Source organism: Stigmatopora nigra, chromosome 11 (assembly GCF_051989575.1).
Source record: "Stigmatopora nigra isolate UIUO_SnigA chromosome 11, RoL_Snig_1.1, whole genome shotgun sequence".
Taxonomy (NCBI): domain Eukaryota; kingdom Metazoa; phylum Chordata; class Actinopteri; order Syngnathiformes; family Syngnathidae; genus Stigmatopora; species Stigmatopora nigra.
The window spans coordinates 6,442,827-6,514,576 of record NC_135518.1 but is presented as its reverse complement, the minus strand read 5'-3'; the positions used below and the strand labels follow the sequence as shown (position 1 = coordinate 6,514,576).

Below are 71,750 nucleotides of genomic sequence, written 5' to 3'. Positions count from 1 at the left end.
CATGACGGCGCAGGAGGTGGCGAGGGATGCGGCTGCGGTGGGAACTGCGGCGGGGGGCTGCAGAGGGGCTGCGACAGGGGCGAAAAACGAGAGAGGCGGCCCTGTCCTGGGTGGATAAATCACGACGACGTGATGGAATCCATCAAGACGCTCCACGTCGGTTCCGAAGCGGTGCAATAGTCCAGTGGACACAGACAGGCACCCGATTAGTCTGGGTTCGCACGGAGCGACTCTTGCAGCCTCCTCGCTGACGCAGACGGGAGCCAATCACAGAGCCGCTGACTGATCCAATCACCCAGTGGACTCGAGTGCCATTGATAGCCTACATTTGCATCACCCGCACTCTTTTAGCTCCTCAACTATAATTTGCCTTGAGACGAATTAACTGACTATTTTGAACAACCGTTGCCCAGAATGCGAAGATTACATTGCTTTGCTTTAGGAAAGTTTGAATGGGAGTGGACGACTAAGAATTGCATTGTGGGAATTGATGATCAGTTCATTCGGTTTCATTCTTTCTTTTGTTAACACAAAAACTCATCTAAATGTTATTTTATAATTCAATGACCCGCAGCAGACCGGTGGGTGAGTGATTAGTGCGTCAGCCTCATAGCTCTGGCGTCATGGGTTCGAATCCAAGTCAGTTGGCTTGTTTGGAGTTTGCATGTTCCCCCCGGGCCTGTGTGGGTTTTTCTCCAGGTACTCTGGTCTGTAGGCTGATTGGACAGGATAAAGTGGTTCAGAAAATGAATGAATGATTGTAACAACAATTTTCCAAAATTGATTAAAAAGATAGCCATCTTACTGTCAAAATTGACTTTTAAATCATGAAAAATGTCTTAACTAAAACTTTTCTTTATAAATAATGAGCTATTTGATCCAAGCATTGACTCAGCAACATATCTAAAAAATATGCATAGCACTGCACTTCACTTTTCTAATTCTTATCTCCTTCCTTTGGGCCCTTTTGCTTTTCAGTCCAAACCCAGAATGTTTTCCTCCAATCAGCATTACGTGTAGTAGGCAGTCATTATCCTGACATGCAGATTAACGTAGGAGTGTTTACGTGTTTCAGGGAACTCCGAGGCCAATCCAATTACCTTGGATGCATCTTGCTAACACCTCTGCCATTGATTCGCACTTTCCATTCACATAGTCAACATACATGCTGCATTTAAAGTGAACCTCTGCATATATATGTAAAATAAAGCGGAAAAAGATGTAACGTAAAGGCAAATTTCTATTAAATTATATTTTATCATTATCTTGGAGCCATGCACTATGGTTAAGTTACAGACAATAATACAAATTTTTCAATTTTCATCTTGTTATGTCTGAATGGGGTGACATGCTCATTCTGTCATTGTGAAACAACATCTTAAAAATCTATTCTTAACAGCATAACATTGACATAATATAATGAATATAATTTTCAATGAAAAATCTCAATCTTTTATTTGGAATATTAAGTCTCAGTGGCAAATTATGATCATATTAAACTCATATGGCACATGGGGAATACTAGTCCAAGTCATTTGATTTAAAAAATAAATAAACAAAATTAAAACCATGTATGAATGTTTTCCAGAAGATTGGTGAAGGTGTTTCTGAATGTGTCCAAAGTACTATTTAGGCCATTTGTCCATCTCGGATGTTGCAATCAGGCTCTTTATTGCAACTGTTAAAACCAACCCTTCAGTTGCTTCTTAATTTGGAAGACAATTCCCGTCAATTTAGTGTTCTTTGTTTTCTCTTTGAGTTGAGAAAAGAGTGCAGCTTGCTTCACCTTTGACTTCACATTTGAACTGAAAGATTTGGGGTCATATATGAACTCCATCTTCCTCATTTTGGAAACAGTTGAAAGGCTGTTGACTTTCTTTTTAACATTTGAGGTGAACTGCCTGGGATTGAACAACATATTCCACAGGCTGGGCATTATACCAACTTTCTTTAAATGAAACATTGAAGAAAGTTGTTGTCATGTAGATTTGAGGTAACTCATGAATTTGGAACCTGTAGCCACATTTCCCAATTCACAAGTTGTTTATCAAGCTCCTTAAAATGTTTTGGAGTCTTTCCGTCAGAGCTCAGCTCACCTGTGGAAGGTGGCGACATCACAACTTTGAACTATGTGTCATCAGTTAATATCTGTGACATCATCATGATTCTAAATACCGGACTCTGATTGGACATTTGTCCTGCTCAGCATTGTGGGTAAGTTGCAAAGTTTTAAATTTGTTCACCTCTAGAATGTATTAAAAAAGTAAATTGTGGTCTTTCAAATATCAACATAAGTATAATCAGTGACTTCTTAAATGTGACCCTTAGCATGATCAGGAATTTTGCTAAAGAGGAATGTTCCAAAATGAATCCTAGTTATTGATGCAGGATTTTCAGCTATGGGAAACAATCAATGAAGTTTAATGTTGACAAAAGAGGCAAGTTTAGTTGTTAACTTCAAGAATTCCCTTACATTTTACCCCCTGCAAATGCTTACCTGATTTCATCTTCACAAACCTGAAAGAAATGTAGCACATACACTAAAAATAATAAACAGCAGAACTTGACATTTCAAATTAAACTACTAGTCTGTATTCTCTTGAATTTTCTAGTTTTGATGGAAAACTTCCAATACATACTAAATCAAGTTATTGATATTGATAGACTCCAGCACCCTCTGCAACCCATGTGCGTTGTGAAAGATGAATGAAGTTATTGGCTTGATTGCGTATAAACTGCAAGGATGGTGGCTGATGAATGCAAACAATGTCCCTTGGCTTTGCTTGGTTGTTCCACCCGGTACCCGCTGGAGCATTTGATGGGACTGCTGCTGCATGTGTTCACAGATCAAACAGGCCACTAGGAACAGAGGACAGACACGTCTTTCATGACAGTTAGACAAAAGACCACAGACAGAAAGCTTAATGGATATTTTCAATGTGGCACTGATAAAGCATAAAAGGTGGCCTGTTCAAAACAAGGCCTATAAAAAGCTTGAAAGGAAGTATGTTTTTAAAGGCTTCATTTGGAATCGGGTTATGTTGAATATCATGTTTGAACTTGGTTAGAGCAGTTCTGGGATCAGGGCTTCAATCTTAGATTTGGACGTTCATGTGTGGAGTTTGACTGTTCTTGTGTGGGTTTTCTCTGGGTACTCCAGTTCTCCCACATCCCAAAAACATGCTTGGTAGCCTGGTTGAACACTCTTAATTGCCCCTATGGTATGACTGTGAGAATGAATGGCTACAGGGTCCCCCCTAACTTGGGCCTATACTTGGCTGGATATGGTCTAGCACCCCCATGATCAATGGGGTACGGAAAATGCAATGTATGTTTGAGCTTGTAGAATTGCTGACAAGCATCTTATCGTCAATATGATAATGTCGGGATTATCAGCATGTTTTTCTGATCCAGATGAATGCAAATGAATAAGATAATCATTTTAGCTGTAGTATGCATGAAGTGTAGCTATAGCCTTTGGATGGTTATTTTATTCCTCCAGTGTGACTGGAGCAGGTCTGCCTTCTGGTGGCATTTTGTTGTCACTGAAGGTTGAATGAAAAATGGCGATACAAGCCTATTAAATAGGCAAAGGGTGGTCTTATTGGATACCTTTCCCCCAACAATATAATCCCATATTGTTTGGGTCTTTTATAAATATACTTCAGTTAAAAATACAATTGTAATTTGACAACAGCACTTATCTACTTGTGACACCATACTATACAATAACATATGCAAAAAACACCACTCTAAAGTCAATTTTTTGTAATATTACTGTATAAATGTAATAAAATGAACGGTTTTTATATGATGAGTATATATCATTTTATGTCCTTTCCTTTTCCAACCACAAGAGAGAGCTCTTGTCTTGAATTTAAGGTGGAATTTTGGTTCTTGTCAAGTGTGATGTTATTTGATATACATATGTATATTTTTGCATATCATGTATATGTACATAAAAATACATGTATATAAATGTTTGTACATATAGCACAAAATTTAGGTATAAAAATGATAAGTGAAAAATAGTTTGCTTGTTGAACTTGACTTGCAGATGTCAAGTAGAGTAAATGTGGTGGACACATTTCTCCATCATTTTTTTTTTTTTTTGGTCCAAAAAAAATGTATCTCCGAATGACTCTTTCAGCTTTAATCCTGAACTATTTGATTTCTGCTGAAATTAAGAGGACAGGCACAGTCCAGCAAAAACTTATGCCAAATTGATGTCTGTGATGGAAACTAACTCAAGTTTCCCTGCAACAGAGGGCAGTATGGAATCCCCCCCAGTGACTCCCTCTCTGGTCTGCTGTGTCCCAAAACTGGAACACATGACAGCGAACACAGCACGCTCCCATGTGCCCCCACAAAGTGCTCACCCAGGGGGGGTGAGGAGTCAGCCAAGGAAAACAAATCAAAGCAACCAAAAGACTCTATTACTGGAATGTGGCTTTGCCCCACCCACAAGCCAGCGCACATCTCTTCAACAGGTGCTGAGAAGATGTGCTGGACACTTTTCATTAGAGAGATTAAGTGGTGGCCAGAGGAGTTATTTCAGAAGTCCCATCACTAATTAAAACATGTTGGAAAAAAAGGCCAACGCAGCAGCAAATACTATGTTCCTTGAAACATTCATTAAAATGTATACAGATTTAATTTGGAATACAAAGTGCTCATTGCGGTGGTTAAGTGGTTAGTGCGTCGAACTCACAGTGAAGGTTCTGGGTTGAAATCTTACCTGTGTGGAATGTGCATCATCTTCCTGGGCCTGCGTGGGTTTTCTCTGGGTTCCTCCCACATTCCAATGACATGCATGGTAGGCTAACTGGACACTCTAAATTGCCCCTAGATGAGCGTGAATGGTTGTCTCCTTGTGGCCTGTGATTGGCTGGCCACCTAATTCAGGGTGTCCCCCACCTGTTGCCCAAAGTCGGCTGAGACAGCCTCTAGCACCTCCCGCGACCCTAGCGAGGATAAAGCAGTTCAGAAAATAATATTAGAGAGATTATTTACTATTTATTTGTCTGTTGTTATTTTTGCAGTGTGGTGAATCTTTAAATCTCATTACACTTGTAGAATGACAATAAAAGCATTTAATTCAATTCCCATCAATTACTCGAGCCAAGTTGCTCTCAATGTAAATACTACATTCAATCAAAGTAAACACAAAACAATGTTTTATGCAGTATAACACCTTTCACATTTACACTCAGTACCTCATATTGTGCTATACGATATTATAAAGGTCAGTTGTGTGAGCCATTGTCCACTTAAAGTTGATTTTTTTTGGTCAAAACATCGAGCAGGTCACATGCAGAGCAGCTGCCCATGCGGGTGTTGCGTTCGCACCCCTCAAGGTACCCCTGGCTACCCCCAAGGTGCATTTAAAGCCAGCAGCGGCGTGCTCTTGCTATCGTCCGTCGGGCCTCCCTTACTTGATGTGGTTTGGGAGGACATGACGGGGCCCGCTGGGGCCCCCCGAGTGATCAGTCGCTCAGTGACAGATGAAAAGCAGTTCCCCACAATTAAAGAGCGGGCAAAACTATCGAGACCAAACATCGCCTGTTTCCACGGTATCAAGTCAAACATTTGCATATGTGTCATGCGTGTGCGTCTCGGTGCCATGTGTGTGACTTGCGGTTGTAGGCCGCAATTGCTCGCAGTGACTACTGCGCTGACTTCCCCTTCTTTAACCGTGAACACACTCTTCCATGTGTTTATTTGCCCCCTTAAATGAAAGGAAAGAGCAAAAAAAGTGTTGGTGATTGTTATTTTCCATTCATTCATTCTGTGAGCACTTTATCAATTTAAAAAATAAATAAATAAACTAAACAACCTATATTATTGTTATACATATATATGCACACCTGAAATAGTTAGCTTCCTCTACTGGTGCCACCAAATTAACCAAAAAGAAAATACTACATTATGTATATAGTTGGCCCAAGTTCTCATATGGTTCACCAAGATGTACTGAAATACTTGATTAAATGTGCCAAACTGATCATAAATAGTCAAGTTTGTTTTAAAACTAATGCCTTTAATCACAAGAGGGCTTTAACACTGACAGAAACAATAGAATCTTTTTAATCGACTAAATTATTCCTCTTAAAACGATGAAATACTCTCTTAAAATGGCTAAAATACTCTAAATCAGAGGTGCTCACTTTTTTTGCTCGATTCACTTTATTGTTAGGGTTAGAATTCAGATAAATGAAATAAAAATGATAATACTATATGTAATATTAAAACTACAATACCCTAATAAAACACTAAAATCTACTGAATCATATGCTTAAAACTTGAATGTGTATTCTTCAGCTACTGAAACCGATTGTAAAATTAATCTAAATACTCTTAGGTACACTGATATACTTGCTAAAAGTGCCCTGAATAGTACATATTCTTAAAAGCTACTGAAATCCTTTATCAAATACTCTTGGAATTGTACACTTGAATTAGCACAAAAAATACCCATAAATGGGCGGGACAGTGATGAATGAATGAGTGGAATTAATGGATAAGTAGAAAATGAATAAATAAGTAAATACCCATAAATCTACTGAAATATTTCCTCCAATTTTAGTCACGAAAGTCTTGAAACGGACCTTAGTACTCTTTCATCTACTAAAATGCTGCTGAAAGGTTTATTTGATGTTATTTTCCACTTATTTTTACTCAAATTATGCCAATAAACAAGGAATCTGCATCAACATTTTACTGTTTATTGAATCAAATGATACTTTCAAGTACGGCAAGAAGCAGCTCACGTACTAACTAACGGTGGTCCTCACACCACCCTTTGAGAAGCTCGAAAACGAAGCCCAATATTTTTCCAACATGTTCTCCTTCTTCTCTCTTTCACGCAAACAACGACCAGTCACGATGTGCTCGCCGTGGCCTCGGCCCAGGACGTACTAAGCGAGCGGCGTTCTTTGCTGTGGTATCGGCGGTACGGGCAATTTGACAAACATCCTCCACACAAGACCTGTTCGCAGCCTTTTCTATTCATTGAAGCCAAGAGTTGCAACTTCCCATGACCCTCAGCTTTCATGGGTCACATTTGTCCTTCGGTGAACCCAAACATTACCTTTTGTACAGCTGGGCCCGTTTGGATCGAGTCGTCTTCTGAATGAATGAACCAGGCACCGATATGATAATATCAGGCCACGTCAAGGCTAATTATCATGCTCTCTGTGGTTTTGGGGTTAAGTTGCGCCGTGTTGTCAAGTCATCTTTGGTTAAGCGGCTCGATGGTGACCCTTTTGCATTTTTTGTGTGTATGGAGGAATGGAAATGAAGAGGCGTGGCATAGAAAGAAAGTTGTGTGAGAGAATGACAAAATGGAGAAGACACACTAATGGGTGATTCATTTGGGTCAACACATAATTTCCAGTTAAAAATGATAAAAAGTGAAGTCAGTGCCATTGACAAATACATCTTTCAAACTCTTCACTGTGAATTTCAGCATTGGAAAGATATTCGCCAAAGGACAGTGGCCAGAAGGTGGAAGCAATGCTGCATTTTGGCAAAACTGGCCATTACTATTGAACAGAAGAAAGACTGAAATAAATGGGGTTTCTTATTGAAACAAGAGACTATATACTTTAAATTTTGTGTATTTGTTGTGTAAATATTACGTCTTTCACTGATATTGACGAGGATTGACATCCAATCAAGTGGTATTTTTATATTATATTCTACCTTTATTTACCTTTATTTTACCTTTACCTTTATCAGTAGTGGACGTCAAATTCATTTTAACTCGAAAGTCTGGCAGGCCCTCCCACTTCAAATGGATTGGACATTTATTAAATGCATTTAAAGTCTGTGAAACTATATTTCCCAATGCCTATTACCATAGAAACTAATACCTATATTCAAATATCTACAAATGATTTAAAATTCTATACATTTATGGCAAAAATCAGACCGAAAACAACATTTCTATGACAGATTCAACTTACAGCTCAATCTTTTGAAACATTTGAAAGTCTTTGAAAGTTGTTTCACATTCTTTCCACTGTATAGATGAGATGTTTTTTTTAATGAGCTTTTTCTTCGCAAACCTTTGGGCCACATAAAAGATTTTTAAAAAACACGCATGGCATTTATGTGGCACCGAAAATCTCTGCGCTTTGCTTTCTGCTCATGGGCAGACAGTAGTTTCCCTAGTGCTCAGGCTCCACTGACAAAAACAACATAACCCACAAGGCGAGGCAGAGCGAGGCTTGGCTCATAATATGCTGGACTTACAGTAACATCATTATCATCATCATCATCATCAGCTGCTGTTTAAAAGCCGCCCAATGTGTGTGGCTAAAGCCTACATGCCAGTTAACCCTCTCGAGGGGACTCATTGCCTACCATTAATAAGTATTCATTTAGTTTTTATTAACATTTTACTTATTTGTGTGTGTTCATGATTGATAAAAATAATGATTAATAAATGGCAGGTTAGCACGTCAGCTTCATTGTTCTGAGATCGAGGGTTCAATTCCAGGTTTGGACCGTTCTTTCTGGGGTTTGTATGTTGGCCCTGGGCTTGCGTGGGTTTTCTCAGGGTACTCCAGTGTCATCCCACATCCCAGAAAAAGTCTTGTTGTTTATCTATTTTTAAAACCAATTTTATTAATAACCTATTAATAATAATAATAAAACCTATTAATAATAAGTCAGCTGACATGGACTCCTGCATCCCCGTGACCCTTGTGAGGATAAAGGGGTTCAGAAAATAACCCTTGTGAGGATAATGAATGGATATGCATTGTGACTTGTTAGAGAGCATATGTGAGTAAACTTGATTGCTCCAAGATTTTACCGTATTTTCTGGACTATAAGTCGCACTTTTTTCATAGTTTGGCTGGTCCTTTTGTGGTAAATGATGACTCCCAAAGCAACGACTGTAGAATTTTGGAAGTGTCACCTTCAGATACAAGTTCAATAGTTCTGTGAATACACTCCAAAATCGCATTTCTCAATGAAATTGCCATCGATCAGTTCCATGCTTCATTATATAACCTAACAAAAAGGCTGGTTATAAACATGTCAAACTAATAATGTGAGGCGTAAATGGTTGACTTTCCTTCCTGAACTCTTTGACCTTACTCATGTTACTTTTTTTTCCCCAAGTCATGCGAAACAGCTTTATCTGAGATTTAAAAAAAGATGTCTTGTAAAAAAATGACAAGAGATAAAGCTTATTGTACACACGTTTCAATAGCAAGTCATCCACAAAACATACCAACGATCTCAAAGGCTCTTAGTTCCGAATTAGCATGGGAAAAAAATTGATTTGAGCGCTTAAGGCAGAGAGAATAGATCCAAGTAATTGGCGGTAAGACGGCGGTGTTTGAGGATTATCCTCGTGGTGTGCAATGAATACAGTAAAGCCCAAGGCCTTTTTAGGATGAAGAATAGTGCCTGGAGAAAGACACACGCAAGTGGTGAGGTCTTGCGTAAAGTGTACAGATTAACTTGTTGTTTTTTTTATGTAGCGGTTGCCTTTGAGAGCTATCGACCCAAATATTTCATATTGGTTCTTTTTCTTTTTTAATATTGTTTTATTTCAAATCAAACCCAAAAAGCAAAAGAAAATTATTTATTTAATTAGTCTTTTTTTTCCCAAAAACCAATCCCCCCCAAAGTAGAAAAAATACTACACATATCTTCATTTATCTGCAGTTTGAGTTTTTTTTAATTCAAAATGAAAAAAGATAAAATAGATTTTAATTGTTGCTAAGTTATCATCTTGAGAGTTTCATCGGGGACTATATCCCTATTTTGAATAAATTTGAATTGTTTTATTAATAAAAATTAATAATATATAGTTTTTAAAAGATGAATAAATATAAAACAAACACACACAAAAGCTTTACATCATAAAAGCCACTCACATGCACATCACATTGTAGTTTAACAATCATCAATGTTGTCCTTCCCGTATGTATTGTTTTTATTTCCTCCAAAAAGGCATGCAATTGTGATCCTTGCACATTTTCTCCAATATTGAGGCGCACCGCCTCCAAAGTAGCAAAGGAGGGCGCAACTTCTTATTTTCTTTCTTATCAAAAGTCAACTGGCTCAATTCAACACCTGCTCTCCAGATGTGTTCTCCCACAAGAGTAGAACATGAGCTCAATTTTCAAACCTTGCTTCCTTTTCTTCTCCCTTTTTTCCCCTTCTCTTCTTCTTTTCTGTGTTAAACCATTTCTAGTAAAAGTAAATACTACTACTACTCACCTTTTATAGTGCAGTGGCCTATAATAGCGTGCTTGTGCAGATAACTGTAGACCAAGGACTGTCCATTACAGCAAAAAAAGGCTCTGTTGCTTGTTTTAAAACACTTCCAATAAGCATGAACAACTTGAAAACCCAGACTTCAACCCCATCGACATCCAACATCAGTGACCTTGAATCCTCTCTCAGCGGAAGTCAGAATTTGTAATGAGCCTTGTCCCGCCGGGATCCCATCCACGCCAAAGTGACTACAGAACATTATAACATAGTTGTGCAATATTTTCATTCTTAGTTTTGCAATATTACTCAATCTCGAGACTTCTCTTTAATGCCGGCCTGTTTTCTTGATGTTTTTGGGAAAATGATTTTATTGTAAGTTGGATCTTAATTTCTTTGGATGTCTTTTATTGTGATAGGCCAGAGGGTGCATTACCTCCCCATTAGCTTCAGTCGAGTGTCACTGCATTCAGTTTGAAATGGGAAAAAAATCTTACTCTTACATTTTGATTATTTAGATGACGAATTCTGGCATTTTTACGTTGACCTCTCAGTATGTGGGGTGGGGGTCAATAGTGCTGTCCACTCAGGGTACATAATTACACTGAACTGCCTTTTGATGTCCAATATAAAGTATTGACCAAAAGGAACATTAAAAAAAAAAAAAAAAAAACCACACTCCTTCCGCAAAGTGTTCCGTAACAAACGTGTAATTTGTATGTTTTTGCTTGAGAAAGAAGAAAAGGTGGGAGTGCCTGCACGCAAGTGTTTTATGGTCCGTGTAATAGCTCAGAGAAAACTAGAGACTTGTACTCAAGGTAACAATGAAGCCATCCGTCGGTCGGCCTGTGATTTCAGCTTGTTAGGTCTTCGTCCTTTGCCCTCGGTGCAATTATCCCCGTGTTTGTAATAAGCATGTGGCCTTGCCTTTGAAGACACGTCCGCTAATCCTGCAAGCCCGACCACTAAAACACTGAGGGAAATTGCCTTTTTGCTGACTGATGGCTTGAACGGCCTTTTCTTTTTTACTAACGTCAGTACAAAGTAACGTATAGGTAGTGTGTGGGGGGGAAATAGCCAAAAGGGGGGAAAAAAGCCAGCTCTTTAATATTTCCTAGGGGAGGGAAGCCACAGGGCGGGTGTTTCCTGCGGCCCCCGGGGCCAACGTTGCGGTGACCGCTGCCCGCCGGCCTGCCCGCCCGCTGGGGCTGCCCGCTAGTAAGGATGTTTGATCCGGGGAGCCTGGGATCCCTTGAAAAGCTGCGCGCCATTTGCCGAGGTCGGTCGGATTTTTGGAAGCGGAACAATCGAGCGGCTAAAAACCTTGGCGGCTGTCGCACGCAGCTGCAAACCGCCGCGAGGGATCGCCGAGGGTACTGCCGCCACGGAACTGCGTGGAGAACCGCGACATGTGTGCTCTGGCCACAATTTACAGAGCTGCGTGTTGTGAAATAGATATCAGATAGTAAGTTATTTTGGAAACTGTACATGCAGGGTGTCAACTCAAGCGGAGACAAGCTGAGTGGGTTAAGTCATGAACTGCCCGGAAAACTGATTTCTCATGCCTTTGTATATAATCTTGTATCACTTACCTTATGTGGAGTTTTTCTATTTTTATTAGATTAGGATGGACTGTTTTTGGACACCTTGAGCAGGGGAAATGTCAGCTCATCCTGAGAACGTTCTCACGAGTGATGAGAGCCAATGGATATACTGTAGATAGCTTACTTTGTATTAATGCCATGAAGTTCATCTCCGGCGAGGTCATTTATTGTGAGGGTGCTCTTCCAGGCGCACCTGTGATAGATGAAAATCTTTTGACATCGCGGAGTAAATGACTTAAAATCTGTTTTATATGGCCTGTTCTTGTCAGGATGTTTATTTGTCATTCCTAATTGAAGTTTACTGTAAAACTGATCAAAAATCTGTGGATATCTAAACACTGTATATTCTAACAAAGGATGTTTAAACATTTTATATCCAAACACCGAAACTTTCAACTGAACTGTAATTTTCAATTGTTATGCAATTAAAGCATATTTACACATAGAAACATCCAATAAAACAATAGATTGCCTTATTCAACCAGGAAAATAATCTTTACTTCACTCTTTTTTTTCACTCTGGAGTAATCAGCAACAGAACTTGGATTACTTTCATCAAAACACAACCATTTCTAAAAAAAAAACTCAAAAAATCTGACCTTTGACTTTATGTTATGCAATTATACTAATCTATTTATTTATATCATTCCATCACTACCAATATTCCCAATCAAAAGGGATTAGATGCCTATCACTGCCATTGATTACATTATTAAATAACTTTCAAGGAATGCTGTTGAATTCTTCTAATGTTTTAAGCACAATATACCATCATAGATGATGGTGGTAAATAAAAAAACTTGATGTTTTAGTTGTCTGTTCAGTTGTGTTCATCATACCACTGTTAAAGAACCACTTTAGTTTACTAAATATTCCATCACATATGTACATATATATTTTCATTAACATGAATATGGATGTTCATTAATATGTGTTGTCCCGTATTAAATAAATCAAACTCAAACACTACTTTAGTGTACACAATTACTTTACCTTACATTTTTTAATCTAAATCACAGTGACAAATAACATAAGCACAAATCCAGTCTGGTATTATTAAAGTATAGTTAGTAAACTGTATACAATGGTCAGGTTGCTGAACTTTAAAATATTAAAGGAAAACTCCCCATACATAAACAATGAAATAAACAGTCGCCATTCTCAAGGAGATTGCTAGTGATAGTGGTTTTGGGTGAAGCCAGCAGCTGTTTCTAGTATCTGGAAGCAAATGTTCCCAGGCTATGACCATGACACCCAATTCCATAATGACCAGTATGACCGCTCAGACTCGCAGGATAGGACGCCGCGCTCTCACGTGCGCTCGCGAGCGTTGAGGATTCCCAGACATTGTTGACGGTGTGTAGAGCCTCGCGCTTCCGTCACCATGTGTTGAAGTAGCGCACAGTCCACCACATCAGGGTCTCTCACCCCACCCTACTCACCCGCAGCACTCAACACGCAAACACCAGCTCGCAAAGATAGGATGAAGTGAACGAAAAACCCTTGACTCTTTTATGCAAATACACTGCGTAACCGCATAGACACAGACACACAAACAGTTGCATACTTAGGCTGACCATAAGCATATGGAATCAAACCAGTAATGCCTTTTTAACTATGACATTTTGTCGGTTGATGCCGCTCGATGTTACTGCGGTCGCGGTTCATCTATGAAAAACATGAAATGTTCAAATATGCACAGAAAGAATGCGAATTGCGTTGAAACCAAAATACCTTTTGACTGTCGGAAGAACTTTTCCTGGAGTTCAATTCACTTGTTTTGATTTTGGCTTCAATTTTCGGAAAAAAAATGAGAAAAAAACATATTATTCTGAAATGTGACACATTTTTCATCACATATTTGTTGCCTACTTTCGACAAATTACAACCCAGGTGTCCAATTAATATGTAATGTCCAATATTCCTGTCCTCAGCAACATCTCTACTTGGAGAGATGTTAGAGCCACTTAAGATTCCGCAAGCCCTGAACTCATTTTCTCAAGAGTGATGTTGACACACTTTGACCCCCCTGAGGTCATTCCTATTTGGGAGGTTATAAACTCCTAACTGCTATTCTTTTCGCACTGTAATTAAAGCATTGAATTACCTGGTGATTGTGACAGGGTGTTAATTGAGCCTTTTTGTGGCCAATAACATCCAGCTGGGCAGCCATGTTACCACTATGTAAGGACCACAAGTAAATTAATACAAAAAAGGGGGAAAAAAACATTTTCTATTAAACACAGTTACCATATACTTTCCAACACTTATGATTGGTCAGTCATTTGTAAGAAAAGACACGGACAAAACACATACATACTTAGACACCGAACAATCGTAAAAGTGAAAATTTGGCTAAAGAAAAAGATTGAAAATTATATTTTAACCTTACTTAGTTTATGTTAGAGATTGTCTTTCAAAATTCTGTTCAATACTGATTTGTACACCTTAAGAAGTCAAAAAGGTAACTAGCAGATTGTCGATGTACTATAAATAGTCAGCTGAGTAATACAATAATAGTAATGATAATAAAATGAGTTCACTACCCATTTACATCTGACACTTTTGGGATGTAAATACAGAAGAAATAGTTTAAATTATATAGTTAAATTATATAAAACCATGTCACACTTCATTTACAATATTGTTCCATTTTTATTTTGTGTTTTCAATGTGATCCGATTACCCATTTGGAACAGTTTAAGTATTGTTGATTACTCAAATCTATAATTAAAATGCTAAGTAAACACATCCGACAATTAGGTTTCGCCATTGTTGTTTATCTTGGAAGCAAAACAATTGTATAGTAACATTTTCAAGGTGAATTTATCCATCCATTATCAGCATGCAACACTTCACATAATCAGATATTGACTATAATACAAGATTTTATCACCAATTTAATTCTATATTTCCTGTCCTTATTTAAAAAAAGACTTTTAGAATGGATTAAAAAAAAAAACAACAGTATTATCAGTCACCCAATTCCTTTGAAAGAGACGACGTCATCGCTATTGTAACGAAAACCTGTTGAACACCCAGATAAAGTTGCAAGGATTTGTTGCGTTAACAAAAGGCCAATATTGAGTCAAGATCTCAAACAACATCTTTAGGCCAATTTGTCAGCTCTGCGACTGACTGAGTGTGTAAACTTTCCTGTGAGAAATGATCCCCCCCCCCCATCCATCTGCATCATCTGGATACAATTGTGTCATTAAGTTTACGTCCCTCCCGCCTGTTAAATAGTCCAAATGAACTTATATATATTTTCTCCGTCTCTCAAGCTCCAGTCGCCGTCTTCCCTTCGCACCACACATGACGCTTACAACTACAGGAAGTCAGGTCACTCCAGTCAAGGCAAATGGGAGCTCATTTGACCTTTGACCTCACTTTGTGACTGCTCTAGTCCAACAACAGTGACTCAACACAAATACTCACACAGACTGTTACCGTAAGGCAAAGCTCTTATTCCAGTAACATTTAATATTAAGTGAAAGGGATTTACAAATGTCAACAGCCTTGGGGGGTTTTGCGAGACAAAAAAACCCCAAAAAAATGCTTTGGCTTGGACAAAATAACCTGGGATGAATTATAAATACACATTGTGGTGTCAAGAAGAGGGCATGCAACATCCAAATAACTTAAGTACATCCTATGATGTAATTTATGGTCAAGTTTTTTTAGTTTAAAGGTGTATTCCAGGGCAAACTACGGCCCGCGGGCCACATCTAGCCCGCGAAGCCTTTTAATCCGGCCCGCCGACGTTGTCCAAATAGTTTTTATTTTCCCAAGATGGTGCCATCACGCGGAAGCCAGTGGCAGTATCTCTCTCCACTCTTATTTGTTATTTTCGGGTTTTACAGCCCCTCTATCTTTTTTTAAATAACATTTTAATATTTATTAATGCTTACCTTTTTACTTTACTTTGTACTTTTTACTTTAATGATGAGTGATGAGTATGTTAATACTTTAGTCCTTTTTTTCTGTTTATGTTTCATATGTACTGTTAACGGATGCAGTTTTTTATTTGTATCGTATCTTGTGCTGACCCGGCCCATCTGTCAAATTTTTAAAGTAAATGTGGTCCCCGGGCCGAAAAGTTTGCCCACCCCTGGTGTATTCACACCAGAAAAGTGAACCGTTTGCTTGCTTTCAACTAGATTTCTTTTTTTTTCTATCTGAGTAGTAGTATCTGAGCAGATGTACTCTTGGCCATTCAAATAATATTTTGACCTCAGTCCTCAAACACGACAGCTATTCATTCCTCTTCTGGGAGTAGGCCTACCCTAGTATTTAGTGTTAGCCCTCATCACAGGTTACTTAATCTCCCCCCTCAATCAAAGATGATGTGTAAAGCACTTTATGACCATCTTGGACAGCCATAAAATATGGTGTGCTTGCTTGGCACAATTTGGATGCTGTTAATTTATTTCCCTGTGAAACTACGGAATCGTCTCATGAAGTCGGTTGAATTGAGTTGGGTTAGTTGCTATTCATTTGGTCCAAAAGATCATTTGGGATTAATAATTGGATTAATTGAATTGGATTTCATTTTTATGTACACCAATGATCTTAATATGAAGGGATTTAAGGTCTTTTTTTGGACTATATATCATACTTTTGATCATTTGGCTACGACTAATACTAAGTACGACTTGACTGATGATTTTTTTCCTCTCTGACCACCAAAAGCATGTTTTGTTGTTTTTATTTTTAGTTTATTTTAGGTAATAGCTATCTTAAAAACATATCTCAACATATGCCTATTTAGCTTAATATTTTCCCTATTACTTTTGTTACTTTAACGTATGTTTGTTCTTACTTTCTGATCAAATAAAAACAGTTACAGTCCTAAAAATGCCAGTTACAGTCCTAAAAATACAATACTTAGTTTTGTCTTGAATGCGTAGATTACTATCATCACATAAAAAAAAACATTCATCACTCTAAATGTGCAACATGATACTATTACTTTCTGGTGTAACAATTTACTGTAAAAATCAGTAAATCTATTCATAAGCCATGGCCCCACTGTTTAGTAGACTGTAGTCATTAAATTCTTTTTTAATTTAACTTCTTAAACCACAACATGTAAAATGAAGCTGTTTGATACAATTTTTAGACCGTGTGCTGCCACCAATTCCCGGAAATGACCAATATTGCTTTGCTACTGATTTTGTTCTGCCAACCAGCAAAGGAGACATCAGAGAGAGATGGACTTAGTCTGGATTTCACTTCTAGAGGCAAAAACCACAGAGAAAACCTCTGTGGGTGAAGTATCCATCATCCTCACGTTACTGCTATGGGAAGAGATTTCTGACCTCAGAGGCAGATGTGCTTGCTGGCCTGGCGTCACCACTCATTTGGAATCATTCCATCTGATCACCCGCGCACATTTACAAGCATAGCTGACAACTTTTTAGGAACTTCTACTTAAATATTTCCTATATCTGAGAAGTTCAATGTCCGCCAAATATTAGGGTCGTAAGCAGAAGATGTAGCAGCCAAGTAAATATTAATGGTTGCAAAATATTTACAGTATTATTGATAAATTATGTACTTATGCAGGTCATTCACATGTTATTGAATGAAAATGACTGCCAACAATGATGAAAACGTCAAACTGCCAGCGCAACTTTCCATGCAAACATCTAATTTTCTTGCCTTTCCTTTTTTATTATTTTACCCAATTCTATAAGTTAATTTGTTAGCCATACATGCTAGAATATCCCACCGCCATGTCTACCTTTTCTAACACTTTCTCACGCCTCCCCTGGAAAGTCCCCATCACGAAGTATAGAAGCACCGAGAGAGCTTCGGTACTGTTTGGGTCACACTGGTAAAAGCAAGGCACGCTATCGGCAGCTGGTTTAAACCACATTAGAGGACCCCCCCTTCCCCCACCCAGTGTGTGTTCACTTGTGTGTGAGTGTAGTATATGCATGTGTGTACAATAATAAGTGCCCTGCTGCCTGCACGCCGCAAAGCAGCAGCTGCACAGGCGTGCAGATTAGAGGCTTGCGCTGCTACACTGGATGTCCCAATTGAGTGGTTAGATGGATGGAGGAAGCAACAGATGGATGGTCGGAGTGGAGGAGGAGGAGGAGGAAGAGGGCTGGAGGGGGGGGGAAGTTGGCAGGTCAATGGGCCCTTGATCCTAAATATTATTTCAATACACCTGTCAAGAGTGGTGGTGAAACCCAATGTTTGATCACCCACAAACAGCCTGGTCTGTTATAGTAAATGAGTCCAAGGTGATTGTGACGTGAAGATATCTGACTCCATGTTTTTTCTTCTCTGTCACACTGCCGTAATGCATATTCAACCAAAAAGTGATGGAAAATTACACTCTTTTTTACCAGGGATGACTAATAAGCCCGCAAATGTTACCCTGTGGCGACCCATATGTATAACATAGTCCAATCATGCTAAATTGGAAATGAGGCCAAGTGTATATTTAGGGTCCCATGGACTTATATTTGTTGTGAGTATGATTTAAAGTTTGGACCCCTCAGGCTTGGAAAGGTATTTTGTTTTTCTTGGAAGTCGTTATGTGTAGGAATGATTGCTATGATGCGACCTCATTGCCAGGCCAACAAAACGGTCAATATTAAGCCATGTTTTTATTTCATGGGAGATTTTACCTGTAGTGACAAGGTATCATAACTGTTCATTTTCCACTCAGGCACAAAAACTGTAATTAGTGGCCGTTTTGGAAACCGTGAAGCCGGATCAGATGACAAAATGCATTTTTCTTCATTCACTTTCCTTTCTTTGGGCCTCGAGTAAAGAAAAAAAAAGTACTTCTCTATTGACCAGTTGTCCTTTTGTTTTTTAAGACTTTTCCTTCCATTTGGAAAAGCTATACTTGTACTAGGAGTAGGTTTTTTTTATTCAGAAAAATCAGTGTGGTTTTAGGGAAGTGAAGCCATCTTACATCACTCTTACTCTGCAGTAGTCAAACCACATTAAAGTTGGACTTGGTTGCCATCTGGACTGGGAAGACAAGAAAGAAGTTGATGTGCAGTGACTTTGCCCACCTTTGCATGAAACATATAGGGTGGAATTTCTATTTAGACACGAGCTGCTCGTCATGGGCCATTGACGTTTTCCTTCCTGAAGTCTGTGTTGTGGCTCGTCTTTGTGAGATAAATGAGTGTGTTATGACAGCAATTCTTGCCACTTTTCAGTGTGAATGCAATTGAACTCCTTGATTTGTTTTACAACATATTACAGCATCTATTGTGCATTAAATCTGCTTTAAATTCCTATTTTTTGGGTGTAGTTAGCCCAATTTCATGTTTAAAATTGTCAAACAAATGTAAAATATGAAGATGACATGAATTACAGTTTATTTTCAATCATGATGAGGCTTTTTAACATTGTATACCTTCACACCATTTAAATAGTTTGCATTTATTTAACATTTTAAGCTTAATTAACTCATTAAACGCATCACTATGCGAACCCAGATTTTTTTTTAATTGAAAAAGCTAAACATGTTCAATTTAAAATGTGAAATATATCACATTATTCAAATGTCTGACATTTTAACATTAAAAAGGTAAGTAAATTACAATAAAAGATAAGACCTCAATTCCATTACATTGTGTAACTGACCTTTTTTTAGTGTGACAGCGTAATGTTTTTGCCATTTTTATTTTGGCAACCATAAAACTTTTAAAGAAATATCGTAGTCTCCTTCAAACTAGTTGTCAATGAAATGTGCAAATACATACATTCATCAGGAGACATGTTTGAACAATGTAGCAGCTGTGGGGAGTGTCCCTAACTCACAAGTTTAAATCTGTCCTCATCTTGGATTCCCCACATCATTATCATATCTGGAAACATTAAAAAAAATGCCAGTGAACCATATAATATGTTATTAAATGATACAAATTATTCACAATGATGATCACCAGTATACCTCAGTCATTTCCATATTTAAAAACATGGATTAGTAAGTAAATAGTGATGGTGAGGGATGACTTACTCTATTCTCTTTTAACAAAATGAATGATAAAAGCAGACTACAGTGATATTTCTCAAGTAGCATCTTCTTTAAACGATACTTTACATAAAATGACTTGCACTGAATGAGTTTGGCAATCTTAAAATGTTGGCAGACCACTATGTCACATGGCTTTTTTTTTGCAAAATGAATTGGCAACCCTTGCCGCGGCGTGTGGCCCTCGGGCTACCAAAAAGCAGAAGGAAAGGAGGCAAGTATGTTAGGAATGAAAAGTAAGTTCAGGCTGGCAGGTCTGTGCAGAGACAGCAAAAGCAATGAACTCAAAGGTGAGGTAGCAAAAAAATGGCCCGGGGATGCATCTACAGTAGAAGAACTTGCAACTGATTAAATGATAGTTAATAGTAGTCGCTTTCAAACTCATAACACGGTCTGCTGCACATGTAGAATGTAGAATGAACAACGCTACAACATTTAATGTAGGTCACAAATATTACCTTGGAAATTGAACAGTTATCTTGTTGATCTTCTCAAAGAAGTATGAAAAATTATATTTTAATAATAGTGAATTTTATTCTCAATCAATGCTTTACTGCAGTAGTTTTCGAACATTACCAATGCCAATTTGTACTCCCCATTTTCCCATTATAAACACACAAGTAGTCAAATTAATCTAAATTCTGTCAAATAATCCAATGGAATTATACATTTGATTGGTAAATTTTCCCAAGAAACTTTTATTTCTTCATTAAATCACATTCATTTTTTTCTACTCTATAAAATTGTTGTTGGATGCTGTATTATTATTATTTCTAATTCAAATATAAAAGCAAAGGAATGTCTAATATTTCAATATAGCAGTTTTTTTTTAAATGATTCTTATTTAGGATTGTCCCAAATGCCCCAAAAGTTCTTTTAAGGACAGACAACATATGCTGCAAGTCCCCACTGTCCCGTTGTGACAAATCCCCCACCAGCAACTCTGACAAGAAATATAAAAAGAAAAAAAATACAACAACAACAAAAAAACCCAAGGAGTCATTTAAAAAAATGTGTGAAAAGATTGCATGGCACGCAATGTGGGTGGTTTTTGCCTCCATTGGTCCGGACTCACAAAAAGAAAGAAAGTTAGGAGAACTAACATTATAACAATAATTGCAACTATTATAAGAAAAAATGACTCCAATTGAGGGTGTGGAAGAAGCTTCTTTACAGACGGAAGATCTGATGAGAGAATAATAACAGCTCACAGAATAACTGTAGAATCAATTTTATGATCCAATGACTGAAATGTCAAGAACTGTCAAGGATCAACGAAAAAATATCGTTTTTCGAAGCAGATAATTGACAGAAAGGGGAAAATTAGTGCATCCTCACCATTGCTGCTCATACAGGTGTGTGTGTGTGTGTGTGTGTGTGTGTGTGTGTGTGTGTGTGTGTGTGTGTGTAAAGTTGTCATGTACATGCCAAGGATGTTTGCACAAATACTGACATACAATATGCCTTTGGATACACATTTTTGGAACAGCTTACACATACCTTACATTGTCCTTAGGTATAATTCAGACTTGCCGACTTCCATTAGCATTTTATCTAATACCTTTTGTTTCTTGATGTTCATTATTTTTTTTATATGGTTTATATCTTTAGCTGGTTCATAAAGGGGCTTAGAAATTAATTTAATATCCTAGTTAGGGTTGTAACCCAGCGGAATTTGGCCAAAAGGCAGACTACACCCTAAACTGGTTGCCATCCAATCGCACGGCACACAGACAACATTCTTGATTTTTAGGTTAGGTTAGGTTAGAACTTTATTTCATCCGATATTTGGTATCAAATATTTCTCTGTATACAAAAAAAGCCTAGGTTGAATTTGAAAAAAAAAAATTGGAACTAGGTTGTTGACACTGCCTGAATTAGCAGAAATGGGCAGAATCCAGAATTGACTTTTTGTATAAAAGTAGCCCAAATTGCATCTTAGGGAGGAATACATTTTTATCAATGACCAAAAAAAAAATGTCTTACAGTAATCAAATGATGAATAAACTACAAACTCATCCGTATTATAGTATAAAAGTGCCCTTCTTGCTGCCATTTAGTTTTCCCCCCAAAATACCAAACTGTATATAAATATCTAAATACAAATATAAATCATCAAAACATAAAATATTGGCATTTTCTGAATAGTTGCTATATATGTTACACTTGGATATAAGATGTAGTTTTAGCCAAACTAAGAAAAGTAGTGCAACTTCCATTCCAGAAAATCATTTATCTCATCTTCTCCCATTGACAGTTACATGTAAAGATAAAACTCAGAATTAGTCACAGTGAGAAAACATTTCAAGCGGCAGTTACATCCCGTGAATAAGCAACACTCTTTTTTAGCACGTTTTCTTTTTTTTATCCGTCATCCATTTCTCGCATTAACCCACAACGATCAATATTTCAAAAAAGCATTTCCTCAACACCATAGTATTCCCTGCCGGGTTTAAAAGAAGTAGAACTCGGATCCAGTGGAGCAAATGTCGTCTTAGGTCAAGCAGAACATGTTGCAAATGGTGTTAAAAGCATGTACTTGTTGGCCTCTCTTGTCAATAATAAATAAGAGAACTGGCAGAAAAAAATGATCCCCTTTTTCCTCTTCGATCCTTCCCTGGTGGGAGAAGCCATGAATTAGTAACACAGATCAAACTGTAGCGTTAGCGCAGATCAAGTATTTGTAAAGAAGCTGAAAGCACTCGCTACGCAACAAGAGAGGCCCTGTGAGATAATGTGGACCTGCTTTGCATGTTCCCCGTCTCCCGGCCACATTGAATTTTAATGGAAGAATGAAGTCGCTCGACAAGGTATAACGCCGATGAATTAGTCATTGACACACGCTTGCCTATCTTTAGACAGAAGTCTTTTAAAGGCAAGTTTCTACAAGCTGTGACAATGTTTCGAGTACAGTAGATACAACCCACCCACCCAACCCCCCAAAAAGTAAAAGAGATGATATGGTCCCACTGGTATATATTTTTAATTGGTTTTATGAAAAAAAAAGTTAAAGTGTACTTTCAAGAACAAGAATTTGATTTATGTTTGATGAAAAATTCAGCCGAGCGTAATGGTAAGAAACCAGGTTAAATTACTATCTATGCAAGCTAAGGAATTACATTGCTGCAGATAAAAGTTATAGGTAATATTTGAAGCGTATTTTCTTTATCATCTGCAAAAATTGAACTTGTCATAGGGTGTGAATGAGACATTTCATGACGATATGGTGTGAATTGTTCATTTTTTTGTGCTCTGCCATTGGCTGATAACTTATTCAGGGTGTCCATAGTTGACTGGGATAGGCTCCAGCACCCTCGTGAACTTTGTGAGGATGAATGACTCATGAATGATTCAATTTAAGCAATTTGGATTGATTGATTGTGATATTATTTCCCAAAAGGAATAACAAATTCCAAAGCAATTGTTTATATTTTTTTGGTCATTTCTTGTTGAAATAACTTAGACATTTAATTGAAAAGCACCAATAATTCTAAAAGATGATGTTTTGTGTTTTCAAAGATTTCATTTGGACTTTCAAAGTATTTCTCCTGATTCAAGTATCATTATGTCTTAAATTTTAACCAAGGGTGGAAACCACCTAGTAAATGACAATATCATACAATAAAAGTACAGTCTACTTCATTGCGTTTACATACCAGAATAACCAGGGACTGTAACAAGTAGTAATCATAATACTAGTAATAAAATACAGATATATCTCCTTCAATACAAGTAACACACTATGAAACGTGGTTATATAACTTTATGGAACTTTGATATTACATTTAATACCCCCTTCTTTGTTTTAAAGGCAAAAAATTCCAATTTTGCAAGCGTTCCCTTTTTTTTCCTGGTTGGATTTAACTGTAAACATTTGTAACTACATGCTATATGCAGTATATCATCATATAATATTAAATAGATACAAGTATAGGTTGTTTGTCATTCTTCCAGTAGCTGTCAAATGTCTCTTTTCCTATTGCATGCTGTGTAATTTGAATATGCCACAGTTACATGTGTACCAATTATAGTTGTTATAACGCGCTTGCGGGCGTGTGGTAGTTAGGTATTATGTCTTTTATTAAATATTAAAACAAAAAATAATTGATCACATAATGCAATGTTATTATTGTGATTCATAAGGCCCAAACTTGTTGGCTGTCATATAAAAAAAAAAAAAATCTCCCTTTTAAGAGCTGGTCTTCATTCTTTTTCTTTATCACAAAGTATAAGTCATCATTTCCTGGATGGTGAGGCACGAAATGTAGTTTTCCAGTGTCCATGCCAAGGAATAAAGATGTTATTGTTGTTGTTACAGCTCAAGTCAGTAGCCTCCCTGGAAGCCACTGCTCAAATAAACCCAACACGCAAGCCAACCCAAAGACTGATATCTTCCCTAATCTAACCGTTTCATTATGTTGTACAAAGTATTAAAAATTCATACTATAGTCAATCAATAAATCCTAAAATAAATCAATCATTGGCGGTAGAGTGGTTAACATGTCTTCAGCCTCACAGTTTTGGTGTTCAAATCCAGATGGATCCACCTGTGTGGAGTTTGCATGTTCTCCCCGGGCCTGCGTGGGTTTTGTTTGGGTACTCCAGTTTCCTCCCACATTCTGAATACCTAAAAAATCACACGCCCATTAACGGACACACAAATTCTTGTACAAACAATCACGCACAGGGTTGTCAGTACACCTTCACAATCACATAAACTATTCAGCGAGAAGAGAAGAGGACCGTGTTCACTTTTTATCAAACTTTCATCACACTGAAAGATGCACGACGCATGCTACACTCGATGTACAGATGGTGCTGACAGAGAGAAGGCGAGAACGCGACGTGTGGAAAAGCCTAGCTTTCCCCCTCACTGACTACCAACAGTATGTTTGGATAAGAATAGAATCGCCTGACTCGAGAATAGTTCTCTTTTTCTCTCTCTCTCTCTCTCTTGCCGTTTGCTTTGAAAGTGTATCTCTAACATTCTCACACTTGATTCAGTGACTTCATGGCTTCCCTCGAGGCGCGAGAGATATAAATGAGTCAGGGACGCTCAACAGGATTCCTCTCTGCACGCAAGCAGCAACTAGTACAAGAAGAGTTGATACTTGACCACACAGTCATGCTATCTGGGCCTAAAAAAATCAATAAATAAATGAAGAAAAAAGTCAAGCAATGTCAAAGAAGGTGGTTGACGGATGACAAGATTGCAGGAGTTATAAAAGTGACTATGAAAAGATTAAAGTGGGGTGTGTTGTTGTTTTCAAGAGGCAATAACAATGTGCAATATCTTAGATTGTGCAATATTTTAGAATTTTACCTTGCCAGGACGTGACTTTTTATATTTTTATATTACTTAGTCATGTTTTTTTTACGCAATTTGTGGAGTAGCATCACCAATTGCGTTTTACGCAGCCGTGTACCATGGTGTTTTTTTTTAACTTTTTGACTTAAAAGTGTGCATAACTTTAATGCAGACTTTAAATTGCTCATAGATGCGAATAAGGCTGTAAATGGGTGTTTGTTTATGGGGTGTGATTAACTGGCGACCAGTCACGGGTAAATCTGGGTTTTAAATAAGATAGGTGTAGGTGGAGTTTAGAAATAAAAGTAGGGTTATCAGTTTTTGGGGGTAATTTGGTTATTTGTTACTTTCTTTGTATTAATAGGGTTTTCAAGTTCAAGTTTAAAATTAGGATTAACTCAATTATTGACAGCGACGTCCAATCCATTTTAATTGAGAGGAAAATGTTTCCTTGCTTTAAGCAGTGGTCAAAATGTTGGCATTTACATTTGTTTTGTGGACAAATTAGGATCAAATCCATATTAACTGGGAAGGCTGACATTGAATGATCACGTTTCAGATGTCCAAACCATTTGAATGATTATATTAGTTAATTCATGAAAACCTTACAACTTTTACAACAGTAGAAATATTGCGATTCTGTTTCTTTATTTAAATTATTGTATATATTTTGTTCATATATTGTCAGCTATTTTGTGTGCAATGTGAAAAAAAAGGGTTAAATTAATTGATTTAATAAATATTTAATGTATTATTGGATGTATAGTGTATGTACCCTTGCTTTTTCTGCTTTAAAAAAATCCCAGGCAAAATGTATTCTCTTGTATTAGAAATTCCCCTACTCAACAAATTACTTTTAATTTAATTTATAGTTTTTTATTTGTCTATTAAAATAACTTATTAATATCTCGTGTGTGAATTAGAGTTCCACACTGCTTTGATGAGAACACTGAATGAGTAAATGAAACAAAATATTTCTTACTTCAATGACTTACTGTCATTACTGCTCTCTATCGTCAATAATAATTGATAAAGTATGAATAAAGTAAACCAATGGAATCATGAGAACCACTTTTTTAACAGCAGACTTGACATTTATTAACTCGGCTTTTTCCGAGAGGCACTATATACATAAATACAATACAGTATGTTCCCATATCAGGAGGGTAACAACCATCAATAAACCTGTGTCAATAAACCATTTTGTTTTCAACATTTCATATTTCTATATACACACTGAAAGTAGGAAAATAAAAATATTCATATCTTAAATACTTCATGAACAATACTTTACATAGCATACACAGAAAGGAAGTTTGCAGACAGTTTTTTTTCTTGTTTTCATCAAATAAGGATTTGTACTATTATCACAGTAGGAAAAATAGTGGCGTACATAAAAGATTAACGTGGCTGGATCCAATTACAAAGTGTGTAATGTGAAAAAAAAATGATAGATTGTCTTTAAAATGGACATCTGTGGCATCTTGTGAGCAAAAAAAAAAAACGACTTGTTTCATGTCATCCAACACTAATTTTTAACAAGGACAATCTTTGTTTTACAAATATAAGTTATCCACAAAAAATAAAATAACTTAGATAACACACATATAAAAACAATACTTACTGTACACTTAAGACAAAATACATCTTACTATGATGATCTCCCAGAGTTCTCTCGGGAAAAACTGACTTAGAACACGAGAAAGATTCCTGAATTTATTAATTTTCTTTTTTTTTTACCCACCACGGCTTTCAACACAGGCACAAAGCATATAACTTGGAAACACGACATGTTCGGATCAGAAGCCGGTTAACACGTACATATTTTAATGTTTCTTAATAGTTCCTATTCAAATAATTGCATAGAATCTGACCTCAGAATATCCACAGGTGAACGTAAAGTAGGCTGACAGGTTATAAGTGTTATTACTGGAAGACAAAAAGGCAAAACAGGACTCACTCTGTTGCCTTGGCTATTTTTAGTGTGTGATATTGACGTGTGTTTATGTGGTGATGATACTTTACACAGCATTACTCTACTTTATTTACAATGCCGCTTTGGTAATGTTAGCAGTGATGATTTATTTGGTGTAACACATCATACCGCAAAGCGTGACTAGTGCAGGATAATGTAGTCTTTGTTTTATCTGGGGCTAATTAGACTTTTTTTTCTTGATTTATTTAAGCATCCTCAATTAAAATAAAGGAGGAAATGGTTCCAGTTGTTTGAGTTAGATAGGAGCAATCCCAGGAAGCAGCAGCAGTAATCAGGTTATCAGATCGCTCTTGTTAATCATTTTAAAGACCCTGGAAAGTTCATTCAGAGATTGGTTTCCAATATGCCTGAAGATAATTGTTGAAAATATGTACAAAAAGGTATAGCAGTAATATAGCTTTCATTTCAGAAATGGTGATGTTTAATTGTGGCTAAACTTATTTTTTAAGTCAGGCATGAATCTCCCCTTTCTTACTTTTATTAAGTTTAGAGTGCTTAAGCAGGAGGGGATAGGAAGTTGAGAAAAAAAACAAAATCCAAACTCTGGCAGGGAATGATCATTGTTCAGTGCCATTGACGACAATAACTTTCTAATCCATTAGAAATGGGAAGAGGGTCATCAAGTGAACATTCGTTCAAGTGATATTTTTTTTCAATTTGAGTAGCAACAAATGCATGGTAGGATGGTTGAACACTTTAAATTGCCCCTAGGTATGAGTTTGAGGGTGAATGGTGGTCTCTTGGAATGGTGGGATAGGCTTCAGCACCCTAGGGATAACCAATTCAGAAAATAAATGGAAAATCTCAGTAAATATGACCTCCGAATGCTGAAAATTCAACAAAAGATGATTTTCAGTTGTGTAATAATTGTAGATATAGTGCATTTTTTTAAATGTTTGATAAATACTGTATTTGTAGGGTGGGTTGTTGAGTAATATTATAAAGTATGCTGACAATTATTTGCATTAACTATTATATAAAATATGTTTTTTGGAATGCAAGGGTTCTTCACTGCTGTGATGGTATACTTTGTTGGCTATGAGTTTGTAAATAAAACAGGAAAAAGTTTTTTTAAACCTTCGACCAAACTACCATGAGATTTTTCTTACCAATTCTCTTTTAGCAGATTTTGTTTTAGATTTTAAATTCTGATACTATTACTGATTCAAAATCTTCTTCCCACTCCTATCATAGAAATATTACATTCTGCATTGCTTAAATTTGTTTGAAAGTCAGCTTTTATAGCTGACACGTACAAAATTGTGTTATTATTGCTCAAATGACCAAATCAACTCCATAATCTACAAAAAAAGTGACAGTGAATATTGAAGTGCCATTAAACAGGGCCTGTTATCTTTGCATTTGGTTCTTCGTGGAAAACATTGTGTCTACGGTGCACATTAAAAAGTGTCTGTCTGTGAAGCACACATTTCTTATCATTTTAACTCGAGTGCGGTGCTTTTTTTTTTGGGTGATCTTTTTTTGCATTTCCGATAGCTGAAATGCCGAACATCCACGCTTGTGCCGACCGAAACTCTTCGCACGCTTCACACGTCTACGTTTTTTATTCCGGCAAAGGAAAACACAAAAAAACGGCGTGGGGTGCGTAAAAGACGGTGGCATGGCCCCCATTTTTTTTGGTTACTAATCAGGGTTTTTCTTGAAAGTGTATTTTTGGTGGTAGGGTGCAATTGTCCCTCTCCCCACCCTCCCGTGCCTCTTCATTTGCATACGCTGACCCACTCCGTTATCCGGCACTCTTCGCAAACCACGTAGCAGCACCAGTGAAACTTGCAATTGCAGCGTTCGCTACGCGTCTGCTGCAGAATGTTGTGGCCCCGCCCACAGCACAAACTCTCGCAGTTATCCATGCCCGGACTGGTCTTGTTGCAGATACGACCCTGCGTCCCCGCCGAGTCCGAGCCCAAGTCCCGCTCGCAGAAATCGGGCGACTTTTCGAAGTAAACCAGGTCGTTGACGCTCGGCCTCCGGCGGTGCGCGTGGTGGTGATGATGGTGGTGGTGGTTGTGGTGATGATTGCCGTGATGGTTGTGGTGATTGTTGTTGTTGTTGTGGTGAGAGTGGTCCAGTTGCCCCGTGTTGCGGTTGTGGGCTTTGATTAGCGTGGCGATGTGGAAACGTTCTTTGAGGATGGAGCCCACCACCCGGAATTCGGGGGTGACCTGCCAGCAGGTTTTCAGTTGGCAGCTTCCCGATGTCCCGTGACACTTGCATTTCCTCTTCATGTGGTCCAGCACCACCTGGAAAATGACAGAGTAAGGAAAAAAGCTATTTATGACTGTCATAGGATAATAAGGGGTCATTGTCTCGTTACACTTAAACCTCATTGGCTGCCATTGTCAGTGCTACATAGGAGTAAAGCTTGGTTGGTGTCAAGATGAGAAATGCTACATAACACTTGAGAAGTTTAGGTACTTTGCAATTTTAATGCGCTATGCGTGTATGTATGATTTATTGTCAATTACATAGCGCATTAAAATGTGCATTTATAAAGTACCAGACTTGTCTATAACCAAAATATCAGACTATCTCAGATCATCTTTGCCCAATGTGGTCTAAATATAATATCGCCCAGAAGACAAAATATTCTCAAAGGGCTCTAAACTAGCGGACAATATCGGGGAAATCTACTTTGAAAATCCCTCTTGGTGAATAAGTTAAAAACACGTATTTTTGCCGCTCGGTATAAACTAAGTGGTGCTGCCAATGATTACATTACGCATTGACTGAGAATGGCCTTGGACTGTATTTTAGCTGCTATCACTCATCAAAGTGGTCAGAAATGTGTGACATCTGAGAAAATGAATTGCCAGGAACTTTTGTTACAGCAAATAAACAAAGGGGAATGGAAAAATGTCCTTTTTCACCACAAATGTGTGTCAAGAATACCGGAATTAGTAACCAGAATAAACACCTTTCAACAAGAGTGTTGAAAAGATATTGTGATCGCCGCTTATGTACGTCTGGAAGTCTTTTTTTTTTTTAAACACCGGCGTAATGGCTTTTGCAGTACATGTGCTGAGTTCCACTTGCAGTTTTGGTGGAGATTCAACCCCAGAATTACCAACACGCCGGACTTAAAGTCTGTAATCATAAAAAGTCAGCAGCCCACTTAAAGAGTCAGACTGACTTACTGTCGGGGTTGTAATTGCATCCACATTGCTACTGTTTGATGGGGCTTGCGCTGTGGGGCGATGCTTGCGATACAACGACAAAAGCAAAACAAAAGCGTGCTTGAACAGTAAACAGAACTAAGATTAGAAACTAAGATTAAAAAATATATAATTGCCAATTGTTTTATCATATTTTTCCGACTATAAATGACACTTTTTTTCCTAGTTTGGTGTGTGACTTCCATGTTTTTTTTCCTCTCTGACCACCAAATGCTTTTTTATGTTGGTTTTAAAGGCTATAATTATATAGAAAAACTTTTATATTGACAAATAGCTATTAAGCCTGTTGTTCTCCATTTTATAATTGTTACTTTAACATATGTTTGTTCTTGTTTTCTGATCAAATCAAATAAAAATAACTCTTGAACTCCACTGAGGGCTTATATTTATTCTTTTTCCTCTTCATTGTGTAATTTACACTCCAACGCGACTTACACTCAGGTGCGACTTATATATCAAAAATATGTTAACCCTCTTTAACATTTTCACAAACATTGGTTACTAGTGGCCAAAAGTGGTTGCGAAAAGTAAACAATTCTAAGAAAAATATCGAATATAGCTAATAAAATTCATCCATAAAAGGGTTAATATGCTTGTTTTGATGTGCAAGGTATTTTAGTACCGCAGCCAAACTAAACAGATTTAACGGCATATCTCCTTTTCGGGAATTTTATTAGCTATATTCGACTTTTTGCAACCACTTTTGCACTGTAGAATTCATTCATTCATTTTCCATTCTACCTTCAAGTTTGAAATGATTTATTATCAGTCACGCATCTTTTTTACGATGTTGGTGGAATTTACCAATAACAACATGTAAACTAGTGATTTTCAAGATTGCTCTCATGACTTTGTTGATTGAATTACATGGGGTACGCCTCAGTTATTTTTACTCCTGGAATGATTCCATCTGACTCAACAATCGCCATCGACCAGCTCTGTTGTTGTTCTTTGTGAGGGGAGCGAGCGGTTAGTGGGCTAGAAAGGGGTGTTCGGCAAATAGGGCGGGGCGAGGAAATGAGACAGGAAGATGAGATGACAGAAGAGGAGATGATTTAAGGATTAACTGCTTTTGGTGTGTTCTTCTGCAGCCTTGTGTGAGACACACATCGACTATCCTGTGAGATTGAAACAAAGCTGAGGATGTAGTTGGAAATTAACTCGTATTTTGATTGAGAAAAACTTCAGTATCAATCAGAAATTGTCCAAATTGTGAGCGGCCCAAAAGCAAAATGTTAACGTCAAGCCCTGGTAAGGATGCTTAAACAGAGGTGCTTTTTTTCAGACGTAATCATAAAATAGGTGAGACATCAGGTGAAACGGAATGTGGCAACAATAGCTCACCTTAGGCATGTTACGTCCATGCTCGGTTTGGTGTGTGACAGAACTGCAACAGGCAGTTGCATGCTAAGAAACGCCTGCTTGAGTTTGCTTGTCTGACAAATATGAGCTGCAATTACTCAGTGCTGCATATTATTGACGTGTGTAAATGTATTAAATTGCAACATTAGGGATTCTTGCCAAATGTGTGACTAAAGCTAAACTCAATGGCACATGTGAGATAAGACTTTGGTAGGGAATCTCGTGATGTCATAAACAAATCTTGACAAAATGACATTAAAGAGGCTAAGCGGGGAAGCATTTTCAACTCATTTGGATGCCAATTCGGATCTGGCCTATCGTCATCTGCTTGTTGCTGCACAGTAGTCGCCCCCTCCTCACTTCCAGTCAGCCAAATGCATCCTGCATCCTGCAGTCGGAATCTGCTCCCAGCATGTTGTGTTTGATCTCCTTATGGGTTTATTTTATAGACGCCTCTGTCTCACTCAGCCAGCCAATTAAACCTTGCCACATGTTTGTCTCCGACTGCGGTCCTCTTATGAAAAGTGCTTGCGTATTTCTCGTCAATATACATTGTGGCTGAAAGCGATATAGTTGGGATTAAGACCACACTATCAGAGACCAATTTTCCGGGGATCCAATGAGACAGGACCGAGAAACTTGGGACTTGAGACCAAAACAAGACCAAGACTTCTAAGGGGCGTCTAGACTGAGAAATGACTGAGACCCTAAGAATGTGGTCTTCATAACCAAGACCAGTCTTACGAGTGTCAATGACATAAGATGTACTGCAGTTTGTTTTTGACACAAAACTGAAACTACAAGGTTAGAATGATTGTTAGTTTGTGAGTTTGCATGAACATTTCTGATAGAAATGGCAGTAAATTTACAAAAGAAACTCATGTTTTACTCCTGCTTACTTAAGAACGATCAAACTATGATTTAATTTGGTCCAAGATGCATCAGTACTTTGATTTGGTAGATTCAGTGCGCTGTTATTCATTCATAAATCCCTATATTTAGACAGAGACAAGAGCATAAAAAGATAAGATTGAGATATTCAACTCTTGAAAGTGCCATTGTCGATGATAGACGTTCAATCATATGGTTCTTCTACATTGAACATTGGTTCTTTTGCTGCTAGCCCTCGCAGTTCGAATGCATTATTTGTTAACCAGCATCAATGGCGGCCATTGAGTTAAAAACGGGATCTGGCAAGCAAAACCGGTCTTAATTGTTCCAACACAGTGTTTAGGAAGTAATTACCAGTCAATCACTGTATCATCTACAACAAAGTGGGGGAAATCCGTGTATGCGTGTCTCTAAAATGGCAACCTTGGCTTGCCAAGTATTGCTTCCAAAGTACTTTTATAGCGGTACTGATACCAAAACACACAAACACATTAAGAGCAGGCATCACTTGAAACAAATCAAATGGCTGACTTCAAAAAGAACCGACATAGACAGCTCACACTCTCTTGCAAGCTCAGCGGCATATGGAGCGAATGCAGTCACGCACATTAGGAGGGAGTGCAGTGGGTTCGTCGGCGCTCCGTGTGTATTTGCCCACTCGGTGTGTCCACCGTTCTCTCATTTAGAGACTGTAATAAAATGTTATTACCAGTATAAGCACTTCCACCTGTGGAGAGTTTACCATGAAGAGCTCATGTCAACCCACGCTTGTGAGTAACAAGGTGTAGTTCTCAAGGCCGAGTGAGAGAGTGTGTGCATGCATGACTTTCGTGAGTCACATTAAAATGCTCCCCTGATAAGGAGAAGCAACTCACACTCATTTCTGTCCGATAGTTTTGGCTGGAAAGCATCACAGTCCATGACTCTACTATTATGAATGGTGCAAATCACCACTCAAGTGTTACTTTGCTATTACTGCAATGGATTGAAAATTTCAGTCAAATCAAATATATAGTCATTCGTTCATTTTCATTTACACATGAACACTGGACTATCTGGAGAAAATCCAGAATTTACTTAATCCAGAACTATGAGGCGGGTGTTCTAGGGGGTGCTTAAGCCTATCTCGGCTAACCGTGAGGAACACACTTGTGACATACTAAGTGTTTAAGTTATTAATGATTGCATGTGTGATGTACAACTAGTTTTGGATTGGATGTTTATCAGTGTTCCATTATTGATGCTTTGATCCAAATAGCAAGAGTGACATGTTAAAGTATGTATCGGTATTCGATTATTGATATTTCGGTGCACCGAAGAACAACTTTAAGGTGACCCCAAGGTCAAGTTCAACACTTGATGATTTCATTGATTGACAGGTGTGTCCAAAGACAATCAGTTTTTTCCCGTAAAACGATATAATAACTGTTGCCTTTGGCTGAGTTTCAGTCACTAAGGATGAATAGTAATAACCACAAGATGTTTGCCAGTAACACAGTTACTATGTTACATTATGGCCACTTGACTAATGAACAGACAGGATCTGACAAAACACCGACGTTCCCTCCCTACGTGTACGCACAGAAGTTAAGCGAGCATTTAGTTTCGAGGTGTGTTTTCTGAATAATTGAGGCGAGCCCGTGGAAAAAAAAAAGTATTTCACTCACCTATTAAATTTTATGACCATGGTAAAGTGAAGACACACATTAGCGGTTAGAAAACTATTGACTTCATAAGAAACGTTCATATGTGGTATCGACTAAATACATATTTTTAAACTCTTGTGATGCCCTGTGATACAAATGAGAGGACTTCTTTTTTTTAAACTCATCATTTGTCAGTAATAGACATCTAATTGATTTGAACTGCTCATACAGTTGAGGGTTATTAAACTGCAGGTGTGGCATTGGACTGTTGTGTTTATTTTTTGACGTGTTTTTACTGTAAATCAAGATTCAGTTTAAAAAATATACTATCCTCCCACATGATTAATTTCTCACAATATGTTAAGTATCCAAAGAGCAGAGTGCAAAGCCTGAAAATGCTTTGGATTTTCCACCCGCTTGTTTGAAGCAGGATTTTAAACATCTGTCTCCAAACTGCAAGCAGCCACTAATTAAAACTCCAAACAAGAAGGGACGTCGTGAGAAACCAAGGGGTGGGCATGAGGGGACATGCACGCCCCCCTGCTTAAGAACCACCGCATTCTTCCGCTTAAGAGTAGCTAGTTCCTTTAAAGGGGTGGGGGGCAGTAAGGTGGTAGTCATGAGTTGGTGGGGGGGGGGGGGGGGGGGGGTCACCTGTTAGCATTTTTCTCTGAATAATGAAGCTGATTTTTTGGGAGTACTTGCAACTCAATGGAATTCCAATCAACGTTTTTCGACTTATATTAACAGTAGAGTTGCCCATCGAATAATAAATAATTAAGTTTTGTGGCTGTTAATTCAGGATCTGAACAGAAAATGGTAATACTCATAAGACACTCATCCAGAAACGCATATTATTAATGAAAATTTCAGTTGTTGGATTTTTGGACCATGCATTGCAAGTGGCACAATAAAAAAAAAATCAATGAAGTACATGCAAAACTAATATATTCTGATTTGGATTGAAAATGCAATTCCAAATGTTGTTCCTATGGGTCAAGGGGTGCTGGAGCCTATTCCATCTTACTTATGGCAAAAGGTAAACTTTACACTATCTTGCTGTCAGTCGGTCCTTGCTTAATATATATATGTTGATTTACAAAAATAACATTTTTGGGGATAAAAATATTTAACTTGAACAAAACCTATTTGTGCTTGTTGAATAAATAATGTTATTCTTGCTATTCTTTGATTAGATAGGTTCAGTTTATCAATACACATGGTAATACAATACAAAAAAATCTGTACTTTTATCTAAATTTTCCTTATTGTAAATGGAGATAATTTAAGGATTTACAATGACTTTAGTGGAATAATCACTTTGATTTAACCTTTCTTAGCTTACAGTCTACAAACAAAAATCATTTTTGGCCGCTCTCGCAACTCAAATCACCTTTTTTGACTATTACGGACGAACAAGGGAGGCCTGATTTTGTTTCTCTCACATGTTGTGTTTTGTCTTCATAATCAAGGCAACCAGAAGTCAACTGATGTCAACATTTGAGCCCAAATGAGTCAGGAGGAAATGGGAAACAATGTGCCCCAAAAACAGATGCTGCTTGTCTCTGCAGCTGCGACATCACTTCTATCTTTGTTACAAAGTAAAAAGATATTGCCTAATTATATTCTTCTTGGATTTCTTTGTCAAGAATTTGTTGTCATTTCCCCTACAGTTCCAAAAAGGGCATTTGGATCCCTTTTGGGAACAAACATCAACATGGTCCAGGTGCGATGAAGCCATAAAATGCGGTAATTTGCCATTTTAAAACATCTTTGTGTTTAGTATTTTTGACAAAAAAGTGCCACATGGATGAACAAGACAGGACAAAAGTGAAAACTTGCCAAGCCTGTCCAATAATATGAATATTTAAGGTCTTGCATGAGCTCCTGAAAGAATTGGAAAGTGACTTTCCCCCAAGTGTGAATAAAAAAAAAACACCTCAACCATGCCAGGAGCTGAAAATCTAGTGTGGAACGAACATTATATTGAAGAAAAAGGGAAATCTTCTATATGTTCAAGTCAAGATGATCAAAGAGAACCACAAGAAGGTTTCTGATATCAGAGCCCTCGTAAAGCATCAGAAGAGAAGCTGTTGAACGACTTTACGCTTCCTGTTAGCCCCCATCCGCAACCCCTTAGGCCACTCTGGAGCACCATAAATACTATTTGGGCCCAACTACAGTATGTTATCGGAATAGTAAAGCACAACTCAATAGGCTGATTTTCCCAAATAGAATTGAGTAATGATCCTTTTACAATTGGGTGGTCCGGGTAACTCTTGTTTGTAACGCCTCACTTGGTTTTGAATGTATTATGCTTCACCCCTTGTTTGCGTGATAGTTTATAGCCTTCATTTAGCCAGGAATGATGCGCTTGGGGTGTTATACAGTTTAACCTTTCCATGGGGCCTGTCAATCACAGCTGTCAATCACCATACAGTAACCGAAAACGTGTTAGTGCAATGCTTGAGAAAGTATTTAGGCCCAGATGTATAGTATGTGAGTGAGTATGAAAAGTATGAAAAACCCTGTTTTATGAGGGGTTTTTTTCTCACTTTTAGGTCAACATTCCAGTCCTGCGATTGGTTGGCCAACAATTCAGAGTGCTCATAGATGGCTGGGATATGCTCCAGCACCCCCACGAACATTGTGAGCGTAAGCAGTACTGATATTTAATGAATTGAAGGCCGTTAATACATGTAAAGGTAAAGAATGGTGATGGTTTAATCCTTGATTGATCTTGCCAATGTTCTTAAGCCCCTCCTATGGTAAAATGATTTGGACATTTTATGCCAGTGATTTAAAAAAATAATTTTAAGAATGATACAGATTACATAAACACTGTTTTACATGATCAGGGTTACCACAAATATCTAGAATTATGATGCGCCTAATATATATTTATATATATTTGAACAGCTGCAGCAAATTTCCACTCAACATTACTGTTTATCTTGTTTTTAAATCCATCTAAGGAGAAGTTCCTTCCCGACATGACAGGTGAACCCTCGGGCAACGCATTTATTTCCACTGGAATGAATGACAGAGGAATCATGGCGAATTCCTTCTACCTTTTGCGGCCTCACTCGCAAGTACTCCTCAATGTGCTGATAACTTCTATGTAAACACGCACAATAACTAAATTACATAAACTTAAGCAGTCTAAGCTTTTGTGTACATTTGTACAGCCTAAATAAACCTTTTTTTCATGGGATATAATAGAGTGATTTGGAAGTATGGAGGCCAATGGCTGCTACCACACCAGAAAAAAAATACACTTGAGTTAGCAATTCAGTGATAACTGAATTGGGATTTGAACCATCAACCCCAGAATTGTGTGCCCATCGCGCTAACCACTCTCACACCGGATACATACATAAAAAATGTATCATGATAAAACATGACATAACATAAAAATGTCAACTTTTCCAATTAAAAGATGAATTTTATGAATGATTTGAAATGTAGCAAAAAGTGACATTAATAAATAATATGTTAAAGTGCGAGATTTATCCCATTAAAATGTGAAACATTTCACATTCATATATAAAATTTATCACATAATAAAAATGTACTATGATATAATATAACCTGTAGTACTTTTGAACATGAAAACTATCATTTTAACATATAAACATATATAACATATAGGCTACTATGTAAATTTGATTTCATAAAAATGTTAGAAATTCATAAAACAAACATCTCTTTCATAACATTGAAATATGACATCAAGTTGAAACATGAAATAGATTTACCTCTTCCAAACACCTTCAATGGGTGTTCACCTTTTTTTTTAATTGGGTCCTTAAATCACCAAAACAATATTTAAATTCAAGAGAAATTGACTCAAACACACTTGGATTGGACTCACCTGTCTGCCAACTTTGTTATTATGAAGCCTCATCCTCGCATGGATGTCCCGGTAGGTCTCACGAGCGTCCAGGAAGTCCCGTGAGAATTTTTCCCCAAACTCCACGTCGGGACTGCAGCCGCCCCACTCCCAGGAGTCCTGTGGTCCCGGTAGCTCGGCGGGGAAGTGCTCCATGACGCCGTGTACCATCCCCTTTCCTCGATGGATGGCCTCTAGTTGCAAGCGATGGAGTTTGACGCGGAAGGCCTCCTCGTCGCCACGCCGCTTGGCGTCGCAGCTGCACGCCTTCAGTTTGCCCATGGAACAGGCGTTGGCCACGGCGTGCACCACGCCTGCCGCGGCGATGGCGTAGGCGAAGGCGCTCTCACGAAAACCTGAGGACCCCAGAACAGGGAAATGCATTTTTCAGAGATTGAAATAACTCATTCCCTTGATCCAAGTAAAGATCCATAGTCAATAATGATCCAGCCAATCACATGGCACAAGAAGATGGCTCATAGCTATGGGCAATTGAAGGTGTTCAACCAGCCTACTTTGCATGTTTATGGGATGCGGGACAAAACCAGAGTGCCTGGAGAAAACCCACGCAAGCCCGGGGAGAACATGCAAAATCCACAGAGTTAATTAGTTACTCATTGCAGTGAGTTTGTTAATTATCTCATTAGCCGTGTTGACGGGAACTGGCGTTCGATCCATTTGAAGTGGGAGGTCTGGCAACAAACATTCACTGGGTTAAGGATCAATCGCAAGGAAAATGCAATGAGGCGTCAAAATGTTCGCACTAACATTCACACCTCCAGGCAATTTCATGCCTTCAAACTGACTTACATGTTTTTTTGGACAGTGAGAGGAAGTTAGAGAGGTCTTGGGAGACAACCACACAAGCGCCAAACAAACAAAACAAACCACCCCACGGCTTCAGCCGACACTGATTCCAGTGACTGATACTGTTTAGCGTCGTTTACAGTGCTGGCGGAATGTTAAAAAAAGCGCAAAATGCAAGCAAGGTGCTTGTTGGATGCGTATTTTTTCCCCCGTAAAAATCACAACAAAGATGACTCTTCTTTTGCCAACTGGTCCGTTCAAAACCAAAACTTTTATAAGTTGAGACTGAGACTTAACTTAAACGTGGTGTTGAAAGTTCCAAATGTGAAAACTGCTTCCTTTCCCGACCTGGCAACCAGTCTCTCTGGAGATCCCCAAGGTCAACATATTGCCTTTTTATAGATAAGTTCCAGGGCTTAATAAGATTCTTACCAAATGATCCACATCCAAAGCAAACCAACATTCTCTTGTTTGGCTAAGAATACTCCAATGATTTCATCTGCCTATTAAGTCCAAACTCAACAGGATGACATCTGTGACAACAGCAATTAAGTCTTGTTTTTATTTGTCCTTGAGTAGCAGCCGGCCTTGAACAATATAGCCCTAACAATATATAACCCTAACCCTAACTAATTGACCGCCATAGACGCTCAATAGCACTGAAACACCATCATTTTTTGGCTATTCTGCCCGTGGACTACATTCCTCCAATGGGTCATCTTTTCAGCTTTGGCGATACAGTATTTGACAAATGGTTTTATTGGGTGATTCTCACTGTACACACACACTCACACTCCACCTCATGAGATTTGGATAGCACTTAGGCTCTTGCTCATACGCAGAAACCCTGTTTTAGGTCTTTCCTTGCACTGAGCTGGCTTCTCTGTAATGCAGGCCCCCAGAAGACGAGGAACAAATCAATCTAACAAATAATTCACTGCTTGCGGCATGCCCGGCTGAACTGATGGCAGGGGAAGTGGCAAAATGAATTAAAGATTCAAGGGAAACTGTCACTTTGTGTTACAGAAACCCACGGAGCTGCTTTACGCTTTTGCCGCCGAGACTTGGGGAAAAGTGCTGAGAGCCAATTCGCCGGCACTCGTGCTGCTGGCGAGGGAAGTAAAAGCATTAAAAAAAAGGGGGCCCAGCCTACGGGAAGACGAATACAGGAAAAGTAGCAGAATGAGAGGTATTCCCCTATTTCTGTCTATTCATGTCTCGCCTCTCCAGGCTGCTTTTAATACAAGATAAATACCGCGGCATATGGCCTTGTAAATTCTATGAAATCCATCAACACGGCCATTACCCGGTAGGGCTTCTGATCTCTTCCGCTCTCGTACAATGACACAAAAGCAATTCTGGGGAGGGATTTCAGTGATGGGACCAGTTTTTGGTACATAAAGTCCTTCTGGAATGATTTTTTTATTGTCATGAACGGGTCCGCCGAGAATGAAGTCGGTCTCGGTGATCATCTGGGAAATAAAACTTGTTCACCGGTCACTATCGGTAGTAGTGAACGCACGCGATGCCAGTTATAGCCTGTTAACTTGAGCCACTTTGTAGTTTATGTGCAACTGGTTAAGTGAACATATTTCCATTGAATCAGCACTTTCAAAGGTGTGCTTAGGAGTTTTCGGCACCTGAGGCTAAGCAATGATATCAACAGGTCGTTGTGCCCTTGGAAAGGAACCGTGATTTTGGTTATTAACATCCTTTGATTTTCTTCCATTTAATTTTTATTTAATTGAGATCCATTAAAGACAGAGAAGGAATTGAAGGTTTATATCATTATCGTCATCATTATATTGCTTTCATATGTTGAAACAGTTTATTCACCAAATTCTCAAAAGAATGGGCTTTAAAATCAGCACACACCTGAAATCGAAGGGAATTGTCCCTCTAATAAGTTGGTAAAACAGCACAAAAGAAAAATTCCATATCCTGATCAAGTCTTCTGGTCCTTTTCTCTTTTGATTAAGAGAATGGGATTTACAATATATTAAAATTCTGCTATAATTGCTTTTTCTTTTTTTTATTATGGAGACAGCAGTAGAAATAACTTTTTTTTAAAAATTTAATCAAAGGGGAGGCGTTTTCTTTCCAAGAAACTGCACATGTGAACGCACACTAGACTCTTAGCTGTTACCGTTGCCATCTGCTGGCAGTTGTGTGTTAGTAAAATTGTTCCAAAACTTGAAATTCAGTGAAGGAAAGCCAAACTTTTGAAAAATATAAATGATTTGGATGAAGCATTTTTGTGTGTTAAAACCTGATCACGTTATGATCCAATGTGAAGTAGAATAAAAGTTTCTTCTGTCAATCATTTTTAACTGTACTGGAATAGTTATTTTTTTTTTTTAAACCCTGTTTGAACACTGTTGTTGTCCACATTGAGTAAAAGTCATTGAATTCCCAAAGTACCGAAACCGTCCTGATCATCAATCTTGGTGCCCCGAAAAAAAGAACCACCTGCTCTTCGCAGTCCGCAAGTTGGGTTGAGCGTATGTGAAGATCCTCTTTCATCCTTTGTAGCTAACTTGTAAAGCTTGGATCACTTCAAACGATGCCTGAGGAAACTGATCTGCACCAAGTTTGGTAATCTGCAGGTGACCAACTTTTGAACCCCACTCATCTTTTGTCTGAATCCTTGACAGGACAGTGGTATGGTTCAAAAGTAGGAAGAAGTGCGCTGGGGGTAACCATGTGTATAATTTTGTCTCGTGCGCTCACAGTTCAAAACAAGAGAAAACATGATCTCTTTTCATTGCGCAGAAAATAGATTACACTAACATACAGTACGTTCATTCACGCATACAGCTGATCTGGCCTGTAAGCTTTTCATTTGCAGGTATGCCATCAATGTGAAGTTGAGTGTGAAACCACAACCTGTTTGAACATCAAACCTTGGATTGATGCCTCCATACTTTGCATCTCCTAACCTTTGGGTGCAACATGTCGCTTCACACTACATCTTTGTAATGAAAGCAAAGCATGCATGACAAGAGATAGGCATTAAAAGACCACACGTGTCTTTGATTTATGACTATTTGACTCAAAGTCTTCCCTGCTGCAAACTCCAATTCAGCTATTTACCGATAGAATTGTCATTTATGCTTTTTGGGAGCCAAAAACCTGGTATTTTTGGTTGTTGCTACAAATAAAACACTCCTGTCTGACCTCTTTTGAAGACGATGCTGTCGTAAGGTATTTTGTTCCTGGTCTCCAGGCTGGAACAGTTCCAACGGTGCCCTCGGAATTGGTGTTGGCACTCGTGGATGGCGATCTGGATTCCCTGGATGGCGGAGGCCGTCACATCCGGGTTGCGCATGCACACCTCCAGCTGGCGCCGCGTCAGCCCAGGTAGAGTCAGGCACACTGTGTTGGCGTTCAGGATCGGGTCGATGTTGGGGAGTTTCAGGCCCAGGATTTCATTGGAGTCTACCCTGCATGAGAAAAACAGGTTTATGTGACATGTTCGCACTTTGGCACAAGAGGGTCGTCCAATGTAGGTGAGCAGGTCAATTTTTACTTGATACTGAGTCATTCAAATAAAAATGACCGATGTAGACCGCACACTAGTTGTGTTTTGCTCAGGTGAGAGCTTTGTTACATCCAATTGATGGGCTGCATGTGCAACACTACATTAACAGAATGTTGGAAGGGTTGAACAATGTTATTTTTGTTTTTATTGTGCTGGTACGACCAAGTACTTTCCTCCTATTTAACAAAAACCTAAATGTTTGGTTCATAGTCTCCAATGGGTCCACAGTTGTGAATATGAGACTCACATTTATACAAGTACATTTTTGTGACTGGCTTGAGACCAATCCAGGGCAAGATAGGCTTCACATCTCATCTATAAAATATAATGAGAACATTGATGATGAAGTAAATAGAAATAAGCCTTGGAATGCAGATGTGAAATACTATTAAATAGTCCGCCATGTTTTTTTATTGTAGAATTTGTTCGTCTATTTTGTTCAGCCTGTTGATTACGGTATGACATGATAAGACACTTTTTGTGTGATACAATATGGATTTGACCGAATTAGAATGAATACAGGAGATATTCCAACCAATTTTGCCACAAGATATTCAATTTTGCACTTACAGAAGGTAATATTTGGACGTTCATTTCATTACATAACTCATTGCTCATCATTTTGCATGCTTAAAAGTTCTCGGTCACACATAAGGAGAATTTAGAACCTCTGATGAACCTTGCGTTTGTGATATAAAGACCTGAGTTGACAATAAGAATAACAATTTGCTGCCTTGATGGAAAATGTTTGCCTGTTGCTTCTCATCATTGCCATTTACTAGGGAACTTTTTAATTAGAATCCAACCATTCAATGCCTTGATGAGTATACTTGTTGCGATTTTCTGTGAATTATTTCAAGCCTGGAGATAACCTCACTGCTATATACAAGCCAGAAGGTGGTAAATTGGCTCTGATAGTAGTTCAGTTTGAGTGTCAAAAGAATGTGCTATGACTGAATACTATAGAATGGTGTAAAAAGTTACTCAAACTTTTCTTGTGATTAGGTGTATATGCTATATAATGGTAACATTGAAAATAGCTGTCAGGGCCTGTTGAAAAACTTTTGGCAGAAACCAGGCTGAAGACTTTACGAAGGATTGTGATTTATTATTGCATGCTCACTTGTTGATTGTAGAAATCAAAATTAACTTGAAGCGGACGCAAACATTGTCCGCAATTGCAGATCCATCATGTGAAACATAGTTAAGTTTCCAGGTCAAGCAGTTAAAAAGACCAAGAAGGAAAGAACCGGTTGGCGCTCTGACGTCGAGGCTTCTTCTATGTTTGTGTGTGTGTGTGTGTTGCCGCAGAGTGTGGCTGCAGGCGAATACGCGCTTCTGTACACGCTCCGCTGTGACTTGACTTGCAGCTATGAATTTTGCGCACCTTCCCTCCATATTTTGACTCTATGAGCCAATCCGCCAACAAACAGCTTTTGTGCTTTGACTGGGAAATTGAAAGAAGAAGAAAAAGTTTGGAGATGAATCAAAGGATGTTGCTGATGCTAGCGTTACTTTTTCAATGTGCGCCCTCAGCTGTAATTTCATCTGCGCTTCTGTTGCTACCTGTTGCGTTTCCTGCTTAAAACTTGTTGCAACAGCTTTTGGTAAACAGCTTAATTAAAAGAATCTCTGTTTGGGAAGGACTGCATGATTGGCTAAAGATAAGATAAAAAAAAGAGAGTTGAAAAAGACGGAATTGTTATAATTTTTTCTTTTCTTTTGGTTTTTTTGCAGATGAGTTTACAGATCAGTTCCCTCCTTGTGGGTTTTTTTCCAATTATGCAGAGTGATATTGTCTCATTATTGACCATAAATGCCTTTTGATGGAGAGGCTGACAATTTTCGGGGCGTGAATGAAACCGCTCAACATTCTTGAGTTTGATCGAGTGTTATATAATTACAATCTAATTGTTTTGAACTTGTTTGTAAAATCATATAAATCTGTCTCAACTTTATGACAAAATAGTTATCGTTGCTGTTAACGTATTGGCTGCCTTTAAATGGTGAATCGCTGCCAGTTGTCTCAGTTCAAAAAGATTAGACGTCTTATCATTTTGGGATGTAAATCAACATTAATGACTGGAGTGATGAAATATGCTGATATACGTATATACTGAAAAAGAAAAATAGGAACTTTGGAAAATGAAAGTTAACTTTTGTGGGTATAAAGTACAGTTCAGTTGTATTTAACTTTGGAGTACAGTATAGTGTAATGTGTGTCTTAAATCATTGTAAAATGCATCTAGTTTATACTAGTTACTTGGAATTGAGTAAATTAAAATGCCATGAATGACAAAACACACAAAAAAGTATCTAACTTTACAACTTACTAAATTCAAATAAAGTACTTTTTACTTGCACAACTATAAAACTCCATTTGTAAAAGTTTTTTCAACTTAAAAGTGCCAGGTGTTTGCATTTAACAGTTTGCAATGTTTTTCCCTTTTTTTTCTTATTTAAACATCTCTATGTCAAGTATCATTAATGGATTACTATTTCAGTCCAATGTTTCAAATTTTGCATCACTTTTAATGTCCAAACAGTGCTTAATATTACAGCAAATTGATTAAGCTCCAAGTACTTTTTTTGGACCTTGTACTTGTAAAAAAAAAGTTTACAAATTAGAAGAAACTTTCCAAATAAACTTACTTCTTATGAAGTAGACCGACAAGCACCAAGATGCACGTTGCTCTGATGAAAGAATGTTCCATTTTTAGAAAAAAAATAGAATGAAATCAAATGTTTTCATATAATAAAGCAACGAGGATCTTCTTAAATTGGTACTCCAATATTCCAAGCTGAAAGTTGAGTTCCGAGTGGTCCTGAGCTCCACGTGGATGGAAAGTCTTCAAGAGATGATCTCTGACGTTGACAAGTGCGTAGAGGAGGAAAAAAATGAAGAAAAAGAGAAACCACCTCACTATTCGTCACACCTGCCTTGGAGTCCAAAAAAAAAGCAGTTGTCATCGACGTAACATCCCACGAGAGAGAAAAAGAGAGAGAGTGAGAGAGAGAAATAAAAAGCAAAGACGACTCACGGCACACACACACACAAAAAGACGCTCGACGAGAAGAACAAGTGAAGTGAAGTGAAATGAAGGGAAATGAGCTCCACTTGGGACGTTTCCTCCAAAATTGCTGCACTTCTCGCGTTCTGCCAGCCCACTTCTTCTTTTTTTTCCCTCCTGCCTATTTTTCTCCTTCTTTGCGTCACTTGAAGCGCAAGAGCGTCGGGGAAGGTCAAGTGTCCCGTTGAACGATAAGACAGAAAGAACTATAATCGAGATGCATGAAAAAAAAGATGATTTGACAATTTTTCATCATGATTCAATCAAAAAAATAAAACATCAATATAATAATCATTAAAAGTGCACCCCAAGGAAACTTTAGGATGCATTATTTTGTTGTATTTGATCTACAGGTGTTTCCCTTATGGCTCACGAGCCACATGTGGCTCTTTGAATGGTTGCATATGACTCTCTGTTAACTTGTGAGCTAAAATATGGGAGAGGAGTCCCGAACTCACCAATAGGAGTATCATGTCACCTCTGAGTCTGAGTTTAAGTCCGATTTATTTAATAAAGGGACAATACATAATAATGAAAAATATACATTTTCATTCATTCATTCATTTATTCATTTTTCTGAACTGCTTTATCCTCACAAGTGTCACAGGGGGTGCTGGAGCCTATTTCAGCTGACTTTGGGACAGAGAAACAATGTTGTCAAAAGAATACATTGCCTTTTTTTCTCTAAATGTATTGAAATGACAAAAAAATATATACATTTTCATGCATATTTTTCCTTTTAAATTGTCATGAATTGTTTATGGCTCTTTCCATTAAAAAGGTCATGTATTGTTCAGAAAACCCAGACTGCAGACCTCTAGTTCTAATAAATTAGACGTCTATTGTCGTCAATGGCACAAAAAGATGACCATTCTCTCTCAGCCATCTCAGTTACAGTAAATTAGATGTTTATTGCTGTGAAATGATATTGTGCAAGTGATTATAATATTTTGGCAAGGCTTAACCCCCCACCCCAACCGCAAAATCACTGCCAAAAATAGTTTTCATTCCAATTAATCAAGGTTAAAAAAGAAAATCACCTTCCAAAATCTTTCTTCCCCCAGGCATTTCTTCCACTTACAAAACATTGCTGCACTTTAACACTTATGCAAACTTTTCTTCCTACTAAAGACATTTGAATGGACTTCATTCAGACTGTGTGAAGTTGTTCTGAATTCCTGCTCAGGGGATTGCAAAACTGACATAACACATTATAATAAAATGAAAAAGCAATTGAGTGACCGTGCTGGTGAAAAGCACGTAGCATATAACAAGCCAACAAATCAGTGTTAGCTTACAAACTGTCAATTGATTGTGAGCTGTGAGGCCCTATTGGTGGAAATTGGACATCTACCATCGTCACACGTCCCAACACTAACACAAACTCTGATGGGTCACACCTGCGTCTCTTTTTTTGAGTTCATAGGTGCACCAAAAAATGAACTTTTCCTGAACTCCTAACATGGGGAGGCACACCAAGCAAGGGTGTGACTTGAACTTAATCCACCATGTATGAATACAAAGCGTTGCTGTAAAAAAGCTGACTATGAAAGGGTCAGAAAAAAGAGGAAAAGTTTGAGTTATCTGATAGTATTTCCCCAAAAGTCCAAGTGAAACACTCCAATCAAAGAATTATAATGTATTATGTGCATTTTCTACAGGTTCAATTTGAAAGATTCTGGTTTGGCAGAAGGAGACTGAGCAACAATGACAGGAAATCCAACACCCGACGTTTGTGGTAACAGAGGTCAAAGGTCCAATCGCTACATGCCCCGTATTGGAGGTCACAGTTCTCAATGGATCTTCCAGAGATGATTTCTCTTTGTCAGAGTGAGGGGGGTCCTCCGCTTTGAAGGATATCCGATCCTGGATCTTCAAGGTAGCTGGGGTTAAAGGTCTCATTTGGTCTTTAGGAAGACTAGACGGGGGAAAAAAAGAGGCTGCTACTTTGACAAATGTAGTTTGAATGACTATTGAAAGTGCAAATTTAGGTACCTCACCTGATTAAAGATAGCAAATATACATTATTATCGATATGATAATGGCCATTTTCGAACCCGCTCCCAAGAACTGTTTGGCCAATACTTTGAATACATATTCGCCCAACCACCCTATATATATTTAGATATATACAATTAAAAAAGGTAGAATATGCATAGTATAGCATGTAGATTAAGGCTGATCCCCGGTCAGTCCACACTGTGTGTAGTTTGCATGTTCTCCCCGAGCTTGGGTGGGTTTTCTCCGGGTTACTCCGGTTTCCTCCTATATTCCAACAAGATGCAGGGTAGGCTAAATGAACACTGCGATTGGCTGTTCACCAATTCACTGGTGCCCCCCTGCCTTGTGCCCAAAATCAGCGGGAAGAGGTTCCGGCACCCCTTGTGACCCTTGTGAGGATAAGCAGTTAAGAAAATGAATGAATTTATATTAATTTTCCTAAAAAAAAAACACATATGATAAGACTTTTTAAAAAACACTAAGTATAATATGCGTAACCATCAATATAAGCTTTCCAATAAACAGAAGCAAGAAGTTTGATTTACATAGTAACTTTAATCAATTCTATAAAGGACACAACTATAGGAAATATTAAAAGTGGTATGCAACTTTTGCTTTTTATTCCAGTTGGACCATCTAAACCAGTCATTTGAAGTAATATATGCATTGACTTTGTCAAATCTCTCATCAAGTACAACCAAAAGAAACATTCACACTCGGTTTCCACAAGACAATAAACTATATGCTCATGAATACTGCATGACCTCAAGTGTTTATATGGCACTTCCAACCAGACTGGGAAAACTTAGCTTGGCTGTGTGACTCCCAGCAGGACAATTAGTTTCCCATTCAACCAAATTCATCAATTTGGAAAAAAGTACTGCTGGGAAAACTCTTGTTTTCCTTTATTATTAAGTTAGATGTTGGGCAGCTTCATGTTTCACATTTCAGGGAAAGTAAGTAGTACTAGATAAAGTTTAAAAAAAAAAAGTGCAAGACACACAAAAAAGTGAAGAAAAAAAACTTTGCAGCCCATTCGGACAAAGCTTGATTAAACTGACTGCATTTTGTTATTACGTCTCTCTAGTTGAGACTCGGACTGACAGCTTTATAACATTTAAATGAATGTAGAAACCTACTTAGTGCAAAATAGGAAGCAATTAAGCACGTGTGTGCATGAAAGAAAGAATGAGAAAAAGACGCAAAGAAATCTTGGCAATAAAGCTAAGCCAGATGTACATGCTGTCTGTATTGCAGTATGTTTACAATATGTGTAAAAAAAAGTGCTCTTGCCATATGGGACCTACATGTGTCTGTCAATTTCAGACTTGAGAAAGTTGGGTTGCTAAGCGGAGATTTTATTCATTCAGTTTGGCCGAGTATGACAAGGAATATCGTTTAACCTCAACTATACTGTATTACTGTGTATACTGTACTATAAGTCACACCAGCCAAATGATGCACAATTAAGAGGAAAAAAAAGTAAGAAGCAAGAACATATATATACTTTAAAGTAAAGAAAGAGAGAGAGAAAAGTATAAGTTGCATTTAAGTAATTGTGAGAGGACTGACCAAACGATGAAGTAGTTGTGTTATATTCCAGAAAATACACTTGTTTAGATGTGGGGATTTTTTCTTTGTTTTAATGGTAGCCTTCTTTTAACCGGACATCCAATGTAACAAAAGAAAGAATAAACTTTCTTATTTCATCAAGAAAAAAAAGTTGGTTTCTAACATTTTTAGGTCTTTATTAACTAGCAATTGAATATATGCAGGTTGTACAAAATGTAGATATTGCTTCCAGAAACTTTCAATGGAGAACTAAAAGGCTGATTTGCTATAGAAAATGGCACAATGCTGCTCTCTAGCGTAATAGCCAAGATATAAATGGCTACCAATTTGATTGCAGCAATACATTTCGAATTTTGAAGTTCCAAACTTTTTTTGCTGATGCACATTTTTAATAATAACAGAATTGCAAACAGCAATGGTAAGCTAACCCATTTTCATAACTAATTTTCTTCCACTGACTGCAATAGACGTCCAATAAATATGCCTCTAACTGTAACATTTAATAAATGCACTTCTTGATAATTGTACTTGTGTGCTTGTATTTTTGTATAAGTGTGACAACATGTGTGTAGGCCATGTCTGGTATACACAAAATCAATAATTAAATAACTTATATATATATATACACTGCAAAAAGTATGCCACAGCTCAAAAAACATTGGGGAAAAACTGATTTTAACAATTGGGTTTGTTAGTTTTTAATTCTTTTTTGTTTTGTTTTTTAATCCTAAAATGATGGATGGCTCTCTTTGCACTTCCCAAGCAGTCCATGTTTTTGCACATCATGTTCACTCCCAGGAGATTTGATTCATGTGAGTATACAGATGTTTCTTGGCTGTCAGATGTTATTCTTTTTCCCCAAAGTTTCAACTGTTATTGATCCTTTAGTTTATGAAAAATGTGTTTTCCAGTGTGCCAAGGCATCTATCTATCTCCCCGGACGAAGTCCTTTGGGCTTTCCGGCAACAATATTTTTTTTTTTACACCTTGTCCCATTAGCTTCAAAGATAACGGCTTGGAATCATAGGTGAGAAGAAAACATATTTAACAGTGCTTGTGTTTCTCCTGGCAGGCAAGGAAACAAAACAGCAATTATGTTGTTTTCTATCAGTGAAGTAAGTGCAGGATGATGTCAGTGTTGAGTTCTACACCAATTACCAATGCAACTCACTTTTTGGGGGTCCCTATGAATTAACTACTAATGGAGGTTTGTCATTAAAATATTGATGCTTAAATTATCACAAGCATTAAGTCACTTAACTTGGTGATTGTCCAATAAATCAATGTTTTTTTTAATTTGTTTTCAATCCTATAAATGAACAGGAATTCTGCAAAATCATACTCACTGTATTACATTTTACAAGTATTTATGAAGCTGGGTCAAAAGCACATTTTTTTAGGTAATTATTTTACCAATTATAAATTCAGTAAAAATATGAACTACTTTATTGTACACACATCATTTGCATGTGTTTATTCCCCACCTTTAGCTGGTGTTGTTGAATAAGAGGCGCAAGAAACAAATATTTGTGGTATTTTTTATGTTAGACCAATCAAAAAAATGATAGAAACAAACACGATACATTTGAGTAAACGAGTTATTAATACACACGCAAAAGAAATACAGGCAAATTCTCATTTTTTTTCCCTGTCTAACTGCCCAAATTGAAATCAAAAGAAAAATCAACAATCAGACAGGAATCCAGTTCTTGATTAAGCAAGTGTTAATGCTACAGCACAAGCATAAGATTATAACAACAACAAAGAAAATATCACCCTGAATTCCTCTCGTGCTCACATATGTCGACCAATCAACAAGATGGCAATCAGACCATCACTGAAATTCAGTTGCCCTTTTGAGCATATTCCCCCTGCCCCAAAATAATAAGAAAAAAAAAAGCTAACCGGCCAGTGTTGTCCACACATCCCAATTCACTTTCGCTGGCCACTTGACAAAGAACAGCTCCAGATGAAGTACAAACAAAACAAAAACCAGCAAAGCAAATCCCACTGACTTAAAGGTGGCAGATGGTGGTTTCCACCACAACCTTGCTCTCAAAGTGCCGAATCTTACGGCAGTCCAGGGCTTCGCGCTTCTGCATGCCTGCAAAATAACAACAACCCCGTTTAGCCACTTGAGATTACCCTGAATATTTCCATCATAACGTACAAACAAAAGCCCGCAATTTGATTTCCCTCATGTTTTTCAGTCTTACCCAGGATCCTGTCGCGTCGCTGCAGCTTGAAGGTATCCTTGCCACGGCACAATTTATGGATAAAGTAACCCAACTGGTCCACGTGCTCCAAGCGCTCGGTCACCATCATCTCCTCGTGCACCAGGTACGACTGAGGCAGGTAGGTGCCGGCCTGCAGGGAGAGGGTGAGAATAAGATAGGCCATGAATGTCAAAACTAATCCACAAAGGACTGCAATGATAGCAGGTTTTTGTTCCAACTTGAAGTTTAAGCAATGAGGTTTCTTCTCAAACGAGCAGTACCTGACGCCAATCAACTAATTACACTTTTAAGACACCAGATTGGTGAAAATGTATCCTCTTCATTGGTTGGAATGAAAACCTGCACCCTTGTTGGCTCTTGAGGACCCAAGCCGCCTTACCTTAATGTTGACAAGCAGCTCCAGGAAGTCCCGGGGAGGCATGACGACTGACGTGTTGAGCGGCATGACGTAGCATTTATTAAGACTCAGGTCCAGGTAGGCCGTCAGCCTCTGAAGAAAAAAACGGCCATGTCAAGAATGGCGAATGGACGACGGCCTCTGGGCTTCGCTAGGTCCGCTCACCCTCTGGAAGTCATGGACGATGTCGGCCGGGTCACTGTCCTCAAACTCGGGCACGGGCACGTTGATGAGCGCTACCTGCTCTCGCTCAAGAACTTGGATTCTCTCCTCCAGCTGTCGTAGAGGGTTTGCCAGCTCAGCCTCCACCTGCTTACAGTTGACGGAACACAGAGTCAAAAACCCTGAAAATAGTGTCAATAAAAACAAACCCATTGTAGATTTCTACTACTTCTACTACAATCTCTGCAAATACCCAGTACAATCATACCTCTACTAAAGAATGCCTCTAGGTACGAAAATTTCAGGTTGCGAAATGTTTCATATGCAAACGAGTGACTCAAGATACGAAAAACATCCAAGTTACAAAATCCCCCCCAAAAGTAAATGCATTTCCTTATCTGTCATTTTATACCCTCTACTGGGCTCTCATTTCATTGGTCTCGTTCTATCTCATATAATGCCAATAAAAGCATTCAATTCAATTAGCTATCTCACAACAACCACTATCTATGTTTCAAGATTCTCTCTCAATGGCAGCCAATTTAAGCTCCAATTTTTTACATTCTTGGTTAAATTGGGTCCATGATGTGACACTGCAATCAATGTGTGATGTCTACCACAAATAGGAAGTTTTTCCCAATTGGACTATTTTAGCCAACCTCCTCCAAGTCTTCCAAGCTGAGGTCCTCCTCACGGTAATTGACGCCACACACAAATACTCCGTCCTCCTGCAAGTAGAAAAAAAATAGAGTTGTTGCAATGGAAAGAACCCAGAAATGTACTTATTTAAGGTCAGCTCAAGTTGGAACTCGCCTCAAAGAAGTAGTAGCGGTACAGGTAGGCTCCGCCCACTACCATTGCCGACAGCATGAGGGCCAAACCCAGACACATGCACCAGCGCCATGGTCGGGAATGTAGAACAACTGGACCCAGGGCTGCTTCAGCATCCTGCATACATCCATAAATAACATAAATAACATAAGTGAGTAAAATAAAAGACTGGAAATAAAATAAAAATGGTTGCGTCAAAAAAATAGAGTAAGCTTTCTTTTATGGGTTTACTTACGGGCGCAAAGTCCACCAGAAATGGCTAGAAACCAGTTCAAATCAATAATAATAATAATAATTTCAAAATTCCTTTCAACATTAGTACTTATTGGCTGCCATTGATAGTGATAGACGTCCAAACCATTGGAATGGGAAGGGTGGCAGCGAATGAATCTTGGTCAATTTGCTGTCAACCCTCCTAGTTCAGTTAATTATTTCCTTATTTAATTTGAAAAGCCACACTCCATGTTTTGCAACACAGACAATTCTAAAATGGCCACACCCACCAGATGCTCGTCAGCCCTTGCTCACAGCGCCATGCAAATGACAGTGACTCACAGCAAAGTTATTTTTGTGAAAAGCGGCCAATTTAATGGATTCCCGAAAAGTCGTGCTGTTACACGAAAACTAGAGGATTGCGAGTATTCATGAGCAAACAAGGTGCAGCGAGGTTACAAGTGGAAACATGTCGACTTTTCACTTCCTTGCAAAAAAATAAAATTCTGCTTGGTATTTCCTCTTCAGCCTGCTCAGCTGACAGGCGAAGGATTTGAAGGCAGCTTTTAAACTCCCCAGCCTTGAGACGCTTTTGGTTATTACCTGCTAATCACTTTAGAGCAGGCATGTCCAAAGTCCGGCCCGCGGGCCAAATAAGGCCCGAGGACACATTTTGACCGGCCCACGGCCTCTATCATGAAATCAATAATACACGGCCCGCCAGCACTGTTGACCACAGTATAAAATAAATGTGTACAAAAAGCTATTTTTCACTTCACCAGAAGATGGCAGTAGCCCTGTGGCCGCACTCTGGCCGCCGTGACCCTTGCGTCATTGTTTCAGCCCAGCCCATTTCTAACATGTAAACAAAAAAAGGAAAGTTGACCGGGAGGGCCGCCGCATCCAGGAGAAGTGGAAATTTGAGTATTTTTTCACTGAAATACGAAACAACTGTGTCTGCCTAATTTGCCAAGAGACTGTGGCTGTTTTCAAGGAATTCAACATTAAGAGGCACTACCAGACGAAACATGCTAGCTACGACAAGCTAACTGGGAACGAACGCGGTGAAAAAGTGAAGCAACTGGAAGCTGTTTTAACGGCACAGCAAAGCTTTTTCACAAGAGCCCGTGAGTCAAATGAAAATGCCACAAAGGCAAGCTACGAAGTGGCAACGCTAATTGCAAAGGACTGCAAACCTTTCAGTGACGGTGAATTTATTAAAGACTGTGTAATGAAAATGGTTGAGAAAATGTGTCCCGCGAAGAAGCAAGAGTTTGCCAATATTTGCCTGGCTCGTAATACTGTGGCACGGAGAATTGAAGACGTTTCATTAGATATTAAGAGACAGTTAGAGGCAAAAGGAACTGAGTTTGACTTTTTCTCGTTAGCGTGCGATGAAGACCTGGACTACATACTGCAGTCAAGATCCCAGTATCACCCTTCACATTAGTGCAGGCAAGATATTTGTTAAGTCCTCTGAGTTGAATAAATTCTTAAATCTCAGTTCATTATTTTTTTTGTGATGGTCAAAATCACAGTTTGAATATGCAGTGATCATTGTTTTGTTTTCAGCACTGTTCCTACAGTGAGCATATAATAGTGAATAATATGTGATGTTTCACATGAACTTAGATATCCTTGATAGTTTTCTTAATTTTTTGTGGTTTGTGATTTCGGTAAAAACCTAAATGTAAAAAAAAATGTAAAAGTAAAAGTATGCCATTTGTAATTAAAAAAAATCCCAAAAAGTTAATTTGCATTTAATGTTAATGGTTCAAAGAATGTCAGGCTAAAAGTCGGCCCGCACACATTTTCACCTTACCAAATCTGGCCCTCTTTGCAAAAAGTTTGGACACCCCTGCTTTAGAGGCATCCAAGTTCCCTCAAAGCATCTTTAAACTTTGTTGATAGTCCTTTCTCACAACCAAAGTTGACTGGAAATGTGTTGTCATGGGGGTATTATTTTGCACTACTACTCCTTTCTTGTTCACTCATTTTTCTTGTTATCTCATTGGCCGACGTTAACGGGGCTGGGCGGCCAATCGATTTGTCCATTTGTTAATTTTAGGTTGCTTTGGACACTCATTTTAAATCACAGCAGTAGAATGATTGGACGCCAGATGATTGGATATCTATAAAATGACACTGAACGAGTGAATTAAAAAAAATGCAGTATTTAAAATGGTGTAATGTTTTTTTTCAGTATTGCTATCGAGTTGAAAGTGTAAGTCTTATGGAAACAGAAACCGTGATATAATCTTTACCATGAGATTGGTATCACAAAACGTATCGCGAGACTAACCCAGAGGCCCCCCCCCCCTTACAAAATACGCCTCTATACTTCTCAGGGTGAGATACTTGTTATAATGTAACCTGGTAAAGGATAACACGGTGCACTGCAATGCCGTGGTTTAAGTCTTAAAGCTGGCTAAGCCACTTTAAAAGTAAGGAAGTAACAGCAAAGCAGATGGTCGAGCAGTTGGTAAAAACAAGTGGCAGCCGAGAAGAGGAAGGGACGCACATCCTGACACCGGAGGGCCGGAGTTGGGAGGGGTATGTGAAATGTTAACCAGGGGCTGTACAATGAACGGAATGTTAATCTTGATTGCTGGTGATATTTGCATTAAAAAATGCTACCTATGATCTGTATTTTAATCACACACTTTTACGATGCATTCAAGGGTACGCCAACTGATCCATACACAAAAAAAGTAATACTTTTGCAAACTTCCCCTTAAACAGGGCTGTCAAACGGAACGTCTGATTTGTTAGTAAGGTGTACGATCAATTATGTGCACTACTGCAGTTTGATTTTGCAATTTCCTATCCACAATCACATTCGTTCATTCTCCACCAGCTGTCAAAACCGCACTTTTTCCACCGCAACCCATGAGTAAGTAACATTAATGCAAAGAAATATGGCACAAGCCTATTGAAACAATGCCACACCAAATGAGTGCTGTAATCAAAGTACTCCAACTAAATAAAGTTGAGAAATCAATGTTTAAAATGCACACAGGATGAACAAAGTATATATAATTAGTATAAATATTTGATTATTCACAAAGTAGCCTTCAGAGGGAAAAAAATGTTGGACATTCCTGCTCTAGATGCTTAAAAATGCTATTGTTGCTATATTTCACGATTGTTCTCTAGTGAAGATAAACAAGTATTCTCCCACAATCTGAAATGTCGGGACGGTTGCACCTGTTGACCTTGAAGTAGTTTCTCGGAAAGGGAGGGCAAAGAATATCTGCAGGGAGAATGGGACAGTATGTGCCACTTTTGTGACCACATCAGATAGCAGGAGGAAATGTTTACGCCGTGTCAGAACGCAACAAGCGTCACAATTCTGAAAATGTCCTATGGTTTTCCGCTGGTTTTCCAGTTTACAAAGTAAATAGTCAAACCCCTTAGCACATCTGGATTTAAACATTTGGAATTATTTATTCTTTTTTTTGTAAGACTTGTAAGGTGTTATCTAAAAATAAATTGTATTTAAGTTATTTTCTTTTTTATTTATAGCCAGATGCAGATTAAACTATTAAATTGGGTAGGTTTTTTTTAGAATAATAAAACTGTGTTCTCATGTATTAGACCAATTATAATAATAATTTTGAGGTTTCTCTTAATTGTTTTTGCAGCCAGACCTTTAAACTTGGCAGGTTTGTGACATTATTTTCATATTTTACAACTGTTCGTCACATAACAGGACTTAATTATTGTTTCATCTCAGGTTTTCTGTGTTATTTTCATAACTAATACATATTACATTATGATTAGGTCAAAATAGATTGGACGTCTGTCACCGTCAATGGCAGACAAGGATGTAATGCAATGACGGTTTAAAAAAAAGGCTGTTAAAAAGGAAATTGATGGTCTCCCAATTAAACCTGTTAGTTAAAAAAATGTAGGGAAAGATCGGAATAGAAAACAAAAAAATACACCGAAAGGAAAAAAGTCCGAAATGCCACTTGGCCAGAGTCCAACAAAACAAAGTACGAGACGGAATTCTACTTAAAACTAAAAGATCGCATAATACTTAGTTTTTTTCGAGTCGCATATAGTGAGATAAAGTCCATCAGATTTCAACTTTAGAAAGAATTTAGAACTTAACGATGATACAACTCCAGTTAGCCATTTTTTTTCCTCTTCGTCTCACTCACTTTGTCCTGGTCGGGAATAAGTGTTTCCGTGTCCTTCTTCAAATCTTTCTGCGACAATGCAGTGTTGAAAGACACCTTTACCATCGTGAAATCGCTTCAAACTCCGATCTTTAAGGGAAAACAAAACAAAGTAGATAATTCAGGAAAGTCTGGCAGGATTTGATGTCGTCGCACTTAGGTTCTGAACTGTTGTTGTTTCGCGAGCGAAAAAAGTGGAGCGGAAAATGTACCGCGTTACTTCCTGCCTACAATTTAAGAGCTTTACATGAAGATAGTCTTTGTGAGCTTTGTAAACAAGGTATATAATAACCAACCACAACAGGAGTATTCTAAAATAATTAAAATACATCTAGTGCGCACACTGGCAGCCAATGAGTTAAACATGTGCTTGTGGGGGGCTAAACAAATACAAATAAATAAAAAAAATATTGTTTTCTCATTTTATTTGAATGTATTTTAGTAAGAAACTTAGGTCCATACTAATTTGGCGGACCAGATCTGCCCCTCGGGCCTTAACTTTGACACCAGTGTCTTATTGCATCAATATTTGTCAGGGTTAAGTTATGTGTTCGTCATTTCCGTTTATGCCGGTTACGGAAGTTGCAGGCGCAATCATGGCGGCCACCATAACAGTAAAGTCAACAAAAGAGCGTCTATTAAGTGTTTTGGACGATTTGGAAGTTTTATCCCGGTATGGTGGAGGCCTTTATCACTTTTTCATGCATGCAAATAAATTGCCATTTTGATTTATTTCCTGCTTTTGTTTGACGCCATTCATTGTGGGCTAATATTGCCTTTTTTCTAACTGTGCGGCTCATGTTTTGCTTTCCAGGGAGCTGATCGAGATGTTGGCTCTGTCTAGGAGTCAGAAACTACCTCAGGCTGGCGAAGATACCCAGGTACTCGCAAAACATTTTCTTAATGTCCGTTCTATGCGTTTATGTTCATTCTAAAACAACAAGCTCGTCTAATGGAAAAAGTAGTTCATTACAGTACCATTTTCGTCAGTGAATTATGTGTGTAATATATGATGACAGGTAGATGAATTCAAATTTCATTAAATTTTGGTGCTTATGTAAAAAAGAAAGAAAACAAACAAACACTACTCTAAAAAAATCTTTTGTGTACGAAATCAAACTGACTATTTACTTTAAAGCTAATATATTTTCACCTGGGCGACTATTTTTATCATGTGAAGAGTGTTTACATTCATTATTATCATATTATCATTTCTCAAAAATCAAAACTTTACCAGTAAAGTTTATCGAATCATGTAATTCACTTAATGTCCACTGGAGGGTACTAAAGAGGCTTGAACCACTTCTCGAAGCGTTGCATGGAAAGCCTCAATGCTTTAAGAAGTCTCATCTCACCATTGCTAATTTGAAAATACACATTTGGCACTGGATTAGACTGAGATGAAACTAATCATCTCAGATTTATAAACGTGTTTGACTTACTGGTGGTTGTATTGTGTCATGCATTTCAGATCCTGGAGCTGCTGGTGCAGCGTGACCGTGAGTTCCAGGACCTGATGGAAGTTGCCCAGCAGCAGGGAAAGGTACACCAGGAAATGCAACAGCTGGAGAAGGAGGTGGAGAAACGAGACAGCGATATACAGCAGCTACAGAAGCAGCTCAAGGAGGCCGAACACATCCTTGTAAGGCCTTCGCATGAACATTTCACTATTCACCTGTTTGTTTTTTGACTGTAGAACCAATGGTGGTTTTAAGTCATCTTTGGTTGAGAATCCAGAACAAATTTCGTTTTTTCTATAGTTTTGTTTTGTTGTCTTAACTACAGGATCTCTATTTTATTTAAAAACAAGAATATAACAAACTACAACTACTTCTTTACTACCAATGAGTCTTTTATAAAAAATAAATAAAATAAACATTGATATACTATGAAATGAAAACTATTGTGTTTTTACAAGGATATGGCTACTTCTCCATATAGTAACAACATAGCAAGTATTGCTCTGAATTTTTTTTTGACGTTTTAGGAAATGTAACTAAATGTGAGATTGTAATAGGATTCCCTATTTTCTGGTTGACAGGCAACAGCCGTTTACCAGGCTAAGGAGAAGCTAAAGTCCATTGAACGAGCCAGGAAAGGTATGCCAGAAACATCATGTGTTGATTGCTGACTTCATTGACAGCCTTTTCCTCTTCACAGGTTGTATATCCTCCGAGGAACTCATCAAGTACGCACACAGGATCAGCGCCAGCAACGCTGTATGTGCGCCACTTAACTGGGTCCCAGGTCTGTTTTTTTGAAGGACTGACAACTAGTCCATTGTTTCGTGTACCCTTACCGTCCAATCATGTCACTCAGGCGATCCCAGGCGGCCATACCCGACGGACCTTGAGATGCGCAGTGGCGTGTTAGGTCACATGGCGAACCTGCCAACCAACGGCGTCAACGGGCACCTGCCTGGCGACGCCCTCGCCGCTGGAAGGTTGCCAGGTACTCGGAAGCCTTTGGCACTGTTAAGTGTGAAACACTGTAACATCATGTGTTTGCCCCCCGTAGACGTGCTGACGCCACATTACCCTTGGCAGTCGTCAGAGATCTCTGTCGGCATGTTGCCCCCACATCACTCCAACGACTTTGGCTTGGAGCCTCCCGGGCACAACAAGGAGAACGAAGACGACGTGGAGGCCATGTCTACCGATTCCTCCAGTAGCAGTAGCGACTCGGACTGAGATGTGGAAATGCGTGCATGTGTCACGTTCATAATTATTCTTGTAAATAAACAATTTTGAGTAGAGCGGTGTGTTTTGTCCCAGGTTTTTTTTATACTTTACTTTTTAGCTGTCATTGACAGCAATAGACTTCCAATTGATTTTGACTGGGAGGGGTGGCGGTAACATTTATTGTTGCAGTTTGTTTATTAGTATCAATTAATAAATTTTGCTAATTAGAACGACACAACACATACTCAGCATGGCAGTGCTCCCTTCAGGGACACCTAGTAATACTTTTTTCTGTAATTAATTTAAAATGTGTTAATCGCACATTCAACTATGTAGAATTGTTGGAGTAATCGTGTTTATACTTGACAGGGTAAAGAATTTCGAAAACTGAAACGTCCCATGTTTTTAAACACGACACGAGGCGCTCCTCTCTAGTTCCGCGCATGCGCACCGCATCTACACAGAGAAGCAGTCATGGCGACGTCCCTGATCTGCGGCCGTTTGACGGCTAGCCTGAGAAATTCGGGGTCCTTGGGGGCCATTAACTCTGCGTCCAAGGTCAGTGCCTGTCCGTAGAAAAGTGAAGGCTTCAGTTATCGTGTGGCTGCAAGAAGTGAGACCGATGCGGCCTCCATCGGCCGCTACATCTGCCACTAAGAGAAAAGGGTCAAAATGACATTAGCCTGAATGCTCGTTATAATTCATATGCGAATGAGCGCCGTGTTACATTTAATGATCCTTTTAAAACACCCCCTAAAGCCGCACGTGAATGCTTTTCTTGTTGGTTTTTGTAGGTTAAATTTGCGCGAGGGATTGACATGTTGGTGAATAGTGACCTCCAACTGGACAAGTGTATTTAGCTTAGTGAGCTAAATGTATCGCCTAACACAGGACGGACAACGCAAGTAAACAAGCTATCGATTGTCGTCATTCATTGTCCCAAAGATCTCATTGCTGTCGTAATTAATAACATTGCTTCTTTGCTATTAAACATGTAGTATTTTTTTATACTGTGTACGATTTTAAACGATAATTGATTCACATGAAAATATGGTTGTTTGTGTAGAAACAATTCATGTGAGGGAAATAGCCTCTTACAAATAATGTCACGTGACATCTTTCAGTGAAAATATAAAAAAAATCTGGCTTGATGTCACGTGACCTTTTTTTGGTGAATTTGAGTTACAAACTGTCAGAACCTTACAAATATTTAAAAGTAACCTTGTGCAAGGTTTATATCAGGAACAAGTAACACTTTATTCAATATGTATACAAAATTTGAACCTGACAGACCTTTTTACCTGACATGATATTCAACTTTTATTTTAGTAACGTAATAAAACAAAACAAAACACTTTATTTCTAAAATAAGGTAACTCTAATTTAAAATCTCCCAAACATATTTTTTTAAAGATGGACAGAGTATTGACAACAAAAGCGAAAAAATATGAAACTTTTTTTTTTCTGTCAGTGCTTTGCTTACTCATTCAAATAACATTTTCTTTCCTTCTGTCCAGGTTTTAGCCAGTTCTTCAGGCTTATTGGGAGGCCATCTGCCAACACCACCACCACTTCAACATCAACAACGAAGGAGCCTGTCCCTGCATGAGTACATGAGCATCGGCCTGCTCAAAGATGCTGGTATCTCCGTGCCTGCCGGCATGGTGGCCAGCTCCTCTGACGAGGCCTACGCCATTGCTAAGGAAATCGGTCAGTACTGTACTTGAAATTCCGCAAAATTAGTAGCACCCTAAAATAAAGCGGTTTTGAATTCCATCTGTGATGAAAGTTTAAGAAAGGCAGACTAATCTGTGCACATACACAAACTTGAAAAGGTCTGTTGCAATCCTGGCATGCTGAAATTCCACTAAGCTTTTGTGTGTGTGTGTGTGTGTGTGTGTGTGTGTGCGCCCTTCTTAAATAGCCACTAGCTCTGCCAAACTTGGTGTTCAAGACTTAGTTGTGTCAAGTGACAACAGCTGTTTTTTTTAAACACAGGACATGTGGGATTAAAGTAACGCAGAATTTTTATTTTGGGGGTGTTCATGCACGTTAATTATATCTACCTAATGATTAGATTTTTTTCAAATTTATTTTAGTGAGTTAAAAAACACACATTATAAATAATGAATACCTGCAATGTTTTTTGAAGGGAAACAAGTCACCAGAAAAATATTTTCAAGAATAAGTTATTATTTTTGGATTGGAGAAGAAGGGTGAAAAGAAACATGATCAGAAAAATAACATTTAGGGAGAAAATAGGCAATAGTAAGATGAGAATAGTGCCATTAAAATAATTGATGATAGGCAAAATCTAATTGTGACTTGTTTTTGGTCTGTGCTTGTAAGGTTCCAAGGATCTTGTGGTGAAAGCTCAGGTTCTAGCAGGCGGTCGAGGCAAGGGAACGTTCGAAGGAGGACTGAAGGGTGGCGTCAGGATCGTCTACTCGTAAGCGCTTTCCTCCTCCATCAGTGTGCTGATCGATCATTCAGCTCCATTAAGAATAAAACCTTACTTAATTTTAAAAATAGAACTGTGTTGTATTGAATTTTTTCCACCTTTTGAATTTAAGCCCAGATTCAGAAAGGGCAAATGACATTTGTTACTTTTGTGCCTTGTAAAAACAAATCGTAGAGCAATTTAACATGAATGTTGTTGAGTGAATTAAAACATTTTCATATGTGATCACTTTTGCATTTTGGGGTGTTGCAGGCCAGAGGAGGCCCGGGATATTTCCTCACAGATGATCGGTCGGAAGCTGTACACGAAGCAGACTGGCGAGGCGGGTCGTATCTGTAACCAGGTGTTCATCTGTGAGCGGCGCTATCCACGAAGGGAGTATTACTTTGCCATTACCATGGAGAGATCTTTCCAGGTCAGTTCACAAATATTTTTAACCACACTAAACACGTTTATTTTAGAGCTAGGCTGAAAAAAAACATTTAAATTAACGGGGGGGGGCAATGCCACACAAAGTAATATTTTAAAGAATAAATCAATGTTAACTTTTGTTTCACATGCAAAAAAAGAATCGATTTTTGGATCAATCTGTAGCAAAAAATTTTTTAAAAAGACTAAATAAAAAAAAAAAGAAAATATCTCAGATATGATTTGAACAAATAAATATACTGGTATTGTGAGCCCATTTTTAAAAGGGTCATGATATTCCAAAAATGTTGCCAGTATTTTCTAGAATAGTTTCAATATTCCAATTGAGCATTTTTTTAGGAAACATTTTGTACAGTGTTTGAAAAAAAATTGTGAATATGTTCTAGTTTTCATTTTTGTTTTTTATCTGTCCACAATGAAAAGTAACATTGAGATGAAGAGAATGTGCCAGATTACAAACCCCTAACTATAATCAAGTCCCTTTTTGCAAGAAAATTGAATACTGACTTTCTCCTTTACGTCCTTTGTGTATTTAAATTGAAATAAATCAGGTGGTTTTCCTTGTGAGCACCACTAGATGGAAGCACGCTATAAAAATGTCTTACTCCTCCCCCAAATCAACAAATCATTAAAAAAAAAGATATTTTTGTAAAATGTTTCCGACTAATGTCTAATCTATATTTCACTCACAAATCGTGCTGCCTAGTGTATTTTCTTGAAGCCAATTTAAGTGCTCTTTTGTGTGCATACTGCAGGGACCCGTGTTGATTGGGAGCTCGCAGGGGGGTGTCAACATCGAAGATGTGGCTGCGGAAAATCCAGACGCCATTGTCAAGGAGCCCATCGACATCGTGGAGGGCATCAAGATGGAACAAGCGCTTAAGGTTCAAATCGATACAAACAAAGCCAACACCAATGGTTCTCAAAAAGGCACAGGAAAAAAGGAATTATGCTTATCTGTTTTTCTTAGTCAACATTTCAAATCACTCCGTGCTACACTGCTTCGTCCGAGCACTTTTATTTGCAATTAACCTTTCCGAGGAACAAGTGCCGGGTGCAGTTATCTACTTTTATTACTTTAGGCAGTCATTCACCTAACTTTACCCCCCATCTGAATAAGCAGGAGAAAAAAATCAATATGCTAAAAAATCCTGCCTCATGTTTGTTGCAAAAAAAAGTGGTATTTAAGACTTAAGGCCAAATGTGGTTGGGGAAAAAGCTGTTGTATTTTTTTTTTTTTGCTGGATAAAAATCTGCGATTATAGTCCAAATATTCCATAAGAGAATAATCTCTATTGTGATTAACTCATTGGCGGCTATTGACGGACATAGACATTGACGTCATTTGAAATTGGAGAAATGACTGCTTTCCCAGTCCAAATTTGGACATATATATTAGCAACAAAACTCATTGAATCTCAGTGCAATTTTCTGAGATGAGAGTTTATTCGTACTTGTTACCATTTCAACTATTGCTGTCAATGGCAGACAAGGTTGTTTGTTTGTTTTTCAAAATAATTGACATTTATGTCAATTTAAGTTGGAAAAAAACATGGGAATATTTTTAGACTCATTAAATCATTATTATGACAATAGATTCTTTTTCAAGAAGAATCTCCCTTAGGCTGTGTCAGGGGTGTTGGTTTTACAACAGGGTCATTTGTAAATCTAGTCTATTTGACATCCAAGTGTTGAACAACTGTGATGCATTTGGGTTTTAGGTGGCGCTGAAGATGGGCTTCCCGCCGGCGCTACAGAAGGAGGCGGCTGAAAATATGATCAAGCTCTACAATGTATTCATGAAATATGACGCATCCATGTTGGAGATCAACCCCATGGTGGAGGATTCCTCAGGCATTGGTATTTACCCAAAACACAGAAAATGGTCCAAGGACAGGTTCTAATTTTTAAAAAGTCAAGGGTAGTTCACTATAGGTTTGTACTGTGTGGCGATTTATCACACCTCTGACTTGTTAGCAAAAAGACATCAATAGACAATAATAGGATTTTATAGAGACCTGATTTACTTTCATTTAGGCAATGTATGTCGTCATATCAACCCTAAGTTAAGGGCAGTTGTTTCCTGTCTGCAGTGATGTGCATGGATGCCAAGATCAACTTTGACTCCAATGCCGCCTACCGGCAGAAGGCGGTTTTCGACCTCCAGGACTGGACCCAGGAGGACCCCCGAGACCGGCAGGCAGCCAAGGCAGATCTTAACTACATCGGCCTGGATGGCACTATCGGTTGCCTCGGTGCGTCAAACCTAACCAAAAACAATGGAATGTTGACATCTATAATTGCGAGTTAGCTAGTTTCCTGAGCCCTTCTGTTCTCTTTTCTATTTGCACTATAGTGAATGGTGCTGGCCTAGCCATGGCCACCATGGACATCATCAAACTTCACGGTGGGACGCCTGCCAACTTCTTAGACGTGGGCGGCGGCGCCACTGCCCACCAGGTCACGGAGGCCTTCAAGCTCATCACATCCGATAGGAAGGCGAGTACAGCAAAGACGCTTTAGCTAATTCGCTAAGACTAAAGTGCTAACGTTCCTGCAGGTTCAAGCCATCCTGGTTAACATCTTTGGCGGCATTATGAGGTGTGATGTCATTGCCCAAGGCATCATCATGGCTGTCCTAGACCTCGACCTCAAGATTCCCATTGTTGTGCGACTGCAAGGTGAACAAAAAGTTACTTGGTCGATGATGATTGGTTACTCAATATTTCAAGTTATAACAAGTGTCCGACATCCGTGTAGTACTTAAAGACATCTCGCACTTCATTCATTTTCCCTTCCACTTATCCTCACAAGGGTCATATACTTTATATCACCTGAAGTGACACTGCCCTCTACTGTCTTTTTATCTTCCCAACAATGCCCAATGGCCATAAAGACGAGCTTTATACTGTATGTATCTTATACTCCAGAGAGCAGAAGGATAAAACATCTTCTTTTTAATTTCTCTAAAACATGTAGGCATGTCTGTAAAAAAAAAATTATAGTCAAATCCATGCATGTGGAAAATTTTCGCAGACATGCCATCTGTTCTGTTTTTTATAATTCAGTTTTTCACATGATGCACTTTGTGCAATATTTTCTATACATGAAAAGTCCTATCTATTTAAAGGCTTGATTTGTGACAGCTGTTATCGTTCTGCATGGGTATTCCCATACCGGCATTGCATATTTTCTTGAAATGCCATATGGCCCTACTACCATTTTTTTTTTTTAAATCGAGGTTCTACATTAACTTATTTTGCCACCTCCCAATCTATCTCACCTGCTTGAGGTGGTAATCCTAATTTTATGTTTATGAGTACTTTTACAATGATGAAGAGACAAAACCCCATACGTAACATAATTGATGCGCACCAGCCTGCATAATTAAAAATTAATATTCGTTGCAAAATGATGGCCCCTCAAGAAAGCACACAAATATTTCACACGAGCAGTGGCAAAATTTCAAATGTGCAGGAGACGAAAATGTCACAAAATGGCCACGCCCATAGCAGGAAACTAAACAAACAAAGAGATTGTGATCCTCCTCATTTATTTTACATCACATAATCCAAATGTTACCTTCCCTGTCGGCCAGCTGTCAAAATGTAATTATCTGCCTGAAAAGAGTACTTTAGCTCCTCCGGGCATTTGGGCGGTCGTTAATGTTAAGCCTATTTTATAACATCTCTGTCTCGTCAATGGGAGGCAGTGTGCAAATCTTTCTTGAAATAAATATACATATACTTCTTATTAATTAATATTTTCATCTGAATAGTCCTATATTTTTAATTTTTAGAGGATGTAGTTTCTTGTTGCTAACGATGACTTTATTAGGTACACGGGTGGATGATGCCAAAGCTCTGATTGCTGCTAGCCCTTTGAAAATCTTGGCCTGTGACGACCTGGACGAAGCAGCCAAAATGGTACCTGCACTGGGGATGCATACAAAAAAAATACTTTACAATGCTATATTCAGTCTTATTAAACACTATTATATTTACTCTCGTTTGTAGGTGGTGAGGCTTTCGGAAATCGTCTCTTTGGCTAAAGAGGCGCAAGTGGACATCACTTTCCAACTTCCTATCTGATCATTTCCTCTTCTTCCTCACTGCAAGCACTTCCTCGATAACCTCATCTGGACACCCCGCTCCCAAAAGTACCCCCGCCTTTTTTTTTCTCCCCTTTGTGGTCTGGTGGTGGCGATAACTCACCTTGGCCACCCCTTTTTTTTAAAAAAGTTTTTGTTTCAGTTCGCTGTCTTGACGCACACTTGAGACACACAAGTACACACTGCTTACACTTGAATGGTACATTTGCACACTCCTCATTACACACACACACACACAGACACACTCCTGACTCATTTCAAACAAAATGCTTACTCCTCACTGCTTATTTTTGCGGTTTCCATTAATGATGAATTTTGATGAAAGCCATTTTTTTCAGGAGCAAATGATGCTCATAAAGTACCATCCAGCCAATGTTGCTGAGCTATAACAGCTCGCAAAGCGACTCAATTTCCTCTGAGATAAAATGGTGATAAACAACACAGTGCCACTGATTTGCAGGTGAGAGATAACCCTCTTCCAAACCCCCAAAGCCTATAGATTCCATTACCTGGTAGCCATTTTGCAACATGATGCTTTTCAAAGGCAATATCGTTATCAGAAGGAATTAACTCAAACATGATGTGAATAATTATTTAATGATTTGACATGTGATTCATATTTGGAAAACATTGGCAAAATGAAATTTGGCTCACAAGAAGGCATCACAATGGAATATGCCAGGTAATTTTTATTATAGTATCACAATAGGATATGACTTTTTTTGAAACTACATTGGCAGTTAAATTTATATTTGGAAAAATGTATTAGAGCTGTAGGCAAAATCGCTTATGATAAGATATCTCATTAGTTTGCTAAAATAAAATATTTCATGGTGCTTTACAACATTGGCATCATAATATGCGGTGAAAGCTAGCAATTGATGTCCACCACTTCTTGATATAATATTTTAGTATTTGACTACAATGGAGGAACTAAGACATTAGATTGGCTATTAATAGTAATATTTAAAAATAATAATATTATTTGGCGACAGAAGTATGAAAATTTGCAGTTAAAATCACAAAAAGCAGGAAAAAATGCGTCTGACATTGACACAGGGCGACCCCATGTTTCAAACGACTCTAAACGCTATTTCCGATTTTGCCAGACGTTTCCATTTGTCGTTCTTTTGGTCGGTCGCCATCAACCCTGATCTCATCCCGGTGAATTATTCAGATCCCCTGTAATGGAACTTTTTTTTTTTTATCGGTGAAGAAGCAGCAAGAGCAGTGGCAGTTTCCCCCGCGGCCAGCGAGCAAATCTAAATGTAGAGTCGTCGTCGTCATCACAACGCTAAATCACCTCGCGGGAGCTCAAATTAAATATACGTCCTTTTCATTCTAAGGCGTTTATTCCGCAGGAGGCAAAGATATCGCGTGGCAGCTTCCATTTGTCTTCTGTTACTTTTTTTTTTTTACACACTGGAATTGCGCTTCCTTGCTTTATTTATCTGCTTTTGTGGCCTCGTCCCGTTAAAGGCGACCATAAATACACATTAATGTAAGATTTGGCCAACATCGAAATGTATTATGAGACGGTGCAGGTACAATTTCTGCCGTTGGCTTAGGCGGTATAATATGTGATCATACTCGGATCAAAGTATGATATTGGAGTATTTGCTGGTCATGTCACAATCTAATGCTATACATATATATATATATATATTTTGTTTAGCTTTACAGTTCAATGCTACTATGTTACATCCTTTCTATATTTTCTCAATAGATGATCACAATATTAAAAGTTTTACCTGCGATTTTGCCTGCGATAATGACTGTATTGCAATATTTTGTCTAGTCAAAGTATCAAGATATTAGGCGATATCTAGGCAATAATAGTTTTTATTGCAAAACACTTGAAATATTGCTTGATTTAATTCTGATAGGATCACTATATACAAATTTGGAAAATAAGTCTTGGTAATATCAAGATAAAATAACTATAATAATACACAATTGGAATAGTATTTAACAGTTCTTGATTTATAAGATATTTAATAACAGTACCTTGATACAAGCCAAAGGTTGTAACATATAATAACAAATTTCAGTTTTGACTGTATTATCACAATACTTTAATGCACTGTTTGTTCACTAGTGACCGTATTGCGATCCACTTTTGAAATATTTCTCAAATAGCAGTATCACTTTCTGATATTGACATTTGAAAACAGTAGTACCTTTAGCCGATATTACAATTACTGTTTAATTTCATACAGCCAGATTTGTAAGGTAAAAAAAAAACATGTGATTTCTATTTTCACATTGTGGTTCAATACTGTAACAAGACAATATCAATACTGTACCGAGAATAGAACAATTTTAAATACGTCAACCCCACCCCTAATGTTTTGCCACCATCATGCCACAAGGAATGTAACCCATCCCTCCTTTAAAGTCCCTTTTTTTGTTTGCTTGACCCGAGCGACGTGTTAAAATGTTGTAAATATGCCAAGTGACGCTCTGTAAGATATTTCTGCTTCTTTACTTCTCAAAGATGTGAAAAATAAAGACAGAAACATGAGAGGTTCATCTGATACGATTTCAAAGGCTGTGCATGCCTTTTTTTGCCTCTTTTATTACAAATAATTAGGCTTCTCATTCATGGACTTCGTTGACAATCGATGAGTGAATTGATCATTACAACTCTAAATTTGGCTGCCGTTATTTCCTGATTCTCTCTCACTGTGTCGCTGTCTTTTTAGATATTTTCACCAAATACTTTCTCCTGCACCAGCAGCACCATTTAGTTCGAAAATAAATGTAACCACTATTCCCACAAAATCATTTTTCCTCACTTCATTAAAGAACAACCGGCGTGCATGCATTTATGTCTGCGTGCTACTGTTAAAATCCATCTGGGCTTTTTTTGCGAACTGTGTGTTCCGGTGCGTAATTGTGAAAATTATTGGATTAAGTGGCTTTTTTTTGCAGCCGTTTCAAGCTCCAAATTACGGAGAGAGCAGAAAATTAGATTGGAAGCTGCAAATCATAATAATGATCATCATAATAACGAAATGAGTTGGCCACTTTGGAGGCTTTCATCATTAAAGCAAAACCAATGTCGCTCTGACAAGAACAAATGATGTAACTTGGTTGTTATTGCGAAGCATTTCCAAATTTTGTAACAGGCTTTCAGGTCAAATTATCTTTATACTACAGACATTTATTACCTAAAAAATTACTAAAGCCTCTTTGAGCTCTAAACAGATCCAATATGTTGTTTTTTTGTTCAATATTTTTTATTTATTCATCAATTTTCTGAACCGCTTATCCATACTGGGTTGAAAGCCCAAACTCCACATATGGGATCGAACCCTTGACCTCAAAACTGTGAGCCACTCATCCATGAGGCTAATTTTCATATTACAAAACAAAAATAGAAAAACCATTTGGCTTTGTTATTATTTATTTACATTAATATGAATTAATTAACAAATATTGAAATTACATTGATTTTTATTATATTTTACATTTTTCTTTAAAAGGTTTCTTTATTTATTGTGCAAATTCTATTGGTGTCAATGTAAAACTTAACTTAATACCTGATGTATCCTACAGATTTTCTTATTTCAAGAATTTTTAAACAGACAAAACAGATTTTGGAACATTTTATCATTGCTTGCGATAATAAAATCTGGAAGGCCTTCGTCAAGCCCTTTAGTTTGAGGTGTGACTCAGTATGTGACAAACTGTGCTACAAGATTCACTTATTTCAAGAAAATCTATACGTTTTCTGATCATTATAAAATGCATCGCCAAAATAGCATTTCTAGAACTCCTGTCAAGAAGACATAGAGCAAAAACTGTTGAGAACCATATGCTGGCTGCCTACTGTTGATTTTTAAAAGGACATGATCAATAGCTGTTCGGCCTTGCACTTGTTAAAGAGAGCCCCCCCCCCCCTGTCGACCACTCGAAGAAAACGAGGCCTGTGAGTCATCGTTTGCAGCAAATTTCGTCTCCTTGACGACTGCGCCAAGAGATTTTGTTGCTTCCAGCAAGCCTTGTTTAAGATAATCTTGCTATTTTGAGGGTGCGCTACTTAGAAATCCTAGACAGCCATTGGCGCGTGGGACGTCCAGTTTTTTTGTTTGTTTGTTTGTTTTTGGTCCTTCCTGACAATTGTTAAATATGGTTTTGGTTTTTCGAAATATATATGTATGTATGTATGTATGTATATATGTATGTATGTATGCATATGTGTATGTATATATATGTATGTAGATAAGTGTATGTATGTATATATGTATATATACGTATATATGTATATATACGTATATATGTATATATACATATATATGTATATATACGTATATATGTATATATATATGTATATATACGTATATATGTATGTATGTATGTATGTATGTATGTATGTATGTATGTATGTATGTATGTATGTATGTATGTATGTATGTATGTATGTATGTATGTATGTATGTATGTATGTATGTATGTATGTATGTATGTATGTATGTATGTATGTATGTATGTATGTATGTATGTATGTATGTATGTATGTATGTATGTATGTATGTATGTATGTATGTATGTATGTATGTATGTATGTATGTATGTATGTATGTATGTATGTATGTATGTATGTATGTATGTATGTATGTATGTATGTATGTATGTATGTATGTATGTATGTATGTATGTATGTATGTATGTATGTATGTATGTATGTATGTATGTATGTATGTATGTATGTATGTATGTATGTATGTATGTATGTATGTATGTATGTATGTATGTATGTATGTATGTATGTATGTATGTATGTATGTATGTATGTATGTATGTATGTATGTATGTATGTATGTATGTATGTATGTATGTATGTATGTATGTATGTATGTATGTATGTATGTATGTATGTATGTATGTATGTATGTATGTATGTATG

The 71,750-nt window shown here is 38.0% G+C and overlaps 5 protein-coding genes and 1 long non-coding RNA gene across 7 annotated transcripts in view; 3 read left to right on the top strand and 3 right to left on the bottom strand.

The window, feature by feature from the left end:
- Positions 1 to 290, bottom strand: part of cdk5r2b (cyclin dependent kinase 5, regulatory subunit 2b (p39)) — a 2,511-nt gene extending 2,221 nt beyond the window's left edge. Inside the window, exon 1 of the mRNA XM_077728662.1 lies at positions 1 to 290. This exon is cut by the window's left edge and continues 2,221 nt beyond it. Coding sequence (XP_077584788.1) covers positions 1 to 3 — 3 coding nt within the window. The 5' untranslated portion in view covers positions 4 to 290.
- Positions 291 to 28,876: 28,586 nt separating this feature from the next.
- wnt10a (wingless-type MMTV integration site family, member 10a) lies at positions 28,877 to 45,435 on the bottom strand. Its single transcript, XM_077728485.1, has 4 exons — positions 45,141 to 45,435; positions 42,125 to 42,390; positions 38,123 to 38,496; positions 28,877 to 29,416 (listed from the first exon to the last, which is right to left on the bottom strand). The coding sequence occupies exons 1-4, from the start codon at positions 45,200 to 45,202 to the stop codon at positions 28,877 to 28,879; spliced, it is 1,242 nt and encodes a 413-aa protein (XP_077584611.1). The 5' UTR covers positions 45,203 to 45,435.
- LOC144204472 (uncharacterized) lies at positions 35,722 to 37,369 on the top strand. The gene is made up of 4 exons (XR_013327896.1): positions 35,722 to 35,849; positions 35,922 to 35,997; positions 36,810 to 36,897; positions 37,224 to 37,369. It is a non-coding gene; the product is annotated as an uncharacterized LOC144204472 (long non-coding RNA).
- Positions 45,436 to 50,754: 5,319 nt separating the features above from the next.
- LOC144204238 (integral membrane protein 2B-like) lies at positions 50,755 to 57,364 on the bottom strand. Of its 2 annotated transcripts, none has more exons than XM_077728098.1 (7): positions 57,139 to 57,364; positions 52,742 to 52,876; positions 52,588 to 52,656; positions 51,932 to 52,075; positions 51,749 to 51,859; positions 51,349 to 51,499; positions 50,755 to 51,236 (listed from the first exon to the last, which is right to left on the bottom strand). In XM_077728098.1, exons 1-7 carry the CDS (start codon positions 57,220 to 57,222, stop codon positions 51,148 to 51,150), a joined length of 783 nt encoding a protein of 260 aa, XP_077584224.1. In that variant the 5' UTR covers positions 57,223 to 57,364; the 3' UTR covers positions 50,755 to 51,147. The 2 variants fall into 2 exon arrangements, with proteins under 2 accessions (XP_077584224.1, XP_077584221.1); XM_077728095.1 differs by having other exon boundaries at positions 51,932 to 52,078; positions 57,139 to 57,363.
- Positions 57,365 to 57,702: 338 nt separating this feature from the next.
- med4 (mediator complex subunit 4) lies at positions 57,703 to 59,912 on the top strand. Its single transcript, XM_077728094.1, has 7 exons — positions 57,703 to 57,829; positions 57,971 to 58,037; positions 58,628 to 58,798; positions 59,198 to 59,255; positions 59,317 to 59,403; positions 59,476 to 59,607; positions 59,674 to 59,912. The coding sequence occupies exons 1-7, from the start codon at positions 57,723 to 57,725 to the stop codon at positions 59,844 to 59,846; spliced, it is 795 nt and encodes a 264-aa protein (XP_077584220.1). The 5' UTR covers positions 57,703 to 57,722; the 3' UTR covers positions 59,847 to 59,912.
- A 347-nt stretch (positions 59,913 to 60,259) lies between these two features.
- Positions 60,260 to 69,380, top strand: sucla2 (succinate-CoA ligase ADP-forming subunit beta). The gene is made up of 11 exons (XM_077728099.1): positions 60,260 to 60,395; positions 61,355 to 61,547; positions 62,187 to 62,286; positions 62,551 to 62,713; positions 63,483 to 63,611; positions 64,449 to 64,587; positions 64,821 to 64,982; positions 65,084 to 65,226; positions 65,288 to 65,408; positions 66,565 to 66,653; positions 66,744 to 69,380. Exons 1-11 carry the CDS (start codon positions 60,312 to 60,314, stop codon positions 66,816 to 66,818), a joined length of 1,398 nt encoding a protein of 465 aa, XP_077584225.1. The 5' UTR covers positions 60,260 to 60,311; the 3' UTR covers positions 66,819 to 69,380.
- Positions 69,381 to 71,750: the final 2,370 nt, after the last annotated feature.

Bases quoted from the DNA above. Each gene is read 5' to 3' on its own strand.
- wnt10a (XM_077728485.1), bottom strand. From the start codon at position 45,202: ATGGAACATTCTTTCATCAGAGCAACGTGCATCTTGGTGCTTGTCGGT. The intron at 38,497-42,124 runs GTCAGACAGGAG...TGGGGTCCTCAG, and splicing joins CAGCATCGTCTTCAAAAGAG to GTTTTCGTGAGAGCGCCTTC. The intron at 29,417-38,122 runs GTGAGTCCAATC...GTCATTTTCCAG, and splicing joins ATAACAAAGTTGGCAGACAG to GTGGTGCTGGACCACATGAA.
- LOC144204238 (XM_077728095.1), bottom strand. From the start codon at position 57,222: ATGGTAAAGGTGTCTTTCAACACTGCATTGTCGCAGAAAGATTTGAAG. The intron at 52,657-52,741 runs GCGAGTTCCAAC...TTCTACTTGCAG, and splicing joins ACCGCTACTACTTCTTTGAG to GAGGACGGAGTATTTGTGTG. The intron at 52,079-52,587 runs GTTGGCTAAAAT...GTCAACTGTAAG, and splicing joins GCTTGGAAGACTTGGAGGAG to CAGGTGGAGGCTGAGCTGGC.
- sucla2 (XM_077728099.1), top strand. From the start codon at position 60,312: ATGGCGACGTCCCTGATCTGCGGCCGTTTGACGGCTAGCCTGAGAAAT. The intron at 63,612-64,448 runs GTTCAAATCGAT...TTTGGGTTTTAG, and splicing joins AGATGGAACAAGCGCTTAAG to GTGGCGCTGAAGATGGGCTT. The intron at 64,588-64,820 runs GTATTTACCCAA...TCCTGTCTGCAG, and splicing joins GGAGGATTCCTCAGGCATTG to TGATGTGCATGGATGCCAAG.
- med4 (XM_077728094.1), top strand. From the start codon at position 57,723: ATGCCGGTTACGGAAGTTGCAGGCGCAATCATGGCGGCCACCATAACA. The intron at 58,799-59,197 runs GTAAGGCCTTCG...TCTGGTTGACAG, and splicing joins AGGAGGCCGAACACATCCTT to GCAACAGCCGTTTACCAGGC. The intron at 59,256-59,316 runs GTATGCCAGAAA...TCCTCTTCACAG, and splicing joins CATTGAACGAGCCAGGAAAG to GTTGTATATCCTCCGAGGAA.